This window comes from Anoplophora glabripennis, unplaced genomic scaffold, assembly GCF_000390285.2.
Source record: "Anoplophora glabripennis isolate ALB-LARVAE unplaced genomic scaffold, Agla_2.0 scaffold82, whole genome shotgun sequence".
Classification (NCBI taxonomy): Eukaryota; Metazoa; Arthropoda; class Insecta; order Coleoptera; family Cerambycidae; genus Anoplophora; species Anoplophora glabripennis.
In genome coordinates this window covers 1357861-1419718 of record NW_019416227.1, presented here as the reverse complement: position 1 = coordinate 1419718, position 61858 = coordinate 1357861, and the positions used below count along the sequence as shown (strand labels likewise).

General features: G+C 33.9%; 6 protein-coding genes across 7 annotated transcripts in view; 5 read left to right on the top strand and 1 right to left on the bottom strand.

Annotated features, from left to right (window-relative positions):
• Positions 1–3712: 3712 nt before the first annotated feature.
• LOC108903489 (PAN2-PAN3 deadenylation complex catalytic subunit PAN2) lies at positions 3713–16160 on the bottom strand. The gene is made up of 19 exons (XM_018705699.2): positions 15963–16160; positions 15741–15899; positions 15311–15489; positions 15119–15239; positions 14824–15020; positions 14547–14767; positions 14169–14451; positions 13791–13887; positions 13193–13429; positions 12423–12671; positions 12210–12369; positions 11888–12015; positions 11658–11837; positions 10792–11136; positions 10429–10734; positions 9519–9742; positions 8948–9169; positions 4526–4635; positions 3713–4443 (listed from the first exon to the last, which is right to left on the bottom strand). The coding sequence occupies exons 1-19, from the start codon at positions 15981–15983 to the stop codon at positions 4277–4279; spliced, it is 3606 nt and encodes a 1201-aa protein (XP_018561215.1). The 5' UTR covers positions 15984–16160; the 3' UTR covers positions 3713–4276.
• Positions 16161–16830: 670 nt separating this feature from the next.
• LOC108903420 (GTP-binding protein 128up) lies at positions 16831–20913 on the top strand. Its single transcript, XM_018705590.2, has 7 exons — positions 16831–16996; positions 17053–17349; positions 17403–17642; positions 17698–17866; positions 17932–18061; positions 18673–18795; positions 20696–20913. Exons 1-7 carry the CDS (start codon positions 16955–16957, stop codon positions 20796–20798), a joined length of 1104 nt encoding a protein of 367 aa, XP_018561106.1. The 5' UTR covers positions 16831–16954; the 3' UTR covers positions 20799–20913.
• A 19650-nt stretch (positions 20914–40563) lies between these two features.
• On the top strand, positions 40564–41659 carry LOC108903441. The gene is made up of 3 exons (XM_018705620.1): positions 40564–40631; positions 40970–41092; positions 41294–41659. Exons 2-3 carry the CDS (start codon positions 40973–40975, stop codon positions 41513–41515), a joined length of 342 nt encoding a protein of 113 aa, XP_018561136.1. The 5' UTR covers positions 40564–40631; positions 40970–40972; the 3' UTR covers positions 41516–41659.
• A 5186-nt stretch (positions 41660–46845) lies between these two features.
• On the top strand, positions 46846–47769 carry LOC108903437 (geminin). 2 transcript variants are annotated; one of them, XM_018705613.2, is made up of 4 exons: positions 46846–47024; positions 47079–47188; positions 47247–47505; positions 47560–47769. In XM_018705613.2, the coding sequence occupies exons 1-4, from the start codon at positions 46974–46976 to the stop codon at positions 47611–47613; spliced, it is 474 nt and encodes a 157-aa protein (XP_018561129.1). In that variant the 5' UTR covers positions 46846–46973; the 3' UTR covers positions 47614–47769. The 2 variants fall into 2 exon arrangements, with proteins under 2 accessions (XP_018561129.1, XP_018561127.1); XM_018705611.2 differs by having other exon boundaries at positions 46849–47024; positions 47244–47505.
• Positions 47770–48013: 244 nt separating this feature from the next.
• Positions 48014–51347, top strand: LOC108903413. The gene is made up of 7 exons (XM_018705578.1): positions 48014–48139; positions 48319–48381; positions 48436–48486; positions 48603–48749; positions 49045–49147; positions 50934–51078; positions 51212–51347. The coding sequence occupies exons 1-7, from the start codon at positions 48014–48016 to the stop codon at positions 51345–51347; spliced, it is 771 nt and encodes a 256-aa protein (XP_018561094.1).
• A 4233-nt stretch (positions 51348–55580) lies between these two features.
• Positions 55581–61858, top strand: part of LOC108903412 (glutathione hydrolase 1 proenzyme) — an 11549-nt gene continuing 5271 nt past the window's right edge. Inside the window, exons 1-5 of the mRNA XM_023454768.1 lie at positions 55581–56042; positions 57128–57280; positions 59744–59964; positions 60202–60397; positions 60448–60648. Coding sequence (XP_023310536.1) covers positions 56032–56042; positions 57128–57280; positions 59744–59964; positions 60202–60397; positions 60448–60648 — 782 coding nt within the window. The 5' untranslated portion in view covers positions 55581–56031. The remainder of the gene's footprint in view (positions 56043–57127; positions 57281–59743; positions 59965–60201; positions 60398–60447; positions 60649–61858) is intronic.

Genomic DNA, 61858 nt, shown 5'->3' with positions numbered 1-61858 from the left:
TGCGTCATAATAATTGAAGGCTGGACACGGGTTTTTAATACGCAGTACGGTTGTAATAACTTGTTTATGAAGATACTTTTTAGCTACCTGTTGGTGTGCCCATGGGTGTAGAATAAAAGCTCTGGCAATCAGCGACTTATCGATATAAAATTTTAACACGTTTTGATATTTGATTCTAAAAAAGGTCATGTAGGGCTTTCTGGAGTAGACTGTGCTCACCCCTAGCTACGCCCATGTCAACGACTTTCTCAAATGAGAATTTTTGGACATAATTTGAAATGACACCTTTTAAAGTTAAGTAAAAACCTTTATTTCTCCAAATTTTACTTTTGAGCTGATTTGACTTTGGACATAAAATGTAGTCCTTATAGTCCAAGCATTCTGTTACGGATTAACGTTAAATTTGCAGAAATTATTACCTGGACAAAAAAATATAAATTTTAAATTGATTTTCTTATTCTTTAAACTCGATCCTAATTGGCGAACATGTTTAAAAAAAAATCGCAAAGTTGCAAAAAACGGTTTTTCTAAAATAACTAAAAAATATAGCAGCGATTGAAAAATTATAAATGAGAAAGTTGTAGGCTTTAAAAAGATCTATCGACTGATTTTTTTTAAGTATCGATTGATTTGTTACTTTTCGAGATATATCGAAAAAACCGTTAAAAATCTTCTCTTTTCTCTTCTTCTATAACTCGTTTACATTTACGTTCCCATACTTGCTATTTACGGCAAGCATAGCCCGCGGCAAGCCAAAAAAAATCATTCTTGAAAAATTTAAAAATATTAATTATTTTTCGAGATATATCGATTTTTTGAAAAAAAGGCGCTCTCGAAAATTGGCTAGATCTTCTCAGCGGATAGACCCACAGTAACGATTTTCGGTTTATTTTCTTCGTAAAGAGTTATATTATCATGCTGTTAAAAAATGTTGACGATTTTATTAATTTTAAGGATCAAAAAATGACATTGAAAAAGTTGCACTTTTTTTGGTTATGTTTTTTTCAAATAACTATTTCAATTTTTATTTTATGAAAATAACTTTTAGCTGACGCACCAAGCGCTTGCACGCTTCAGTTTATTGCTCAATTACTAATACTAAAAATCAATTAAACACATCCTATTTTTTGTTTGAAAATATAAGTATTCAAAATTAACCTCCATCAAGCGCATCGCTGTAAAAAGTTAATTGTGTCCTCAATTTTTTTTTTAATAAAAAAATTATCTCGGCTCTTCGGAAGGTCGTAGAAAAACAATTTTTTTTAAATTCGTGAAAAAATGTCATCAGTTTCTTTAAAAGTTATTTTTATAAAATAAAAATTGAAATAGTTATTTGAAAAAAACAACCAAAAAAAATGCAACTTTTTCAGTCATTTTTTGATCCTTAAAGTTAATAAAATCGTCAACATTTTTTAACAGCATGATAATATAACTCTTTACGAAGAAAATAAACCGAAAATCGTTACTGTAGGGCTATCCGCTGAGAAGATCTAGCCAATTTTCGAGAGCGCCTTTTTTTCAAAAAATCGATATATCTCGAAAAATAATTAATATTTTTAAATTTTTCAAAAGTGATTTTTTTTGGCTTGCCGCGGGCTATGCTTGCAGTAAATAGCAAGTATGGGAACGTAAATGTAAACGAGTTATAGAAGAAGAGAAAAGAGAAGATTTTTAACGGTTTTTTCGATATATCTCGAAAAGTAACAAATCAATCGATACTTACAAAAAATCAGTCGATAGATCTTTTTAAAGCCTACAACTTTCTCATTTATAATTTTTCAATCGCTGCTATACTTTTTTAGTTATTTTAGAAAAACCGTTTTTTGCAACTTTGCGATTTTTTTTAACCATGTTCGCCATTTTGGATCGAGTTTAAAGAATAAGAAAATCAATTTAAAATTTAATTTCCTATACGGTCATATTTTTTTTGTCCAGGTAATAATTTCTGTAAGCATTTCTCTATAATGCTTAGACTATTAAAATCTGAAATGAAGATAACACAGACTTTTTAAGATATGTATAATAAGGAACCAATAAATGAATTACATCCCAAAGGCTCTGTTGTCATAACTAAAATATCGTTGGGATATCAGAGTGGTATCTTTTTTAATATTTTTAGAACGTCCGGTCCTTAGTGAAATTTTTTCAGACATTAGCGATATTATCTGAATCCGTAACACTATACTTATACAATGGTGATTCACAACTTATCCAAAAAAAATTGGGAATAGATACTTCATGAAAAATGCAGTCAATATTGTAAAAAAAAATTAGTAAAATCTTTATAGTTTCCGAGAAAAAAATTATTGAAGCTGTAGTATTTAAAACCTTTACATAGCTGAGCTACTGTCTAGCGTCATTTGTGTTGTGCGCTGTACGCAATTCGCTTTCTCTCCACATTGGCCTAGGCAATTCCGAATACTGCAATTCGATGTTAGTATTTACGTTTTTGCGATAGTGTTTACATTAGTTTTTCAAATGTCAAAAATGGCTTACGTGTATAGCAACTCGATCAGAGTTGATGTATATGGTTCTAATTTATGGCGAAGCAAGACAACATTTGTGTCAGTTCGAAGAAACTGGGTACGACGGGCACAAATGTATTTACACGTTGGCGGACAAAATTTTGAACAGTTGTTGTAATATCAGGTATATCAAATTATTTTATTATTTAATTAATAATAAAATAAAATAAAGCAGTTGAATTTGGCGACATATATCTTCCAATTTTTTGTCCGTTAATTTATTATTACACTTTGCCGCCATGCAGACTGCATGCTTTGGCTTGCGCAAGGTCAGGTTTTTGCAATGGAGCAGTTTCGAATGTCGTGCAGAAGTGAATTTTTAAATCATTTTGGAACTGCTCCGATTTTTTTTTTACAAAATTGTGATGTCTCTTTTGGTGAGATGCTGAAGTTATTTTACGTTTAAGAAGCGACAAATGATAATATTTTTTGTTTTACAATCTTTGCTGCCGATATTTATTTTTAATCTGATTGTAACAGAACTATTTGATTTGTGAATATAACTACACCATAACATCAAATATTTTCAGGTTTCAAAGTTTCAAAACACCAAAAATTAGGTTGGTGCGTTAGGGAAAAAAAGGTAAGTAATCTTGACTGACAAACAATACTACAATATTTTTATCAAATTGAACATAAGGTTTATAAAACAATGAAAGCACTTTTGATGTCATTGGAGCGACTTATGGATCTTTTTGTGAGGTTAGAAAAAGACAAAAAGATTTCTCGTTGCATTGTGTCCTTTCCTTTTGCTGGATGATTTTATCTGTAAATGTGAAATAATGCTTTTAATACAATTAGTCTCTTTCAAACTGTTATAAATATAAAAAGCCTATACTCTATCTGTAATTGATGTGTAGTAGTTCAATCGTATCTGTAACTAGGATCGTTACAAGAATAGTTTAAGAATTGCATAATTTAGGATTCTGTACATGTTACTCGTTAATCGTAGCTTATAAAATTTAAATTTACAGAAAAACGCAGAATGGAAACTATTAATTATGACGTTTCGTGTTACCTTGTCCGTCCGTCCTCGTCTTTCTAGGCTATTGACCCCCCTCAAAGCGTCGAATCATACATACCCGTAGAGGCTGATCGAAGAGTTTGCGCCTTCCACTTACGCTACTCCAGAAGATTCAGTTACGAGATGGTGAAACGAGCGTATTAAACTGAATAAAACACACCTATATTTTACATATAAAATTTATTCCTTTATTTTGTTGCATAGAAAAAATAATTTTGTAGATCAGATTCGACGAATGGCAAAAATACAGTGTGGAATGGATAAAATACATAAATGCACGTTTCGGGACAATTACAAAATAAAACCAGTTAAAAAATTGATGCGCTAACGTCTCGCACAGCACGTTTCGGAGCGCCGCTGACACAAGTTTGCCTGTCGCTGTAAACGTATCGAGTTCCAACGTTCTCGCTCCTCCCATTTAAAATGCTATACGAGAATAGCGCCTGCGGTTTGGCAAAGTAGTACCACGAGGAGGCACGCCCCCCCGTGGTTCTAGTAAATTGTATTTTCATTAAACTCGGCAGTCATGTACAGGGTGCTCTATTAACTCTCTTTCTGTGATCAACTCTTATTGGGCGAATACCGGAAGCATCATCCACGAAGAGAGCCGTGGATCGCCCTGTACGCGACACTGGTCGAACTGTAGTCACTTCGTTAAGGCCTTACTATAAGTTTTTTAATTAATATCATCACCGTTTCTATTCGCTAACATTATATCTAAAGGGGGTTAGTCCTCGGGAACCTTCCAGTTCAGCAATTTCCCCGTCTCGTACAGTTCGGCCAGGGCGTCCCCCACCTTGCTCTGGGCCTCGAGTTGTTTGTACTTTTTGTACAGCTGGAGGGCGGCCCTCGCGTCCTCCACGGAGTCGTGCGTTTCCGACTGAATCTTTATTCCTAAAAAAAATTACAAGGGAGAAAGTCATTCGACAACCATCGCAAGTGCGAGTTTTTTCGCTTTCGGCAGAGGACGACTCACCCAAGAAGTGCCAGGCGAGGAAACGCAGGGAAACCATTCTATGATGAGGTAAATGGAACAATTGCACTGTGTCGGCCACTTGCTCTGGAGGAACTACTAAATTAATCACCCTGAAAAGTCAAGATAATCTTAAAATCCCATTTTATAACAAGTTTTATAATTTAATAATAATAAAAATTACATTAATTTTTTGTTTTGACAGTTACGGCGAGAAAACGAAAACAGTAATAGCTAAAACGCCCTTGCAAATGTTTTTCTCTAAATAATGATTTTTATCTTTGAATAATTTCCTACAAAAATTATACTCCATTCGATTTAAAGTTTGAATGTTAAAAAAACTATTATAGACCGATCAAAAAAACTCATTTAGAGGGAAAAAAAAGAAAATTGTTACCTGGACTTTTATAAATGGAAATGGTAAAGGGGCTTATGATAAAAGAAAAAAAAAATAAATGCGTGAACAGGAGCGGCGGAGGGTTGATTTGGGGGGTTGAAAAGTTATGAAAACTTGTATAATTGGGATTTCTGGCGAAAGTTGACGTCAAACAAAAAAGTATCTAATACAAAAGTTGTAGATCATGCAAAAATCTACAACTTTTGTAGAGGTCACATTTTAACATAACCTCAAAATTTCCGAGAAAAATGCGAAAAACAGGTTCTTTTCTGATTTTTCGTTTTTTATTTCTCATTTCCTCAAAAATAATTTAATTTTGGCGAAACTTGGTGAAAGTATACCTTTATCTATCTTAAATAATCTCAAATTTTTTTAGATAAAAAATCAAGAAGTTTCTGAGATATTCATTTTTTTTTGGCCTGAAACACTTTTTTTTTCAAAGAAAAATCATCAAACAGAATTCTGCCGGTAATAATTTTTTCGTTTTGACATACATTTTTTGGTGAAATAAAAAAATTTGTAATCACAGCTCAAAAACATGATCAAAAATGCAAAAAGTAAAAAATGACTTACAACAATGAATTTTTCAGTTATTGTTGATAATTTTTTTAAATTTAAAAAAAAATCAAAAACTGATTATACCATTCAATTCTACGGGAACAAATAAATAAAAAACTGTCTCATTGTTTGACCCAAAACTATTTTTATACAGTATTGCTATAAACGTAAGTTGAATAGTGAATAAATAAAATAAATAATAATTTTTTTTCCGTAGGATCGATTAGTGTACTTATGTACTTATTTTTTTTAAAGTTTGATGAATTCATAGATAAGTATACAGTGTGTCCAAGATAAGGATGGGATAGCATTAGGATCTAGGAAACGGTAAAAGATACGGGGTGGCTCAGATTAGAAAAAAGTTGTGTTTTTTTATACCTAACAATATGCTGTTTAGAAAGTTTTAAAATTCCGGGTAGTTCCAGAGATATCCGGAAAAAACATTTTTTCTGGCTTTATTTGAAAACGAATTTTAAAATAAATTACATATTTACCCACTTTTTTCGCTCTATGCAATAGCGTCAACATTTTTGCAATCAGACGTTTCGTCTTCGAGGGGCCATCATCGGGTTAATTTTTTTAAATACGTTGCTGCTATTTTTATGACAAAACCTAATGTCATTTTTAATTTTGAATTAAAGCTAAAAAGTTTTTAGCTTGTTTTAGCTATAATTTAAAATTTTTCCTGAGTACGGCTCTGAACGCTTTCAAAATATCTATTGGATGAAGTCATAACAGTATAAAAGTCAATATAGCACAAAATATCATATCAACAATTTTTTACTACTGTTAGCAATACCAGTGGCGGCTCGCCGGATGACGCAAGTGACGCACCGCTTCACCTAAAATTTCCGTTTGGTTGTGCAATTTAAAATTATTTTTAATTTTGTATAAATTTTAAAATTTACGTATAATTCTATATATTGAAAATTATAAATTTTTAACACGCAGAAATAAACAGAATAGTTACGCGGTGACCGCCTTTTAAAAAACCATTGCCTTCATTGAGCGCGAACATCAACCTCGTACCATACAACGTATAGCATAAGCAGGTGACGTTGATCGAAATCAGTTTGTATTTCGCTTCACTTCGTAGCGTTGTTTACGGCGGTTGTCATGGCAACGAGGCGGCCAACATGTGGGTAAACTACGGGGCGTGGAGGAACGAGTGACGCGGAAATTGAAGCAGCATCGCCAATCGCCATCGCGCTCGCCTTTACTTTTAACAGTTTATACGATACGTCATAGAAAAAGGATTATATCCTTTTTCTATGCGATACGTCGCCCAGTGCACGATTATAACAGATCCTTGTTAATATTTGTTTTGTATCAATAATTCAATAATTGTAGAAATGTTTTCTATGGATGATCCAGTATGTATTTTATTGGAAACACCATTTTCCAGATGAAAAATTGAGGAAAAAAAGGATTTTTTAAATTACGAGAGACTTGTGCCTTATTCTCTCGATGTTGAAAAAAGGGGGGAAGTCAAAAGATTAAATTCCGAAACTTCCGAACGTACATTAATGGTATTCGGAATATAAGTGGTTGTGTGGAAGTGTTTATTTAAAAAAACTTTTCTGTATGCCGTGTTTAATTGTGTTTCTATTTTTTATAAAATCTAAATGAAACATTCGGTAATATTGCAAATGCAACTAAAAATTTCCAGATACATTTAAAGCCGTTTGACCTTGAAAATTTGAAAATTTTCGCCTGCGGCGCTTTTTTTCTTTTTAGCTAATCAATGAATATGCTTCACCTATTCTCAATGTCACGAGCCGCCACTGAGCAATACTAATTAGAAATAATAAAATATTTCATAAAATCGTCTTATTTTTTTATTAGGTACACCTTTTTTAAATTATGGATTAAAAAAATTGTTGGATATTTTGTGCTGTATTGACTTTTATACTGTTATGACTTCATCCAATAGATATTTTGAAAGCGTTCAGAGCCGTACTCAGGAAAAATTTTTAATGATAGCTAAAAACCTTTTTAAGCGATTACAATAGTAATACCATCTAGTACAGAATTAAAAACGACTAGATTGTGTCATAAAAATAGCAGCGACATATTTAAATAAATTAATATGATGATGGCCCGTCAAAGACGAAATGTGGGATTGCAAAAATGTTGACGCCATTGGATAGAGCGAAAAAAGTGGCAATATAAATATGCAATTTATTTAAAATTCGTTTTCAAATAAAGCCAGAAAAAAAATTAAACGATTTTGCAAAATTTCGGATTTCGCGCCAACAGTAGACTTTGCAGTTAATTCTTTCTATTGCTGAAATCTAGAATCAATCATCCAGAGATAATTTATCATTTGTGCATTCGTAATTCGACTTAGATGTTTATAGCAGTACTGTAAAAAAATAATGTTTTGGGTCAAACAATGAGTTTTTTTTATTTTTTTCCGTAGAATTGAATGGTGTAATCAGTTTTTGAATGTTTTTTAATTTAAACAAATTATCAACGATAACTGAAAAATTCATTGTTGCGTCATTTTTTACTTTTTTGCATATTTGAGCATGTTTTTGAGCTGTGATTACAATTTTTTTTATTTCACCAAAAAGTATATGTCAAAACGAAAAAAATGATTACTGGCAGAACTCTGTACGATGATTTTTTTAAGTAGAATTTTTCTTTGAAAAAAAAGTGTTTCAGGCCGAAAAAATGAATATCTCAGAAACTTCTTGATTTTTTTATCTAAAAAAATTTGAGGTTATTTAAGATAGACAAAGGTATACTTTCACCAAGTTTTGTCAAAATTAAATTATTTTTGCGGAAATGAGAAATAAAAAACGAAAAATCAGAAAAAACCTGTCTCGCAATTTTCTCGGAAATTTTGAAGTTATGTTAAAAAGTGACCTCTAAAAAGTTGTAGATTTTTGCATGATCTACAACTTTTGTATTGGATACTTTTTGTTTTAACGTCAACTTTCGCCAGAAATCCCAATGATACAACTTTTCATAACTTTCCAACCCCCCAAATCAACCCTCCGCCGCCCCTGCTCACGCATTTATTTCTTTTTTCGTTTATCATAAGCCCCTTTAAAAATTTTTTTTTCTCCAAGTGTAATTTGGTTGGACTATTAGTAGACATTTGAACATTTTTAACTGAATTTGAAACAAACGTTCAAGTAAAAAATCTCGAGCGCGACGAGAGCGACGTTCACGCGCATGCGCGGGCCCGGCGCTCTTTCTCTCGCGTGCCGGCCGTTCATTTATGTTAACTTTTACTACTGCTAGCGCATTTATTACATGAACTTTTTGGAAATAAAAGTTTAACCCTTTCTTTAATTGTCTCAAAAATCCCGGTCCGATAGGTCCAACAGTTAATTAACAATAAAAAAAAGCTATCTTGGGAACAAAGAGTGATAGGCGGTAATTTAAAAAAAAAAATTTCATATCAACGTGAAGCTTCCTTTCCGAGACAAGTCATGGCCCTACAGATGACCCATACTCACCTAAAATCGTTCTTAAGTCCGTGTCCCACAAAAATAACGCCGCTGTCCTGTAAAAATCTTAATTTAGTGTAAGTCGACTTAAGAGTAGTTAAATGCTTCGAACTGAAATTGGCGTCTAAGTCCCCTGGTTTAATACCCGAGAATTTGGTTAGATAATCGACGACCTGTTCTTGGGTGGAGATGTAGTCGTCTATGAACGGCGTCCCCTCCATATGCCCGTGCCTATGCAACAGATTGTACAGTAGGTAAGACAAGTGTGTCGTTCGTAAGTCATAGCGGGACAAAATAAACTGTTCAATTCTCGATTCTAGGTTAACTCCGGAAGAAAAAAACACTAATCAAATTTTTTTATAGACGAGAAGATACCCCAATTTTCATATTAAAATATATAAAACACAAACATATAGTCAAGATTTAAAAGCACCTCGTGATCTGCGGTTCCAGGCTATAATAATAAAAAAAAATTGATTTGCTGACATTCTGAAAAAAATTACAATCCGGCAACATTGTACCATTTCGCACAGTCAAAAATAAACTTTACGTGATAATATATGAAATTTTTTTTTTTTACCCTCTTATACAAGTAATCCTTGCCACCGACATCTGCGACGGTTTGATGGTGGACATTTTCCCGTCGCTTCTCAACTCGGCCTCCTCCTGGTTTAAAGTGACAAACTCGGCGTCCATCGCCACCAAATCGCCAGACTTCAAAATCTCATTTTCTGACAGGGGCGTGAAGGTAATGCCCCTCGTACCGCCGCTCCTTGCGATGCAGGCGTCTTCGGTGAACACCTCCTAGTTGCGGCAATGTAAATTATTTTTATTTTCTTGTCGTTGGACGTCCATAAATAAAATTCCTCCACATCATAATTCAGTACGTTTCAAGAATTTTTTTTTCCCATCGAATTTAAAGAGATTCAGGGTCTGTGCTCTCAAAACTTAAAATTTAGTTTAGTTTAGTTTAATTCTAAAAATTTTATTGTGAGTAACTACTTATAGTTTGTTTTTTGGTTCAAAATAACTTGCAAAATCGTAAAAAAAATTTTTGTAAAATCCTTATGGTTTCCAAGAAAAAAATTATTGAAGGTGTAATACTTTCAACCATTACATAGCTGGACAACTGTAGTCTCTAGCTTCATTCGTAATATGCATGAAGAGCCACGTGGCCTTAGCGACTCCAAATACTGAAATCTGATTTTACAATCATCGTTGCCATAGTGTTTACAATAGTTTTTTAGTAGTTAGTGTCAAAAATGGCTTGCGTGTGTAGCAACTCGGAGTTGACAGACTTGAAGTATTTCTGTTATGGTGAAACAAGACAGCATTTGTGTTAGTTCGTACGTCATTTTAATAAATTTTAACGTATACGTGGAAGAATTTTATTTATGACCGCTGTCCCAGGTAATAATAATAATAAAAATAATAGACAGTTTTAGAAAAGATTAGTCGGTTTGTAAGATTTTGTAGAAAAAGTCACTTACCCTCGACATCGGATGGCGGACCGCGCTGTTTGCGTCCAAAATCTCCGGGGATGAATAGTACAGGACGCACGGCACTTTCCAGTCCAAACTGAACCAGACGGCTTCTTGAGCCGGCACCGGACTGATGCTGAAATCGTTAAAAAGGTACCATTTGTGGTCTGCCTTATCTCTACTCTGTAAATATGGATCAGGTACTTTTATTAAAGCCACTAGGTTACGTCTGTCGGGGGAGGATTGGTCGTTTATGTAGCACACGACAGAGGACAGCTCGTACTTCTTCGTCTCCACACTGACGTTCCTTTCTCCCTGGAAAACGTCAAATCTAAAGGAAAAAAAAAACATTGGCCCGAACAATATGCCAACCTGCTTTTCCTTATCTTCCAACTTTCTAACTTTCAACGATTCGTCCCTCAGCGCCATCTCGATCTCGTGGGGCAGCCAATTATTGCTACAATATAGGTTGTTGGTCGGCACCGTTGGTGGGTTGTTATCGAAGCTGTGCCTGAATCGGCAGCCGGGTCTCGAGCAGTTGTCCCCGTATCGACACGGTTTCGACGAGGTTATGGAAGAGGCCATCGACGGTGAGCTGTTTATGTCTAACGCTAGTTTCGTCGCTTTGGCCACCATTTTATCCATCTGGGTCTGCCAGAACTGCTTATGTTGGAAGTTGTGCAGGCCGGTGTTAATTGCTAGGAGTTTCGGCAGGGACTGATGGAAAACGTAAAAAAATAAGGGAATCGAAACTCGATAACGGAGATACACGAAAAGATATAAATGAATATTTGATTATTAGTGGCAATAACATTTATTTTAAGTTTATTTATTATTATTATTATTATTATCATTATAAATCAATTACTTTACTTTTTTTTATCAATTAATTTTTATTAATTTTTCCCTAGATCATCTATAACAATGCACATTTGCACCTTTCACTGTGTATGCACAGTAATGGCCGATACTGTTCTACTCTAAATGCTCCCTCGATTGTTTGTTGTTGCATCTTAAGAGGGCTCTATACCAAACAGGCAACCAGCAATACATTTTTATAGATTTTATTACACGGTTTATCTAAATATGAATCAACGCACAAATTAACAGATTTTCCTCCGTTTTAACGCAGATTTTTTATAAAATGGACTTAGTTTGAAACTCAAATAACTTTTTATTGTAAACAAATTTGTAATTTGTCGCTTTTGCAGAAGCTTTCACCTTCACCGAGAACTGACCTGTAGGATTCGACTCTGGGCGGTGGGGGTAAATCTCGAGCACCTCTCGCACCACGCGGGCGTCGTCTGCTGCGGGCACAGCGACCGTTTTAAGATGTCACAAAAGCTCCATTCCTCCCTCTCCGGCTCGCTCGTGGGATACACCAGGTTGCACGCCAGCAGAAGCGATTCCTTCCTCACCTGCAAAACAACAGTTTGACGTCCCTTCGCGACTACGATTAGAGACGTACCTCGCAGGAACACTTCAAGCAACAGTTCATCTGCAACTGCTTCGTCCCGAACAGCTGGCTGATCTCGGAGTAGTCTTCGCGTTTCTCGTTCTCCAATTTCGTGTCTACGTCTACGACTTCAGGGCGGTCTGTCAAAGCGACGCACGTTAATTTGGCAAGCGATTAATTTATGAGTTTGTGGAACTTATCGATTTATGTCGATTTAAAGCAACTGACTTAATTTTGTTATTTATTTGATTAACGATCTACGAACTCATTTCTCGACGACAAGTGAGTAAAAGTTGAATAAATTTGCCCGATCTGCTGGGAGCAATTACTTTACCTGACGCTACCCTCCTCTCCCTGCTCCTATCACCCGATATGCTGGGAAAATCGATTTCCTTGTAAATGAAAGGCTTCTTGTTGGCCCGCCTCTCGTCGTGCCTCTTCTTCGTCTCCACCAGCTCCACGTGCATCTGGTGCAGCATGAACCTGTTCCAACTCTGGAAATCGACACAGTGTGACAGGCCGTCACCCTTTGACGCCGAGAACGTACCTGGATCAAGGCAGAAAGGTCGATTTTCAGCTTGGCCTCGGGGTGCAGATCGCTCAGGATTAAACCTAAGGCGGACGCCTCGGGCACCGTCCGGAAGGCCCTCAGAAAATTTCCAGGCTGACAGGGCTGGTTCTGATACGGATTGCCCAACATATGGAACAGGAAGCCCAGCTCGCACGACAGGCAGAACTCCTTCGAGCACAAGTGCGACAGCAAGGCGGCCCTGAGGGGTTCGGTGAAATACAACACCTGTAAATGATCTACTTGCAATATTGAGGCAAATCTTAGAGGAATCTCTTAAATGTTAAACCAAACATTTTCTTATTACTTATAGGTCAGGAAATCCATCTGATATCGTCTTCTTGCAACAACATCGTTTTCTCCTGACAAAAAGTAGGTTCTAACCATATCAAAAACAAATTGCCACATGAATTCAATGGAACAGGAATAGAGTACTTCAGTACTACTTTTAGTTTGTTTTTCGTTTTCAGTTTTTTTTCGATATTTTGAAAAAGCAGGTATACGAATCAAGAAAGAGATGGTTAGAGCCTACTTTTCCTCAGGAGAAAACGGGGCATAAAAATAACTAAAAAAAGATCCAAAAAAAATCTGTTTCTTTGACGAAATTTTATTCATTATCGGAAAGGTCGTTTTTCACCAAATCTTGAAAATTTATAAGCAACTAGCAATTTACTCGCTTCATCACTGGAATAAATCGTGACGGTTCCACCAACGTTCAAAAACGAGTGGCCAAAGGAGTTTTCACTTACCTGTATCATGGCGTTACAATAGGAATTGGGTAACGTCGCCTCCAACCCGGAGAAACTGGTTTTGTTGTAGTGATCGAACTGGAATTCATCGCTGCCCAGCTTGCTGTACCTGACGTCTATTTTACGGTATCTCTTCGGTATGGCGATGAAACTGTTGCTCTCCTCTTGACGCTTGGGACTCTTGACGGTGCGGTTTGAATGCACCCTGTGACCGTTCCGTGTAAAATCGTATATGACCTAAAAGGGAAAGCGAATAAAGAAGAGGGAAAAAAGCGTATTTGTCGAGTAAAATGTTCCGATCGGACTGAATGACTTACGTTACTACATTTCCTCACTGAAAGGTATGGCAAATAAAAACCTAAAATTAACGCAAAACATTTATTCTATCGTATAAAAAAACTAGATCACAATTCTTCCCGACAGCCTGAACTTTATCACGTAATCGTTTGGATTCACACAAGTCAATAAATATAAATAAATCAAGACAATAAATACTGGAAAACTTAACAAAACTTATCTCGTAATTGACAGAGAGAGAGCGTAAGGTTGTGTACGGAATCTAACAGAAATAAACGGTTTGTAACTTATCGAGTCTCACTTGATTTCTCCGAGATGTTTTGGGGTTCGGGGCGTACCCAATAGGCCCCTGCATCTTCATGGTGTGTAGGATCTCCGGGTCGATAGCGGGCGGCTTTCTACAACATCAAAATAGTGACGGTTTTTCACTTAACAAAATAAGCGACATGTCGCATTCAAAAATAACCATGAAAATATTTAAGTCCCATCAAATAGTTGATTTCGTGTAACAAAATGTTTATAAAAGTAAAAAAATGTCATCAACAAAGAAACAAAATATCCCGTGTAATTTTTAAGGTACAAAACTCATTTTAGTTTAATAAAATAGCAAAAGGGTAACAAAATCCTAAAAAAATTTTTTGCAACCACATTTAAAAATGGTGATAGTAAAAATACTCACCGATAAACTTTCTCCATGAAGTGCGGCGGCCAATCAGATGCGAGAGGCACCTCAGGCGGCACGACAGGCATCGGGACTACAGACAGCGGATAGTTGGCATCCTCGATACTGAAGCTGGGGTACTGGTGAACACGCGCTACGGATTCCGCAAACTCGATAGACCTGGAGAAGGTGTTGAATGTGGGGTGATCGGAGGTGGCGAAAAAGTGGATGTGGCCGGAACTGTCGCCGAAGGCCATCGCTTGGCTGTTGGAGGATATATCGAAGGTCAGACACAGCGCTCCTAAGAAATATTAAATATTAACGTTGCCATTGGGGTGTAAATTGTTTATTAGCATCTCGAGATATCAAATTGTGATACCTTCGTTAGTTCCATACCTGGATTGTTCATTTGAAGGAGGCACAATCTGGGTTCTGCCAGGGCGATAGTGTCAAGAAGCTGCACCTGACCTATCGCAGACACAACGGCTAGTCTTGACGAAATAGACGGGATGAATTTTAAGAAGAACGGATCGAGAACCGTCTGCATTGGTGACACCGCCCTCATCATTCTCAGGTCGTACACCATCAGGAATCTGTCGACTGTCAACGAGTTGTGCCTATACGAAAAAAAAGGACAAATATCACAATGTCACGCTCTTTCCCCTTCATTTACCTGTTGCTGAAGCCGCACGTCACTAGTAGGTTCCCCTGAACGTCAAAATCGCTTAAACTGCCTGTGTGCGTATCGATGCTATGTTCGGTATTCAAAGTGTTGGGATCCCGAAAATCGATGTGACCCAATGGATTCCCTGCACATATAAATCTGCTGTGGGGTCGCAACATGACACAACCCGCTTCGCCAGCCTCCACCTACAGTTAATTACAAAAGTCAACCAATATGCGTCCCAAATCGATATGTATTCTCATATTAATTGCCTCTCTAGCCAAAAAAAAATTAAAAAACTCACCAGCATGGTTTCCTTACAAAGATCTAAATTGTAATCAATCAACTTGTCTTGTTGGCCTCCAAGCAAAATTCTACTGGATGTTAGTTGTAACATACAATGCATTTCGTTCATGTTCACAGACCTAAAATGAAGATTGATGTCTAATAAACCAACAGAAAGATCTTAATAGTACATAAATTATTAAATACTTACGTGTGTGTATAAATAGGAATACCCCTTCTCATTTGGTATCTTAAAGTGCTACTCGTTAGTGCTAAAATTCCATCGTCGATGCATAAAATCTGTCTCACATCTTCATTTGCATGTATTTGAAATGAGGTGTACCTATCCATGCCACCATTACCAGTTAAATAGTAGGAAGTAATGTGACCCTAAAAAATTGCAATAACCATCTTAATTAAGAATTAAAGCTGTTGAATAAGATTTCGAAAATCCAACTTATTTTTTCTTTTAACTTTGTTAAAACTTACATCTACATCGGACAGATACTTTTACTTTGCTGACAGAATCAAGGATTACAAATATTTGCTTCAAAACAGATCACAAATGTGTAATTTCTAAATTTTAATATTTTCTTATTAATTATTTACATTGAATTGCTATAGGAATAAAATAAACTTACTCCTTGATTGCCCATCCATAGTAACTCTTCAACCTTGTCAAATGTTAAAGCCGATACTCCAAATCTATGGGCCCCATCTGCCAATATATAATTAGTTTGGACGTATTCTGCATCGATTCCCATTAGGCCTGAGTTTTCTGGTGGGGCCACAACGGCCAACTGAAAGTTTCGTTAAGAAAAAAAACAGTCACATTTAACCTAAAATTTAGAAATATATCTTACCCCAGTGTTGTCGAAATACATGACTACGTGGTTGTTACAAAATTTAAACAGAAAAAAACATTCTTTTACTTATATTTCCTATTAAAAAGAAAGATCAGGCATCTTGAGCTATTTAAAAAAAAGGAAAAGTGACAGCTACGTGCTGCTCGCTGTCATTTTTTCTCAATTTCCAATCGAATCTATTACAAAAAATCTAGACTGCGTCATCATATGGTATAGCGGTTTTCGAAACTGTGTTCGATTGTCGTTCGGAATAAAGGAATCAGATTTTAATCATATGTTCTGATTTGATCCTTTCTACCCGACACAATAGTAGGATAAATCAGCTGTTTAAAAGTAACTTTAAAATGTATCCAGTTTATTGGTTCGTTCAGTGTTAAGGGCATGTTTAGTATGGTTAAGGGCAATATACATGCCCGTTTTAATAAAGTTATAAAAATGGATGTTTTGTTCTCTGACATTTATGTTCGTTCCGTTTGGAAATGTTACCCATAATCAGATGTTTCAAACAGCTGCTCATCCGTTTGATGCAGTCTGATGTCAGATTATAAATAGCATTCGCATTCGATTCGGTACTAACCTCTCTAGATGCTTTACAAATGTATCTCTATATCTGTAGTTGGGATATTCTGTAACTGAACTAATAAAAGGTGAAAGATAGGCAACCCATTTTGCACACTAGGTGTAAAACTATTTGCATGTAAGTACTATGCAAAAATTTTATATTTTACTATGATATATGATTAGTACTTATCTTTACAGTTAAAGATAAAAATGCACGAATTAAAATACAGCTTAAAATTTAAGAAAGTTTTAAATAATTTTTAATAGCTGCACAAATTAATTATTTTATATTTAACTTTTAAATTTCCCACAATTTCTGCTGTCAAGGCACCGGCCATAGCGTGGCAGGCAACATATTTTCAATACTTTTTGGTTATAAGACGGTTATTCCGTATTTCTGAATACAACTCCTCTATTTTTTCAGCATCATGAGTACAATATTAGAAAAAATTGCAGCCATCGAGGCCGAGGTAAGAGATAAATAGTCATTTAAGAAATATACATAACCTTAAATTATAATTTCTAGATGGCAAGAACTCAGAAAAACAAAGCCACAGCTGGTCACTTAGGGTTGCTCAAAGCTAGATTGGCCAAACTAAGACGAGAACTTATCACACCTAAAGGAGGTGGCGGTGGCACCGGAGAAGGTTTTGACGTTGCGAAGACAGGAGATGCTCGAGTGGGCTTCGTAGGATTTCCCTCCGTTGGGAAGTCTACGCTGCTGAGTAATTTAGCTGGCGTTTATTCTGAAGTGGCAGCATATGAATTCACAACTCTCACAACTGTGCCTGGTTGTATTAAATACAAAGGTGCCAAAATTCAAGTAAGCGATGTATTTTTTCTCTACTTTTTATTATCTAACAATCACTTTCGTAGTTACTGGATTTGCCTGGAATTATTGAAGGTGCTAAAGATGGGAAAGGTCGAGGTAGACAAGTAATAGCAGTTGCGAGAACTTGTAGTTTGATTTTTTTGTGCTTGGACGTTTTGAAGCCCCTGAATCATAAAAAACTTATCGAACACGAATTGGAAGGTTTCGGATTAAGGTTAAATAAACAACCGCCCAATATTTATTTCAAGAAAAAAGACAAGGGCGGCATTAACTTGAACTGTATGGTGAGTTTACAGATTTTTCTATTTTTTTAAGAGTGATACCTATATTTTTCTACAGGTGCCTCAGTCGGAATTGGATTCAGACATGGTGAAAACCATCCTATCCGAATATAAGATACATAACGCTGACGTTACCTTAAAATATGACGCGACAAGTGATGACCTTATAGATGTTATTGAAGGAAATCGGATTTACGTACCGTGCATATACATCTTAAACAAAATCGGTTAGTTGAAAATGTTTTCATTAAATAGAAGTTTATTGTGAATCAATACTTTTTTTTTATCGTAGATCAAATCAGTATTGAAGAACTGGACGTTATTTATAAAATACCTCATTGTGTACCGATTTCTGCACATCACCGATGGAATTTCGATGATCTGTTGGAAAAAATGTGGGAATATTTGAAATTAGTACGAATGTAAGTTAATTTTCACTATACAGGATGTTCGAAAACTCCTCTGTTGTACTTGAAGGGCAACTTGCTTAGATAAAATTAAAAAGATAAATATATCAAGTTACCTTGGTACAATTTCGTTTCTTTAAAATATTTTTTACGTCTAATTTTGTCCCTTAAAAAAATATGTCAACAGAGTAACTTTATTTCCTAAAAAAGTTATGGACTTCCAAATAATTTAGTTCCAAACTTTTTTTTTTATGTAATTTTCAAAAATAATAAAACAAAACTATTTATTACTTGCCAAAAATATTGACAAAAAAACAAGACTATTTTAAGGTGTTCTCGGCACCACTATATTTTAAGTACAAAATTATCTTATACTCATATTTGAGTACCTGAAAAATCCTATACCAAATTAATTTCATCGATATACTTTAAAAAGTGGTTACATTAAAAAAATTAGACAAAACAAATTATTTGAGGACCTTTAACTTTTTAAAGAAGCAACCTTGCACTGAAGTGACTCAATCTATATGAGATCATTTTGTCCCAAAGTAGCTGACCTTGAAGTATGGCGGGAGAGTTTATGAACACCCCGTACATAGTTAGGCATTTAACATTATTATTTCCAGTTACACGAAACCTAAGGGGCAGTTACCCGACTATAATTCTCCCATAGTTTTACATTCAGAACATACAACGGTTGAGGATTTTTGTAACAAACTACATAGAAGCATCGCCAAGGAATTTAAATAGTAAGCTAATTATTATTTTTATAAAAATTATTGGATTGCGATAACATTTTATAATATGAAAAAAATCTGTTCACAAATTAAAAGTCCAGGACGTGTGTTGTTTATACAGGGTGTAACTTTAAATGGGGGTCATATTTATACAAAGTGTCTCGAAATTAATGGGACACACAGCAAGAGTGGATTCCTAATGACAAATAGTGTTAATGCTTGTAAAAATACAGGTGTCAAAGCTGAAATTTAGAATTCAAAATTGTTAAAATTTTTAGAAATTTCTCGGTGAATTGCTTTGAAAATTTAGATTTGGAGGTTTGGATTCATCGGTTTGACGAAATTCGCTACAGCAAACTAAAAAAAAACTTAATTTCAACGAAGAGGTTCAAAATTAGTTCCTTGAACGTCTAGGCCGCATCCTAATAGTAAATAAAAATGTCTTCTAACTTTTTCTAATAATAAAATTGCCAATGCCGGCTATGAATAAGCTTGGTAAGTTTTTATATCTTCATTTTCAAACCTCCTTAAATATTCAAATTTTTGGCATTAATTAAAAACAAAAACAAATCGATAAATAATTCGAGAATAATTCACAGAATTAGATTTCGCATTGCAAGAAAGTATATCTCAATAATACGAAATTGGCTGCATTTTTTCATAACACCTTATCCTTCTTAACAAGTTTGTTTTTTTGCTTGCCGAGTGCCTTGATGTCATATCACATAAATGGATTGATATTACGTAGTGCGCCTAAACTAGATCGTTGTGAGGTGATTAATACTGAAATTCACAAACTAAACACAGTGCTTTAAGAAAATAGAAACAAAAATACTTTTTTTATTAACTTGAAATGATTCTAAACCATTATAGCTTTATTGGTATTTTTATTTATTTTATTATTTACGTTCTTTAAACCGGCAAAAATTATTATTTTAAACCAAAAATTAGTAGTAGATGGGTAGTAATATACAATGATATTTTTAAAACATTGTAAAAAATTGTACGAGAATCACTAAAATTGGTACACAGGGGTTTTATGACATGTGGAATCTCACAGTGCCACGCTTTTTGGCGAGAAACCCCCTTAAGACAATTTTTCGTGGGCCCCCTTGTCTTTGGAACCAGAAAAATTTGGTCGCGAGTTTGATTCTTTTAAAAATAATTAGTTTGCTAGAAAGCCATTGAATTTAGAAACGTTTTTGTCTCTTGATATTTGTTTTGTAAAACACAACGTTTTTGAGGTAAATGACGAATCACAAATATGCATTCGATTACATTTTGACATTTTTCTCGAAAACATTGCGTTATGAAAAAAGTATCGAGAGACAAAAAAGTTTCTAAATTCAATGGCTTGCTAGTGGACTGATAATAATTTTTAAGAAATTTAAATATGCCACCAAATTTTTTTGGCTCCAAAGACCAGGCGGCCTACGAAAAAGTGTCCCGTGAAAAAACGTAGCACCATCAGATTCCACATGTCATAAGAACCCTGTGTACCAAATTTAGTGATTCTCGTACAACAGGGTTCTATGATATAAAAAAATATATTAATCTTAGGGGTGGATTTCAGGGGGCTGTAACTCCGAAAGAGGGGGCCACTTGGCAAAAATAAAAAATACGGGTCCCCTAAATTTGTCCTAAGGATCTGTGACCAAATTTTTTTGCATGAATTTTGGGACACCCTCTGCAACTGAATTCGAGAACTGCCCAGTGACGGTGTAGACAAGAGTTTAAGTGCAATTTAAAGAAATTAAAAATTAAAACTACTATTTATTTAATTTAAAAAATAATAATTTCAGATTCGTATTCTGGGAAACACTTACCTAAAAAAAACTCCTCATTCAAAGTTACGTTCAACTAGAACAAAAGTAATCGCAACCAATTTTACTGAAATCCTCTTATTTTTCAGCGCCCTCGTGTGGGGCTCCTCAGTGAAACATCAACCCCAGAAAGTCGGTTTGGAGCACGTCCTCTGCGACGAAGACGTGGTTCAGATCGTAAAGAAAGTTTGAGACTTTTTTCAACAACGACTTTATTGCAGAAACAACTTTATATGTCAGGTTTAAACGGAAGATATTTATGATATAGGCATTGTTGCTTATTTCTAAGAATAAAGTGTCAAATTAGGGCCTAATTTTTTTCTTAAACATCGACAATAAATTAAATAAAAAAACTAAAAGTAACGCACAAATTACAAACTCAACAAACTTAATTTACTCCTAATTCAGCGAGTATAGAAACTTGTTCATGACGTACTCCTTGTCGTTAGGGGGAAATATTTCTATTTCTCCAGAACTTGGAGGAAAACCGTACGCCTGTTCCGGATAATGCGCCCGTGCGGGAACCATGAAACTTCGATTGAGATTCGAACTTTGCTGACATGCAAAATCATTACAATATCCAAAATCTTGGCCTTGCAAGTCCCAGTTCTGCGAAAAAGATCTTCTAGGATGAAACGAACGGTTCATGTCGTTTCTTTCAGGGTAAACTGGTTCGGGCAGTCTGCAATTTTGAGTTAAATTCATGTTTCCTCTCATCGGATTAGGTTTTTCTTCAAACGGGAAGGAAATGTTGAAATTTTTAATTTCCTCGAATTTGCTCGGATGAACGACGGGTTTGTTGGGGCCGCAGTTAAACACGAAACTTGTCGGATCCTTTGAACGCTCTCCCTGACAGAATGTAGACGAGCGTCTTTGAAGAAAACGCGCATTCTCTTCCCCGTAATTTTGCATAAAATTCTGATCTTTCCGTTCGTTCCCGAGGTTGTTTTCTTTGTTCATAGCCTCCTCGAAGCTTCTTCGTTGGACTACAGTCGCACTTCGAGTAGCGACAGGTTGCCTCTGCATGCTGCGTCGGCTGAGATCCTGCAACGACATCATTTCCGAATACTTCTGAGGTACGTTTTCAACTTGTGGATTGTTACAAATCCTTTCACTTCCCCCTATAGGAGGCAGTTGGTATCGAAAGCCGTCCATCCTTGCATGATTTTTCTGGAAGTACTGAGAGTTCTGTCTTTGCGGGTAGAAATCTTTGTCAAAAAAATGCGACTGGTTCGGATCGAGTGACAATTTCTGTTCGACGTTTGAGTACGACGGAATATTTTCGGTCGTCTGATACGTCCTGCCGTAAACATTCCCATCAAACTGATTTCTTTGCGGTATTTTTGGGTAATTGCAGTAGTTGTAACGCGCATGACTAGGGGTCGTAGCATAAGTTTCTGCGAAAAATTTCTGATGTGTCGCTTGAGAATTCTGCGCAAAGTTCTGGTACCTCCCTGGGTACGAATAGTTTGGTGCGGGCGTGTTTCTGTAATCTCGTTGCGAGTACATCTGTGGATACATTTCACCGAAATACCGTGTAGGGTTCGTCTCATAACTTCTATTTAAGTCATTCTGGGGGACGTATCCGACGTCGGCATACGAAATTGGGTTATTTTGTGACAAATTAATCCCCTCGTGAAAGTCGTCATCAAAATCCGTGATGTCCTGCAGTGGATTTGAAACGTTCTCTCTATCAGGACAAATTTGTGGTGAACCGAACCCATTTGGAAAGGGATTCGCCTCAAACTCAGTCTTGGGCACCTTACTTGGCACGGGTTCTTTGTTGGTGCTGAAATTTTCCTTATTTTCTTCATCGTTTTTATTGGACTGTTGCGGCGTCCCTTGTATTTTATGTTTTTGCGCTTGAATGGGGTGCGACAGCAGCTGCGAGTAGTAGTTAAGGGCCGGAGAGGGAAACGTTTTCTTAAATTTCGGGGTGGACTTGTGTTGGTTAGTTTGTAACCCCAACGTCTCCAGAAATGAGGTGGAACATATATCGAACGGTTCTTCGATCTCTTGTTTTTTTTTCGACAGCTCGTAGTCTTTGTCTCGAAGAGGAAAATAAGTGCTGCAATTGTTCGCTAGTGCTTGAACCGAACTGCTTTGATTTTGTTTGGGCGTTCTTTGTATGTTCAGTGCTAAATTCGTGTTGGTTCTGGAGGAAGTGGATGTTTCGAAGGTTTCATTGTTGCTGAAAGAAATTTTTAATTTAATATGCTTGTCGCCGATAAAAGTGCACCACACGGTAGATTTTCAGTTATGTTACTCGGATTTTTCTGTATGTTTACACAAAAATCAATTTAGAACGATGGTGTTTGTTTAATTCTTCCTTATCTCAACATTGTACAAAAATAAAGAATAAGTAATATCATATCTGTAATAGGCAACTTGCATGAAAATTTAATTCTTTTCTATAACCGTCAACAATTAGCAGTGGTCAAAGAGAACTAGGTCGAGAACGCACTTTGACGTCATTTAGTGCGACCGAGAAGACAATCTGCTTTAGATCAGTCAAATTGTCAAAAATGCCTCGTTTTTTTGCCAAAATTTGGTTCAGTAAACAAAGATACGTAAAAAACCGCCAAAGTTCGCAAAAAAAAACTTTTTCATTTAAAAAAAACTAAACATTTTAGAAAAAAATGTTTTAGAGAAAAAGTTATATCTTTTTATCGTTGAAATTTAATCAGAATGACATTATTGCCATTCGAAAGCTGACATTTTACAATTTCCATGCAAATGAGACGAAACTGGATGCGAGTTGCCTGGAAATTTCAAAATATGTTTATAAAATATAAAAACGTAATAATTCGTGTTGTATTTTTGTCTATTTCGGTATAATTCCGTCTCATTCATTTATTTTTCCTAATATTACGTTCCAAAATGCATTTCAAATAAAAAAATAATCTCAAACGTAATTTCGCAGTTTGCGATTTTGAAAAACTTGATGGGGACTGTTTAGAAAAAATATATCACTGTTCGTTTGGCATCTTTTTACTTATGTTAGAAAAACCTAATAACATGGATTTAAAAATATTTAAATATCTTGAATGTTGGGGAAAAATTGTTTCTCTAAAGATTTACGTTGATTAAACTCAAAATAATTCAAAGGCAAAATGGAAAAAAATATGCTAAGATTCGGAATAGAACTATGTACATTAGATTAGAACTGAAACATTAGAAGCCAATGAGAAATTTTGAATATATTTTTGAAATTTGAAAAAATTCCATTTTTATAAACGCCATGAAATTTAACATCACTAATTTTTTGTCAATTTTATTACGAAAGTTTTTATAAAGAAAATTGGATTTTTTGAAACGTTAACTGTGTTTTTGGCGCAAGGTGTTATTTAATTTAAATTTTTCCTTTTCAGTGTGACAAAAATATCCAAACATATAAAAAAAGATAAGTATTACGTTACACTTACGTTTCATTAAGAGTATCCGTATCTGTACAATCCTTAGAAACGGGCATATTTTGGAAGCGGATCTTCGGGGAAAACTTCCCACCCGGCGAAAAGACCAAAGGAGACCTCCAGGTGATGCTCTTCTGGATGTTCTCTTTGCCTCTCTCCTTGGAAGGGTTCTCAGTGTCGCACTCATATTCCATATTGAATATATTATCTTCCTTTTTCTCCCTCTGCAAGATTTTCGTAACAGTGCGATACTGATCCTCTGTCGAATCTGGAAGGTCCTCCATCTCAGTGTTGTGGCTGAACTTTTTCTTGTTGGGGAATTTAAATTGCTCCAGGGTTTGCCTGTTCCTTTCATCTTCTTCCTAAAATTGAAAGAAATCAGTACTTACCCTTCAGATTTCGTGTTCACAAAGAGAAAACTTGTTACCTTTTGAAAGTGTCTCAAAATTTCGTAAAAGTTCGGCATTATATATCTATTTTTTAATTGAATTTGATGGGATTATTAAAAAGATACGCTTTTATTGCTCAACAATGCATCTACAAGCCCAGGGCAATTTTGACAATCTGCAGATTGTTATTCTTTTGTTCAAGGTGTCTTGATTTATTTGATTGTTTTTAGAGTTTGCTTGAGAGACAATCGCGGACAATTTTTGAAGTAAGTCTTGGAAGACTCAATGCAGATAAATATTACTTATATACAGGGTGTTTTTTTTATTTGAGGCTACTATGATTTTTTAGGTGTAAACCTCAGAAATAGTGTGTGGGCAATTTTTTTATACAAAATTTAGTTATTCTACACCACTTTGCTTAACCTACTGTGATTTTTTCTTAATTATTAAAGATTAATTATTGTGTGAGAAAAATTGTAAATTTTTTACACAGAAAAAAATGTATGAATACAAAATGAATTACATAATAGGCTTAATTAAAAATAAATTAAAATATCAGTTTTTCAAGCGATATCAGTGGGATCTTGGCTATCTTAAGAGATATAAGATCAGTCAAATTATTACAAAGTTACGGAATTTTGATGACGGATAACTTGGCGAAGGCAAAGAGCAATTTTCTGTTTTTGAAGAAAAACTAAAAATTTTGATTTTCCTTTTTACTATTTTTATAAAAAACAAAGAGGTGAATCACAATATGCATTTGATCACATTTTGACATTTTTCTCGAAAACATTGGGTTTTACGAAAAAGTATAAAGAGACCAAAAGTTTCTAAATTTAATGGCTTCCTAGTGGACAGATAATTTTTAAGAAATTTAAATATACAACCAAATTTTTTTGGCTCCAAAGACAAGGGGGCCCATGAAAAATTGTCTTAAGGGGGTTCCCCACCAAAAAACGTAGCACCATCAGATTCCACATGTCATAAAACCCCTGTGTACCGAATTTAGTGATTCTCGTACAACAGGGTTCTAAGATATAAAAAAAGATTATTTTTAGGGGTAGATTTCAGGGGGCTGTAACTCCGAAAGAGGGGGCCACTTGGCAAAAAGAAAAAATACGGGTCCCCTAAATTTGTCTTAAGAATCTGTGACCAAATTTTGTTGCATGAATTTCGGAACACCTTGTATCATGGTTGTATATTTTGTTTTTAAAAAAAAATGTTTGTGAAAGCAAATAATTTAATATTTCGTCGAGTCGAAAAAGTGAAAATAAGACAAACAAAACAAACAAGATATGTATCAAAAGCTGAAGCAATAATCAATAATGATAAATGAAATACACAAAAATAAATATGTAGTCTGTTGATGGCTGCTAGCGATGAAAAACATTTAAATTCAGAGTTAGATGCACTATCTCCCTTCACATGCATTGTAGGTTGCCTACAATTCATGTATTTGTAATATATTATTACGGTAGCGGTGTACACAAGTATTAAAGTGCATTTTAAAAAACTAATTACAGCACGACTATTAATTTGATTAAAAAAAAAAAATCAGATTCGTATTCAGGGGAACACGTACTATTACCCCTAAAAAACTGACCCCCCAATTAAAATTAATTTTGTAAGCTTTGTTATAAAAAAAAAACAAATTAAATCGCTAAAAAAGACGGATTTTAAGAATTATTTGACTTGATAAAGATCACGAATAGTATTAAAAAAATTAATTAATTTCTGTGACAAATTGCTACGAGTATTCTTAGAAAAGGAAATCAATTTTTGATAAAATCGCTGTTTTAAGAAAAGTAAATCCTTTTCTAAAAAAACTGCTGTCTTATGAAAAGTATTTCTTACGTATAGAGATTCCTCAAATTTCATCGTGCGGTCCGCATCATCCGATTTCCTTTTATTTCTTCCGGTTAACTTTGCGGGCTGATTATTTCCACCATCATTCTGTAAACCTTCCATCTTGTACTTTTCCGACAAAAAACATAAAGATGGCGCCTTGGCCACCCTCTCTTCCATGTTCATCATCCAGTCGGATTTGGTAAAATCATCATCGCTATGTTTCGCTTCCTTAACGTTTTCATCAGCATCGTCCTTAGAAGCGACTTTTTCCCCCTCTCTGCCAGTTTCTTTCGAATTGCAGCCTTTGTCATTGTCTTCCTCCGAAAATAACGACGCTTCGCTCGCATTGAAGTCGTTATCCATCACCAGTTCATCGGTTTCTCTCGCATCGTTGGTCGATTCGTGCGCTTTTACGGTCCCAACATCATTTTCAAAAGTAGAAGCCGCGACTTGTAAATCTTTCTCAACTGTGTCCAATTTGTTTCCCGTTTCAGAGTGATCCACCGATGCAGAACTCCGTTCCTCGACGTCTTTAATTTTTTTTGTTTCGGCAGAGCTCTTCGTCACCTCTTGCTTCGCCTTTGTCTCCTTTTTCGCTGGAACCTATATTTTTGTTTCAAACCCCGTCACACTTACAAAAATCAAACTCACCGCGACCTTTTTCGTACTCTTCATGTACATATCCAGGAACATCTGCATGTAAGTGGTACCCTTGTCCGATGTTTTGGAGTTGTTGGTTTTCTTGTTCGATTTTCTGACGTCACTGTCCTTCATTTCCACTTTCGAGTTGCAATCGATGCCAACTGAAAACGAGAAAAGCTTATTTTTTTGTGCACCTTCTCGAGTCGATCCCTATCTTACCCCAGCTGTCGCTTACGAAATGTGCAAATATTTCCTCAGAATTCGTGTTTACGTCTATGATTTTCTTCATCGTCGTGTGTTCTATCATGTAGGAGTGCCTGAAAGTGTAAGTTTTCTGTAAAAGTGTGGCTAAATTGAAGGAGAGACAAATAGACCGATCAAAATAACTCATTTAGAGGGAAAAAAAAAAGAAAATTGTTACCTGGACTTTTATAAGTGGAAATGGTAAAGGGGCTTATGATAAACGAAAAAACAAATAAATGCGTGAGCAGGGGCGGCGGAGGGTTGATTTGGGGGGTTGAAAAGTTATGAAAAATTGTATCATTGGGATTTCTAGCGAAAGTTGACGTCAAACAAAAAAGTATCCACTACAAAAGATCTTGCAAAAATCTACAACTTTTGTAGAGGTCACTTTTTAACATAACCTCAAAATTTCCGAGTAAAATGCGAAAAACAGGTTTTTTTCTGATTTTTCGTTTTTTATTTTTCATTTCCGCAAAAATAATTTAATTTTGACGAAACTTGGTGAAAGTATACCTTTCTCTGTCTTAAATAACCACAAATTTTTTTAGGTAAAAAAATCAAGAAGTTTCCGAGATATTCATTTTTTTCGACCTGAAACACTTTTTTTCAAAGAAAAATTCTACTTAAAAATTATCGTTCAGAGTTCTGCCGGTAATCATTTTTTTCGTTTTGACATATACTTTTTGGTGAAATAAAAAAATTTGTAATCACAGATCAAAAACATGCTCAAAAATGCAAAAAAAGTAAAAAATGACTTGCAGCAATGAATTCTTCAGTAATTGTTGATAATTTGTTTAAATTTAAAAAAAAATCAAAAACTGACTATACCATTCAATTGTACGGAAAAAAATACAAAAAGACTATCTCATTGTTTGACCCAAAACTATATTTGCACATTATTGCTATAAACATAGTGAAGTCGAATAGTGAATAAATAAAATAAATAATATTTTTGTTTCCGTAGGATCGATTAGTGTACTTATTTTTTTTTTAAGTTTGATGAATTCATAGATATACAGTGTGTCCAAGATAAATATGCTATAGCATTAGGATCTAGGAAACGGTGAGAGATATGGGGTGGCTCAGAATAGAAAAAAGTTGTGTTTTTTTATACCTAACAATATGCCGTTTAGAAAGTTTTAAAATTCCGGGTAGTTCCGGATATATCCGGAAAAAAACGAAATTTTGCAAAATTGTTTAATTTTTTTCTGGCTTTATTTGAAAACGAATTTTAAAATAAATTACATATTTACAGTGCCATTTTTTTCGCTCTATCCAATGGCGGCAACATTTTTGCAATTCGACTTTTCGTCTTCGACGGGCCATCATCGGGTACATTTTTTTAAATACTCTCCTCCAATAGATACAGGTATTTTGAAAGCGTTCAGAGCCGTACTCTGGAAAAATTTTTAATGGTAGTTAAAAACCTTTTTATACCGATTACAATAGTAATATCATCTAATACAGAATTAAAAATGACTAGATTTTGTCATACAAATAGCAGCGATATATTTTAAAAAATTTATCTGATGATGGCCCCTTGAAGACGTAACGTCGGATTGCAAAAATGTTGACGCCATTGGATAGACCGAAAAAAGTGGCAATGTAAATATGCAACTTATTTAAAATTCGTTTTCAAATGAAGCCAGAAAAAAATTAAACGATTTTACAAAATTTCGGATTTCCCGTCAACAGTAGACTTTGCAGTTAATACTTTCTATTGCTGAAATCTAGAATCATTCAGAGATAATTTATCATTTGTGCATTTGTAATTCGACTTAGATGTTTATAGCAATACTGTACAAAATTAAAGTTTTGGATCAAACAATGAGACACAGTTTTTTTTATTTTTTTCCGTAGATTTGAATGGTGCAATCAGCTTTTGAATGTTTTTTAATTTAAACAAATTATCAACAATAATAAAAATTCATTGTTGCAAGTCACTTTTATTTTTTTGCATGTTTGAGCATGTTTTTGAACTGTTATTGCAGATTTTTTTATTTCACCAAAAAGTATATGTCAAAACGAAAAAAATTAGATTACCGGCAGAATTCTTTGAAAAAAAAAAAGTGTTTCAGGCCGAAAAAAATGAATATCTCAGAAACTTCTTGATTTTTTTATATAAAAAAAATTTGAGGTTATTTAAGACAGAGAAGGGTATACTTTCACCAAGTTTCGTCAAAATTAAATTATTTTTGCGGAAATGAGAAATAAAAAAGGAAAAATCAGAAAAAACTGTTTTTCGCATTTTACTCGGAAATTTTGAGGTTATGTTAAAAAGTGACCTCTACAAAAGTTGTAGATATTTGCACGATCTACAACTTTTGTATTGGATACTTTTTTATTTGACGTCAACTTTCGCCAAAAATCCCAATGATACAATTTTTCATAACTTTTCAACCCCCCAAATCAACCCTCCGCCGCCCCTGCTCACGCATTTATTTTTTTTTAGGTTTATTATAAGCCCTTTTACCATTTCCACTTATAAAAGTCCAGGTAACAATTTTTTTTTCCCAAGTGAAATTTGGTTGGACTAAAAATTTTTATGATCACATCTATTCGAATGTTTATCCAGAGTGAGGACAACAAACTCAAACGACTGGGAGTAGATGATGGGAATCAAATATCAAATTGTAATCCCGCTCAGAAAAGTTGGTCGTCGACAGGGATTTTATGGGAGAGTCGCCGTATACTGATTCCGTTCCTAAGCTCGCAAAATATACTTACGCGTACTTCTCGTACACCAATATTTCATTTGAACTGCTCCCCACCAGAAGGACCATGAACGAGTGTACGTTTACCGACGACTTTTCTCTCACGTCATCCACGTTTTCCAGCGACGCGCAAAGCTCCAATCGTTTACCGTCAACCGACTTCTCCAAAGTCATCTCGTAGCGAGGAATACGTTCCACTTCCTCCACCAGCGCGTTGCCCATCGGGGGTTTCCTTTTGATGATCTACAAGAAAAGATCCGTGCCGTTATCGATTTTTTTTTACGGTTGCTCCTTACCAATTCCAGATCTCGAGGATTCGACTCTGCGATTTTCTTAAACGTGGTCTTTCCTGCGTTGACCAGCTGGTTGGACATCACGCTCCCGATCCCCGTGAGCTGTTTGCTGACGTACGGGGAGGTTTCCCAGAGTTTCGCGTGGAAACACTTGGCTAGAATTATGGCGTTCAACAAGGCGTTGTAGCAGTTCGGGCCTCTAGTCTCCAGGTATTCTATCAGGCACTTGGCTATTCTCTGTCCGTTGCGCATAATCGTTAGCGACTCGTTTAAGATCGAATGGTCCAGGATGTCTAGGTTGCCCAGAACGGCCTGTATAATGCTAAAATAATAATCTATTATTTATAGAGAAGACAGGCTAAATAAATTTAAATAAGTCAATTTTACACGTTCGATTTAGACAGGTCATGCTCAATATAATCGTGCTAATATGAAGAAAGTAGTAACTGGTACCGAACATTGATCTTCAGACCATAAGACGCCAGTGGACAATCCCTAATTATCAATTCGGTTTCAGAAGAAATACGTCAACTATTCATCGATTTGCAGTAACTTCAAATATTCACACCTCTGGAAAAGTTGGACCCCACAGCATTTCTAGATAATTATAATAGTCCAATTAAATTAGATTTTTACGTGCCAAAATTTAATTGATTAAAGAAAGACACTTAAAAATTAGGAAAAATTCCGTTGAATTGAATGAACTACTTCACCCTAGTTGAATGTTAGGGCTTCATTTTCAAAATGGCGTCCAAATTTCGCAAAAACAGTTGTTTTCATTTACTTCATTTACTAAATATGTTAGAAAAAAATAATTTATACAAAAGTTGTAGAACTTTTTATAACAAAAATTTTGAGCCCAGTCCAATATCAATTAATAAACAAATGTATTAGTTATTGGAAAAAACGCCTAAAATTCGCTTTTTTAAAACTTTTATACAGGGTGTCCCGAAATTTATGCAACAAAATTTGGGCATAGATCCTTAAGACAAATTTAGGGGACCCGTATTTTTTCTTTTTGCCAACTGGCCCCCTGTTTCGGAGTTACAGCCCCCTGAAATCTGTCCCTAGGAAGTTTTTTTTATATCTCAAAACCATGTTGTACGAGAATCACTAAATTTGGTATACAGGGGTTTTATGACATGTGGAATCTCACACTGCTTCCACTGTCTTTGGAACCAGAAAAATTTGGTTGCAAATTAGATTTTTTTAAAAATTATTAGTTAGCTAGAAAGCCATTGAATTTAGAAACTTTTTTGTCTCGATATTTGTTTCACAAATCGCAATGTTTTTGAGGAAAATTGCGAATCACGATATGCATTCGATCACATTTTGACATTTTTCTCGAAAACATTGCGTTTTACGAAAGTAATGAGACAAAAATTTAATGACTTTCTAGTGGACCGATAATTTTTAAGAAATTTAAATATGCGACCAAATTTTTTTGGCTCCAAAGACAATGGGGCCTACGAAAAATTGTCTTAAGGGGGTTCCCCGCCAAAAAACGTAGCACCATCAGATTTCACATGTCGTAAAACCCCTGTGTACCAAATTTAGTGATTCTCGTACAACAGGATTCTGAGATATAAAAAAAGACTATTCTTAGGGGCGGACTTCAGGGGGCTGTAACACCGAAATAGGGGGCCACTTGTCAAAAATAAAAAATACGAGTCCCCTAAATTTGTCTTAAGAATCTGTTACCAAATTTTGTTGCATGAATTTCGGGGCACCCTGTATATTTAAAACGAAAAAAGATTTTTTTTTTATAAAACTTTCAGAATATGTAGACCTTGGCAAGTAGAACAAGTGTACTTTTGTAAAATTGCAAAATATTTGATAGTTTTTGTAAAAATTAAGTTTTTCGAAAAAAAGACTTTTTTTTCAAGTTTCAATAAACCATACAGTAATCACTTACGTGACTCATCTTGGGCTTAGAAGTTTCTCTAGAATTGTACGTTACTGTGCAAATTGTGCGCGTAATGCAAAATAATTGGAAATATGCGAAAAATCTACCGAAACTTTGATTTATTTTTTCGGGTCGAAAAATATTAATCTTTTTCTTATCGTTGAAATTGAATTGGAATGGCATTAATGCCATTTTGACATTTGAAGGGTGACATTTTTTCACGAATTAAACAAAAGCGTTGTTCTATAACCAACAAGATCCGAGAATTGTTTTTTTCTCAAAAAACGCTACGACTTTATTTAATTATTATATTAGTCTGAAATTTACACATGTTGTAGTTGAATACTTTTACTTCAATATAAAAAGTAATCCACAATAATTGACGCCCTTTTTTTACAGTAAACTTAATTTTGTTGAGCCAATTAGAGGCCAATTATTGCGGACTATTTTTTATATTGAAGTAAAAGTATTCGGTGTTTTGAAAAAAAAAAAGAATTTTCTCCGCTCCTCTTGGTTGGTGATAGGACATTATTTTTTTAAATTCGTGGAAAAATATCAACTTTCAAATGGCAATAATGCCTTTCTGATTAAATTTCAACGATAAGAAAAAGATCTACATTTTTCGACCCAAAAAAAGAAGTAGAAGTTTCGGTAGATTTTTCGCATTATTTCCAATTATTTTGCAATACGCGTACAATTTGCACTCTTAGAGAAAATTTAAGTCCAAGGTGGGTCGCGTAAGTGCTTTACTGTATGATTTAATGAAACTTGAAAAAAATGTATTTTTTTCGAAAAACTCAATTTTTTCAAAAAACTATCACTTATTTTGCAATTTTACAAAAATATTTTTTTCGTTTTAAACAGAAATTTTAAAAGTGCGATTTTTAGTAGTTTTTTTGCAATAACTAATACATTTGTTTATAATTGACATAAGCCTGGTTTCAAAATGTTTGTTATAAAAAATTCTACATGTTTTCTATAAAACATTATTTCCGAAAAATTTTAGTTTAAAAAAAATGATTTTTCGAAACTTTGGACGCCATTTTGAAAATTAAGCCCTAACCTAACATTCACCTGTGGTAAAGTAGTTCATTAAACTTTACGGAATTTTTCCTAATTTTTCCAGTGTATCATAAAGCAACAAAATAGAACCCATTAAGGTAAGATTACAAAAATTTTCCCAATCTACAACCTGTTTGTAAATCAAGAAACATCACTGAACGACCTCACAGAAACTACCTCATATTTACCATCTGGGGAATCATAAGTGACCAACAATTGTGAATAAAATTAACCCTTGTAAATATTGTATACTCATTGAACAGTGCTCTAGTCATAACTGTGTAATACTGGTTCAAGGACTTCGGTTGATGGGCAAAAAAACAATTCACATGAAAGTGTATTAAAAAATAAAACCGGTACTCACCAATTGACCTTCATATCCCATGTCTTGATCTTCCCGTTTAGTGGAAAACGAATGGTGTTCCTATTGGAGTTCTTGTTGAGGAGGTTCAGGGTCTTCTTGTCGTTGACTCGGAGGCGCATGGGAGCGAACTCCTGGCACTTGGAGATGAGAGCCAGAATCTGCATTAAAATTTCCGTCCCAGATATCTAACGATTAGTTTTGAATTAAATTCAAGAGAAGATCGAACACTTCCTCAACTTACTTGCGTGAACAACTTCATGGTTTCGAAGGCGACGTAATACTTCGCCATAATTTTCCCGGTAACGTTCGGAGTGATAACGATATTCTGATCTATAGTTATCATGCCGCTCTTCACCAGCTTGTTCAGATCGATTTGGCACATTTCTGAAACACCGATCGATTAATCAGACCTTTAAACGATTGCGAGATTTGGGTTGGTTACCCAGAAGCTTTTTGTCGATCTGTTCCTGGGTGTAGCCGACATTTATCCCGTAATGATGAGGGTTTTTCCTGGCCCTAACGTAAAGGAAGGTGGATGACAACCACTGCATCGCCACATCCAACTCGGTGATGGTCCTCAAGACTATCTCGGCGTTCAAATGTTCCGTCAAGTGTCGGTGGAGGTTCGATTCTATGGGTTGTCCGCAAGTTACCAATTTTTCGAATTTATGCTATAATTTGAAGGAGAAACTCTTCAGCTGTACACTTATTTATTGCTTTACGAGCCAGAGTTCATTTTTGAATAAAATTACGGTCAATTAAAGCGGATGCAAATAATAAAGAGAACAAATGTGATACAATTTCAAAGTGAGATATAACAGAAAACTATTAAAATAGTTAAATAATACGATTGAAAATTACATATAACTACCGTCTAACAATATTAATTGTAGAAAGTGACAAAAAAATTTAAGATCAAGATTATCTACCGGGGTCTGGGCTATCTTGAAATAAAATTTCATGGACTTGAGGAGGATTTCTGACTTTGATATTAGCTTATTGAAGAAAAAAGGCGGAAAATACATTAAAACCGCTTGAGACATCACCTATACGAGCCCAGGCTCATAATAGTTCGGCCGGTAATAATTTGTAACTATATTTTTGAAGATAATATTAAACTTAAAACAAAGGTGCAAAATTTAATCAAAACTATTACAACTATATTCAAAACTATACTTTTAAGTAGCTGAAACTGAAAATTATAATTAAATTACGTAAAGAAACAAATCAGTATAACAAAAAATGTATTTCACGTGGTAGGTCATAATAGTTCGGCCGCTTATCGTAATTGCCATGAAATCGAGCTGACTAGTTAAAACAAAGCAATTATGAAATATATCAACAAGACAGCTGTCAGTATTAGTTTCAAATCATATTTAAAGCATAATGCCTCGTGGTAAGCCCTTAAGTAAAGATTTTCGTTTGTCCATCATTAATGCCCATAAGAAAGGTATTTCGGCACGTCGAATTTCAGTTTCTCATTCTGTGCCGCGTTCTACCGTTCAAGACATTATCAATTTATATAAAACTACTAATGGAGTTGATCAAAAAATTAAAACCGGCCGACCATCTACAATTACAGAAGCAAATAAAAGAGCTTTACGGAGAATTGTGAAAACAAATCGGAGATCTAACACTAAAGAGATAACTGTTTTATGGAGAGAAAGTATAGCCAAGGATATTTCGTTGTCTACAACTAAAAGGACTATTAGAAAAATAGGATACAAATTTTATAAGGTAAAATTTATTCGTTTTTTTTTTGGTGAAACTGTTGGCATCCAATTTTTTTTTAACAGGCAAAAGAAAAGCCACTACTGACAACTTTACAAAAACGCAACAGACTAAAGTGGGCTCGGGAACATCAGAACTGGACTCAAAGACAGTGGTACAATATAATTTGGAGTGATGAGTCCAAGTTTGATGTTTGTGTGGGCGACTCCCGTAAAAGGGTGTTACGAACATCCAGCGAAGCATTCCATAATGACTGTCTAGTAAAAAAAGTAAAGTTCCCAGCATCAGTCATGATATGGGGTTGTATGTCTGCAAAAGGAGTGGGCAAATTACACTTCATCGATGGAATTGTTAACGCCCAAAAATATAAGGAGATATTGGAAGCAAGTTTTTTACCATCTATCGCGCAATGTGCAGCCGATGACGGTGACTTCATGTTCCAACAGGATGGTGCACCTTGCCATACTGCGAAAACTGTGAAGACGTGGTTTCAAGAACATAACATTCCTGTTCTAAAATGGACGTCTTCTAGTCCAGATTTGTCTCCAATCGAGACACTTTGGCACAACATGAAGAAGCAACTTCGAAAAAATCCAGCGCGGACAGTACCCGAATTAAAAGCTACTTTGCAAAATGTATGGAATAATATTCCACCAGAAGAGTGTGCACGACTTGTGGATACAATGCCCAGTAGAATTAAGGCGGTTATTGCTAATAAAGGCGACGTAACGCAATATTAGGTTTTGGCCGAACTATTATGACCCACCACGTGAAATACATTTTTGGTTATACTGATTTGTTTCTTTACGTAATTTAATTATAATTTTCAGTTTCAGCTACTTAAAAGTATAGTTTAGAATATAGTTGTAATAGTTTTGATTAAATTTTGCACCTTTGTTTTAAGTTTAATATTATCTTCAAAAATATAGTTTCAAATTATTACCGGCCGAACTATTATGAGCCTGGGCTCGTACGTATAAATCTACCGTATATGAAAAATGGTTGTATCGAGAATTAAAAAAAAGCATTTTGAAGCTCTAAGATTTTAGTTTTTAGATCTTTCGGTCGAACATTTTTTAGAAGCTACGGTTATCATGAAATTCAAAGAAATAGCGCGACAAAAAAGTTTTGCAAATTTTTTTATTTTTTTTCCGTGTTCACGGACTTGAAAAAATGTTTTTCAGCTGGACCAGATAGCTTGTTTATTCAGCTTCAATTTCCTCTTTTTAAATTTCGATACGACGATTATTCATCGAAATATTTGACTTTTAATCATCGATATCTCGTCGACGAATGGTCGTACAGAGAATTGAAGAGCAGTTTCGAAAACTGTAATAAATGTCCTATAACATGTTGCCGCAACTTTTCGTCTTTTACACGAATTTTAAAAAACGGGAAAAAAAGGGTAATTTATGTTTTTTTAGAAAATTGACGGCTAAATTAGAAATATTCACGAAATGACTAATGTTAAGCATGACTTTTACAGTTCGATATACCCAGAAGAACCCTGTGAAATTTCATTTTGATCTAACGAACCGTCTCTTTGTTTCAAACTTTTGAAAAAAATTAAAGGGTCGCGATTTTTGAGCTTAAACACTTCATAATCATGATTAAAATGGAAAAAACATTTTTTTTTCGAAAAATTTTCGAAATTTTGTTTCAGAAGAAAAAGGGTAGTTTTGAAGAAAAACTGTTTTTTAAGTGATTACAGACTGCACAAAAATTAATTAGAAATTTGTCTTGGATTTTGTTTTCTTCAATGTCCGGGAGGTTGTCCAAAAAAAAGTTATTTGCGGTAAAAATGTAGGAAAACGTAAAAAAAAATGTTTTTCCATTTTAATCATGATTATGAACTGTTTAAGCTCAAAAAACGTGACCCTTTAATTTTTTTCAAAAGTTTGACTGATTGAAACAAAGAGAGGGTTCGTTAGATCGAGATGAAATTTCACAGGGTTCTTCTGGGTATATCGAACTGTAAAAGTCATGCTTAACATTAGTCATTTCGTGAATATTTCTAATTTAGCCGTCAATTTTCTGAAAAAACATAAATTACCCTTTTTTAAAATTCATGTAAAAGACGATAAAAAAAAATCTGAAAAGTTGTGGCAGCATGTTATAGGAAATTTATTACAGTTTTCAAATCTGCTCTTCAATTCTCTGAACGACCATTTGTCGCCGAGATATCGATGATTGAAGACATTAAAAGTCCGATATTTCGATGAAGAATGGTCGTATCGAAATTAAAAAAAAAAGAATTTAAAGCTGAATAAACAACCTATCTAGTCCATGCAATGGCTTAGCTGAAAAAAATTTTTCCAAGTCCGTGAACTCGGAAAAAAAATTTGCAAAATTTTTTTATCGTGCTATTTCTTAGAATTGCATGATAACCGTATCTCCTAAAAATTTTCGACCGAAAGATCTAAAAACTAGAATCTTAGATCTTCAAAATGTTTTTTTTTTAATTCTCGATACGACCATTTTTCACTTAAATACAGTCTGTCAAAAATCACGGAAAAATTTCGGAAATTCTTTTGACCCTTTAATTGTTTGGTTTAGTGTATAAAAAAATGAAAGTAATGAATTTTTTTATTTCAAAATATTCGAATTGTGAATTGCTTACACCCCTTTAAAAAAATGTTTCATTCAAAATGTCACGCTCTGCCCATTACCTTTACATCATTTGAACTTTGCAGCGTGCATATATGTAAAACGTCCCGCGCGTTGTAATTTTTCCGTCTCGTTTGGAAATTTACGACCGCGCCGTAATGGGCCAGTTCGGACTGTCATGTCAGTAGGTTCGATTCTTCGGTATCTCAAACTGACAATTAACGTTACGTTACCATCCGCGTCTGATATTGATATTAAAAGTCTTCACGTATTATGCATCTGCATGCATTTCGCAACTGCGGGCCATCGAGAACGATAATTTGCATTCATTCATCATACATGCGGGCACGTAGGTTTAAAATCGTCAGTTCGTAATTGGGTGCCTACCACAACAACGCTTTTTTCAGATTTAAATTAATTAAATGCCGTTTTAGATTTAAATTCGCAAATGTACCTTTTTACGTAGGTAATATCCTCCTACGCCTTTTTTTCATATTACTTTGGGAACAGTTCTTGAAATTTTATACGTATTTCCGATACGATGATTATTCACAGTGGATATTTTTATCATAATAATTATTCATAATAATATTCAGATATCAATGTGGGAACAATACAGGGACTTTACGGAGGATGTGCAATGATCTTGAAGTGTGCAATAACCATATTAAATGAGATATTTTCGTATAATTAATATTGCGGAAGGCCTATAATATTTACATATGGTGTTCAGATGCCGTTTTAATTACTCGCGAACTTCATTGTGATACATTCTACCCCTTCGACTAGAGCAAGCAAGGCATATTAGTTATGTTTGTTACAAAGATCATAACAGCGATCATTATACAGGGTGATTCAGGAGCCAAAAAAAAAATTTGAATGTACAGGGCACTGTAACAAAAAATTGAAAGAATTTATTTTCCAAGGAAAGAAACAAATAAAATTTTAAGTATAACACCTATTTTATATCAACAAATTCAGTTGTTTTTGCCGCTATTGTACTATTAATGAATAAAATTAGTTTGTGGTTTTAATTAATAATAAACTAATTTGACATTACCTGACGTTACAACAATTGTTCAAATTTTTGTCCACCGACGTGTAAACCCAGTTTCTATGAACTAATACAAATGTCTTGCTTAACCATAACACAAATGTTATCTTCCTTCATCATAAATTAAAACGATATCCATCAACTTCCGAGTTGCTATACACGTAAACTATTTTTGACACTTGAATAACTAATGTAAACACTATCGCAAAAAAGTAAATAATAACATCGGATTTCAGTATTCAACAGTTTTTTTCTCGGAAACTACAAGGATTTTACAAAAAATAGTTTTACGATATTGACTCCATTTTTTATTACGCTTTCCCAAATTGTTTTGGATAAATTGTCTATCACCCTGTATTGAGTATTTGCAATGCCATGACATTTTTATTTAATTCTATATCATTTGAAAGTAGAAAGCCAATTCATTAGGGGCTTTTAATATTATAAACTGTAATAAATTGCATTAGTTTTTAAACTGCATTTTAATTATTATTATTATTTACACCTACACTGGGCGACGTAAATTGTGGCACCAGGAATTAGCCTGGTAAGTTGTATCAGCGCACTATTAGCATTACCGGTTGTTATATTAAAACAATTGTTAAAGAGCGACAATGGAAAATAATTTAGTAAAACAGATTGCTTTTGTATGACTTAGTAACGTGTTATTTTAAAGTCACCATATTTTATTTTATATCACGGTGGATGAAGCGTCGAATATTAAAAAAACATTAAAAAAATTACATGATACTAATTGTAGATAAAACTAATTTGTTTTAAAATAATAACTTTTTCGTTTTAAAAGTCTTATATAAAACGAAAAATAAATAAAGATACTAATCTTGTATGAAATATTTTTTAAAAATCGCCTCAAGTTTTTATAAACAATATGTTACTACTTTGTACAGCAGTTGATGAAGATATTGATCTAGTTTAGCTTAACTATACTAACTACTGTTACTACATAAAGTAGATAGGGACATACTTAGAAAAGTGTACAGGTAATATTAAAAAGTTATAAAATTCTAAAAAAAATTACGATATGTTTCTACATTTTTTTAATTCAGCTATTTCAGCAGCCAACCGGTGCTAGGCATACTATATTAATCCAAAGTAAATAAAATATATAAGATATAAAACCTTGGATTGTAACAAAAGTACAATTTTTCGCAGGTCAGTAGACCTGGCCAATTCGAGTATAATTATAACCCTTCTAGCACCCTTCTAAATACAGCGTCATAATGAATCTATTGTGATATGGAAGTGCAAGTAGGTAGACAAATCAATTTTTAATACACGAGCAGGAAAATTTTAGATATGAGAAAACTAAACAAATTATTTTACCAATTTAATATGAAGAAACAAAATCTCTTGTGGTACCGTCATGTTTTTTAAATCTTAATAACATTTCATTTTTTCACAATTACTAGGCTGTTTTTTTGTGTGAGATATCGGACGCCCGACAACCTTAAGAATGAAACACCCTGTAGAAAGGACTTGTCAGAACGCGAGATGAGCTTGAACGTTAGCTTTGCATAAAAAAATCGCTTTCGCTGAGTAATCGCGTCTGTTTTGCAAAGCGAAAAGGGTGGGGTAGCGGGGGAGGACGCACGTCCTTGCCTGTTTATGATGGAAGTATAAAGACCGCGGGATGTTTCTAGTCGATTACTCATAAATTCGAACGAATCCGTGAACCTACAGTGACCAGTGGCCAGAATTTTTTAAATTTTCGGAAATAAATATCGTTATACTTAAAAAAAGTAAGTGCATACGTAGAACATATAAAAATAACAGCGTGTGTCATGATTGTGTGCCAAAAAGGAAACATTTTTTTTTAATGTAAATTGGTGAGAAAGTGTCATTCTTTATAAAAATTGTGGTCACATTTAAATCTGCATTGAAAACAAAAAAAGTATTAAAGTTTTATAAAAAATGATATTTTCTTATAAATTCACACATAAAAAAAATTTCCTCTTTTGACGACACAATATTGAGGCACATTGTATAAAAATATAATTTTAGCCACATTGAAAAAAAAAAACAAAATGAAACATATGCATTGTATTTTTCTCATTCAAAAAAACGTTTCGTTTTCAGAAAATGCGTGTTATCTCTTCTATGATGATTCCGTTGTGCATTTCCACAATCTTATTTGCATCGACATTGGCAGCGCCTCAGTTTACAGCGCAAAGGCAATTTATTAACGAAGCACCAACTCCAGTTAAGTCCATTTAAAAGTTATAATTTTCTACAAACTGTCCTTATATCATTTTTAACGTTTTAACCAACCAAGCACGTCTCCAAAACCGAATTATTTGTAATATTCTACTCAAATACGACCATTTTTTATTAACACCTTGTTACGCCATTGCCCAAAATTTCGCACCACTCACTCAACCACCTTTTCTTTTAATTTTTCAGTATGAGTACCAATACAAAGTGGACAACCCCCCGACTAACACATTTTTCGGCAAGAACGAAGCTGGGGATGCCGCTGGAAGGGTCTCGGGGTCCTACTACGTCTATCTCCCGGACGGCAGGCTCATGACCGTCGACTACGTGGTGAACGGAGATTCTGGATTCGTTCCCAAGATAGTTCTATCGAATCAAGCGACCCCTTACCGCGGGGTCTTCCAGGGCTAGTCTCGCGCGGTGTCCTGCCAAGAAATACAACGCTTCGCTTTCCAAAAAGACCGCATTCTAAGTAACGCACATAAAAGTGTAGCCAAAAATTTATTTTTTTTATAATGAAAGTATGAATCGCAATAAACAATTTTCTTGTGTCTACATTTTCTCTATTAGACCGATCAAAATAACTCATTTAGAGGGAAAAAAAAAGAAAATTGTTACCTGGACTTTTATAAGTGGAAATGGTAAAGGGGCTTATAATATACGAGAACGACGGTTGAAAAGTTATGAAAAATTGTATCATTGGGATTTCTGGAGAAAGTTGACGTCAAACAAAAAAGTATCTAATACAAAAGTTGTAGATCACGCAAAAATCTACAACTTTTGTAGAGGTCACTTTCTAACATAACCTCAAAATATAAGAGAAAAATGCGAAAAATAGTTATTTTTCTGATTTTTTGGTTTTTATTTCTCATTTCCGCAAAAATAATTTAATTTTGACGAAACTTGGTGAAAGTATAACTTTCTCTGTCTTAAATAACCATATTTTGTTTAAATAAAAAAATCAAGAAGTTTCTGAGATATTCATTTTTTCCGGCCTGAAACACTTTTTTTTCAAGGAAAAATTCTACTTAAAAAAATCATTCTACAGAGTTCTACCGGTGATCATTTTTTTCGTTTTGACATGTACTTTTTAGTGAAATAAAAAAATTTGTAATGACAGTTCAAAAACATGCTCAAAAATGCAAAGAAAATAAGTGATTTGCAGCAATGAATTTTTCAGTAATTGTTGATAATTTGTTTAAATTAAAAAACGTTCAAAAACTGATTACACCATTCAATTCTACGGAAGAAAAATAAAAAAAAAAACTGTCATTGTTTGACCCAAAACTATTTTTGTACAGTATTGCTATAAAGATAATGAAGTCGAATAGTGAATAAATAAAATAAATAATAATTTTTTTTCCGTAGGATCGATTAGTGTACTTATTTTTTTAAAATTTTGATGAATTTATAGATATTCAGTGTGTCCAAGATGAGGATGGGTTAGCATTAGGATCTAGGAAACGGTAAGAGATACGGGGTGGCTCAGATTAGAAAATAGTTGTGTTTTTTTTATACGTAATACCTATGCTGTTTAGAAAGTTTCAAAATTCCGGGTACTTAGTTCCGGAGATATACGGAAAAAAAACGAAATTTTGCAAGTTTTTAGCTTGTTTTAGCTATAATTTAAAATTTTTCCTGAGTACGGCTCTGAACGCTTTCAAAATATCTATTGAATGAAGTCATAACAATATAAAAGTCAATACCGCACAAAATATCCAACAATTTTGTACTACTGTTAGCAATACTAATTAGAAATAATAAAATATTTCATAAATTCATATTATTTTTTTATTAGGTACAACTTTTTAAATTATGGAATAAAAAAATGTTAGATATTTTGCGCTGTATTGACTTTTATTCTCTCCTCTCTCTCTCTCTCCTCCAATAGATATAGGTATTTTGAAAGCGTTCAGAGCCGTGCTCAGGAAATTTTTTTAATGATAGCTAAAAACCTTTTTAAGCGATTACAATAGTAATATCATCTAATACAGAATTAAAAATGACTAGATTTGGATATAAAAATAGCAGCGATATATTTAAAAAAATTAATCTGATGATGGCCCCTCGAAGACGTAACGTCGAATTGCAAAAATGTTGACATCATTGTATAGAGCGAAAAAAGTGGCAATGTAAATATGCAACTTATTTAAAATTAGTTTTCAAATGAAGCCAGAAAAAAAATTAAACGATTTTGCAAAATTTCGGGTTTTCGGATTTCGCGTCAACAATAGACTTTGCAGTTAATACTTTGTATTGCTGAAATCTCAAATTATCCAGAGGTACTTAATCATTTGTGCATTTGTAATTCGACTTAGATGTTTATAGCAATACTGTACAAAAATAAAGTTTTGGGTCAAACAATGAGACACAGTTTTTTTTAATTTTTTCCGTAGAATTGAATGGTGTAATCAGATTTTGAACGTTTTTTAATTTAAACAAATTATCAACAATAACTGAATAATTCATTGTTACAAGTCACTTTTTTTTTGCATTTTTGATCATGTTTTTGAACTATTATTGCAGATTTTTTTATTTCAGTAAAAAGTACATGTCAAAACGAAAAAAAATTATCACCGGTAAGAACTCTGTAGGATGATTTTTTTAAGTAAAATTTTTCTTTGAAAAAAAGTGTTTCAGGCCGGAAAAAATGAGTATCTCAGAAACTTCTTGATTTTTTTATCTAAAAAAATTTGAGGTTATTTAAGACAGAGAAAGGTATATTTTCACTAGGTTTTGTCTAATTTAAATTATTTTTGCGGAAATGAGAAATAAAAAACGAAAAAACCTGTTTTTCGCATTTTTCTCGGAAATTTTGAGGTTATGTTAAAAAGTGACCTCTACAAAAGTTGTAGATTTTTTCATGATCTACAACTTTTGTATTAGATACTTTTTTGTTTGACGTCAACTTTCGCCAGAAATCCCAATGATACAATTTTTCATAACTTTTCAACCCCCCAAATCAACCCTCCGCCGCTCCTGCACACGCATTTTTTTTTAGGTTTATTATAAGCCCTTTTACCATTTCCACTTATAAAAGTCCAGGTAACAATTTTTTTTCTCCAAGTGTAATTTGGTTGGACTATATTTAAGGTATTAGAAGATAGTTGTAATATATAGGGTGGCTCGTTAATAGATACCTATCTAAGTGTAGAAAATGAATAGTGGTTTGTTATGTACAAATAAAAGTACATAGATGGCGCGACGAACTAAACAATAATAATAATCTCAAAATAAATTTTGATTTTCCTTTTCTAAGTTAATTTGTGCTGGTTAAAAGCGTAATAAAACTTATTTTGTCATGTGGCTGATGTGCCTGTTGCCACATTTTTTTATATAAATGAACCAAGCCAAATGAAATAATAAAAAAACAAGTTAATTAAAATGGAATCTCTATCACTCTTTGAAGTTGAACAAAATTATTTAACTTAATAATAAAAATTGACCTATAACTCGAAATTAATTTCGAAGAAGTTAAAAATGTGCATTTAAATAAAAAAAATACCACAAATATTTCGAACCCAGCAGTTTTTTCAAAACTGTACGTAACACGAAAGCTGCAGAAAGAGATAAAAGAAGCGTACGTCACTCTCACAAGCTTAAAAAAAAGTCACTCTCACAAAACTTAAAAAACTCACCTTATCCTCGTTGGTGGTGAGGATCAGCGCCGTGGCGGAGGTGTCGAACTGCGGCCTCCCCGCTCTCCCGATCATCTGGTGGATGGCGGTCTCGGTGTAGTCCCGGAAGCCGCCCGCGTCGTAGCACTTGGTGGACTTGACGACGACGAGATGTGCCGGCAGATTGACCCCCATCGCCAGCGTGCTGGTGGTCACCAGCACCGGCAGTTCGCCGTTGCGGAAGAGGTTCTCGATGGCGTGCCTGGTCTCCGGGATCATTCCTGAAAAAAAAGCCGAATAAACCATTCGAACTGGATAGCTTCTTCGCGGGACAACCTGGACACAAAAATAAAAATAAGGATAAGGATTTCCTTTCCTTACCTGCGTGATGATACCCGACGCCGTGCTTGATGGTGGCCTTCGCTTTGGTGTCGGAGATGAGGTTGGCGACGTTCGTTAGCTTCCGCGTCTGATCCTCGTCGAGGTGGATCTTCAGCGAGTGAAGCAGATGATTGGCCGCCATCTCCACGCTTTTTCTCGTGCTGCAAAATATCTGCGAGGAACATAAAAATGTACAAGGTGTATCAGAAGAGGAACCCAGAAATCTCAAAGATATCGAAATACGAGAAATTTTTTTTAAATCGAAAAAATACCCATTTAACTCACTAGAGTTGGTTTTCCCTCCGAATACTGCATTATGAGCGACGGCAACTTGTAATTCAAAGATATGTCGAACTTAAAAGGCGACGTCGTCTTGGAGTTGAAGCTGTAGCCGTAAACTACCTTCTTTAATTTCACAGGTCGCATCTCCTCAGAAAACCTACACAATAAACAACTACATGAACCGAAAATATAATAATAATACACCGTCTCCTCTGCCACATCAGTCTTTAACTCCTAGTACAAATTTGCGATTAAAAAGAAGCTTAATTCACAATTAAAAATTATTTTCGGCATTGATTTAAAAACAAAGTATTAATATTGACTTACTTGTAGTACTTTGTGTGCGAAGGTTTGCCTATCCACTGGGCGATATCCTCCACGTTAGGAACAGTGGCTGACAGCGCGATAAAACGCACTTTTTGGTTGAAAATGCCGTTCTCGTCCTCCGAATAAGCGATGGAATCCTCAACTGTCTTCATCCTACAAACCTACCAAACCAAACTTTTTTAATCTTTTAATCCAACCTAAAAACGACATTGAAAACAACACATACGATTACTTCTAAGGTTGACCCCCTGTTTTCTTCGTTCAGTAAATGAACCTCGTCGATCATGAACAATTTTACAACCTTTACGAGTTTCTCGTGATCTTTCCACTTTCTCGTTAACGAATCCCATTTTTCCGGCGTGGAGATGATTAAGTTGTGATTTGTGAGCTGCTGGAAGTCCAGGTTGTCGGAATCTCCTGTGGCTGCCACGCAATTCAAGCCGAACGGGGAAAATTTCTTGTGCCAGTCTGAGAGCCTCTCGTGGCACAACGCTTTTATAGGGCAAACTAAAAAAACGTATTAGATGTATATACAGAAATAACTTCGACAAGAAGGGTATTTACTGTAAACGATTTTTATTTTCTGGGACACGTCGATGTTCTCATACTGGATTAACAATCTGATCACGGCCAGTTCGAAAATTGCCGTTTTTCCCGAACCTGTCGGCCCAGACACGACCACAGAATTATCTGTAGTATAAAATGTTATTTTTAAGTGCATATAAACATAATTGTATCGTACCTGTATACAAAATATCGTCCAAAACTTGTGATTGTACCGCATTAAAACAGGGATATTCCATGAATACGTTGCGATAGGGTAGTGGAATTTCATCGATGTTACGTAAATTTTCCATTTTTTAAATCTTAAATTAGATACAATTTTCTAATCGTTTGAAGATCACACTTAGAAAATCACTGCTTTATAGCTTAGTGTTGGATCTGTCAACTTTTCACTTGTTTTCCACTACCTACTGTTAAACCAATAAAATAAATATTTTTTAATTGAATTTCATGTATTTTCAAATGTGTACATAAACTTGAGTTGAGAATTTCTTCTCTTAGAATAAAAGTTAATTTATTGTAAGTTTCCTACCCTACAGTAGATGTCGCACGTAGATTGAATAATGAATAAATATAAACTGATTTCCTTAGCAAAATAAAGAAAAGCCGCGAAATATTTTTGTATTACAGAAATTTGGTGCATTATCTCTTGATTAATAACACAATAGTGCTTGTAAAGCCTTGGAAACGAAGCAGCTATGATGAAAACAGAGAAAAAGGTTATCATCAGAGTAGAATCTGAGGAGCAGGTAAGTTTGTAAATAAGTGGGGTTATAACACCACTAAACAAACAAATTTTGCAGGATAATGCCAAAAATAGTAGAAGAACTATGAAAGTTATACAGCATGCCGCTACAGATAAGGAAAATTTGGTAGGAAGGCCACAAATTCTTAAAGATGCTAAAGCTTCTGTGTAAGTTGTGAAGTAAACGACATTTCTAAATAATCTAACTTCCTTTTAATTTTAGCAGATTGGAGAAACGCAGAAAGTTATTAATGCAGAGTAAAAGCACTCAGACAGGAGAATGTGTTATCACTGCCGAAGATCTCACGTCTGATGAACCTAGTACCGATTATTGGCGTAAACTTGCTGAAACGAGAGGCGAATCATTGAATAGAAGCATGCAGGAAAATGAGAAGCTGAAAGAAGACATCGAAGCTCTCCAAGAGGAGAACAAGATTTGCAAGGAGATGCTAGAAGAGTCTAAGAATCTAGTAGATGTGCTTCAGGTATGATAAAATTCAATATCGGGTCGTTTATGATAAACATATATGTGTTTCCAGGAATTGCTGGATGAAAAGGACGAAGATGACGATATTGGCGAAAAGGCCACATAAAACATACCATATTTATTTATAATTTAAGTAGTTAGCATCACGAATCTTTTTTACAAAAATGAAACTTTCAAATAGTTACGACGGAGTAGTGTTTAAAGCGTTTTTGAAATGATTCCATAAATTTTGACTGTACCTATTTTTATAAGAAGCAATAAAATTTGTTTAACAAGTATTTATATAATTATATTTTTTACACAGTTTCCATAACTTATAGCTAGAATGCCTTGAGATATCAAGATTTTCATTTGTTTAAAAGAAACATAACCTTTAATCTACCCTGTTTTTCTTGAAAAACTAAATGTAAAAGCTTCAACATATTTAAGTGATTTGAGAGAAATTACTTTATATTTATCATTTCAAATAATTGCTGTAAGGTTTCAACTAAATTATTTAAGTCAATATGAATTTCCAAACAGATGACCGTCAATCAAATATCCAAAAACGACTCAGGGGAGTTCAGTGCATTATGCCAGAAAATTATCCTGATGTAAGAAGGAATGTGTCGCTTATGCCACCGTTAATGCAGGTAAAATGTACATAATTAAAATTTACAAAATTTGAAAACATATGACTACTTAGACTCGTCCAGTAATCGGAGCAACACACTCAAACCATTTTGCGCCCCAGCCACAAGTTGCACCAAAACCTGTAAGTCACAATTTCAGATATTTGCCTTAGATTAATTGTTTTTTTTTTTTTAATTAGAAACAAAGTGCTGTGAATCAAATCGATAGGAATAGAGCTGTTTCGGAGGTTTCGAATTTCAAAGTAAGTTCAATATTTATAAGGAACTTTTCGGACATTATTTGTTCATAATTCCAGCCTAGAATGAGATCCTCAACTTCCACCACAGAGGCCGAAATGCCTCTACAGGTAGTGTTTTGACTTTATTGTGATATTAGTGGATAAATTTCTTATTCTCAATTTACCTCAAAGAAAAAATCGGGCATTAACTAAATCCAGCTTTTGATACTATATTAACGGTTTAGGACAACATGGGTGTCATACCGAGATCTACAGCGTCATCGGTGGCAGGTAGTGTCGTGGAATTTAACGATGGCAGTAGACATAATGCTGTTCCAAGGCAGAATCCTGAAAATGCCAGTAGCAGCAACTTTAATTTTAAGATTTTTGGTGTAAGTACACGTGGAAGTAAATTTTCATAAAACGACCGGAAAATTTCAAGAATCAGATATATTTGGGAACTAATTATTTTTTTATAAAATATAATCTTCTCTAACCAGCCTCTGTTGTCCACGAGCTAGGTTCCATGGGGGCAAAAAACTACTAAAAATCACTATACTACTAATAAATTCTATATATTTTTTAACTTTATAAGTAAAATTTTAATCTGAATACTGTATTCTGTTTAAAAAAGGTGATAGGCAACTATTTATTATGGTTTAATTCATCCTAGATATAATTTTTCAGAGCACTGAAAGTGAAAAAATGTTCATATTTACCGGTACAGTGGAAAGAGTCATCAAGTGGAACAAGATCTTTCGGAATCACTTTTGTTACTACGAGGTCATAGGTAAGATATTAAACTGGTGCTATACAGGGTGTTTTGAGAATTTCTAATCTCTTGGGTCATCTAAGGGAGATTGAAATAACAAGATGTATGTTTTGGGTTCTAACTTTACAGATGAGGTTCCATGATCAGTCTTTTACTATTACAATCTATCCAGAAATGGACAGTCCCCAGCACATATTTTTCAAAATTTTTACAGGTGCATGCTGTCAAACTAAAAATAGCTTTAGATTTCAGGATTTTTTCTGGATTTTAGGTCATGAAAATAAAATAGTTGACGTTTCATTGTTTCATTGTTTTAAGTAACAAAAAGAGAGTTAAAAAAGAAAAAACTTACTTATAGCCGGTCAAATTGTCGAAATTGATTCGTTTTTTTTTGCCAAAATTTAGTTCAGTAAACAAAACGTAAAAATTAGGAAAAATTCCGTAGAATTAAATGAACTACTTTACCCCAGCTGCATGTTAGGGCTTAATTTTCAAAATTGCGTTCAAAGTTCGCAAAAAACAGTTTTTTTTTCATTAAAAACATGTTTTAGAAAATAATGTCTTAGACAAGATTGTACAACTTTTTATAACAAAAATTTTGAGTCCAGCCCGATGTCAATTGATAAACAAATGTACTAATTAGTTATTGCAAAAAAAATCGCATTTTCTTAAAACTTCTATATCTTATAAAACGAAAAAGATTTTTTTAGGAAACTTTCAAAATATGTAGTATAAGTGCATTTTTGTAAAATTGCAAAATATTTGATAGTTTTTTCAAAAATTGATTTTATCTCTTGTACTTTCCTGTGCAAATTGTGCGCGTATTACAAAATAATTGGAACTATGCGAAAAATCTACCGAAACTGATTTCTTTTTCCGGGTTTAAAAATGTAGATCTTTTTCTTATCATTGAAATTTAATCAGAATGGCATTATTACGATTTGAAAGCTGACATTTTTTTACGAAAAAATGATGATGTCCTACTGTCGTAGGAAAATTTTATGTTAAAGCAACGAAACGTTAATGTTTGCATAAGTTGTTTTTTTTTTTCATAAAACTGATTTAAAATTCAGAGAAACTAATTCCAAAAAAGGCACTTCATTTATTTCGATAAAATAAACGGTTTCCGAGATAAATTGATTTTTGAGTTTTTTTTTGTAAATTGCTTCATGATTTTAATTTTTTTAACTTTGCCATTACCAAAAACCCTAGAAACCTATCATTTCTGTAGCCTAAAAAACATTTCAATCATCAAAATTACATGCTCAAATTTCAAAAACATCATCAACATAGTATCTACCAAATTATGTTTTTGTTTAAATTATTTAATATTGTAGATTTCAAAGTATTCTATAAATATATTACATGATATTGGAGACGGAGATGACTCCACAGCCATTCCAAAATTTTGTCGATAGAAATCCTTTTTTAATGGGACATACGTATTATTAAAATTTACTATTTAATAAACTTTCCTTTAAATTTAAATTATAAGATTTGACAACAATGCATACCGCAGTTCACAAGTGTGCATGTGTTTCGATTAACGCCCTCTGTTGTTTGAGGTCACACTACTTGTCTAGGGGTACGAAAATTACTAAAAAAAAATCAGGTTCACGACGAAATTTGATAGAACAATGTCAATGTTTTGTTTATCTATCCAACCATTGATTGAAACTGAATTTATAAAAAGAGTAATGTAGTAATTTAAATAGATTTCCTAGTCTTTGTTCGTAGAAGATTCTGGTCGATTCAAGACACGCTGTATGCTACTATTCCGCATCATGCATTAATTTTTTAACAGCTTCTGTGATCTCCATCCAAGAGGGATCGGTGAACACCCAGAAAATCATGCTGCTGCGGGACAGGAAAGGCCCCATCCTGCAAGTGGTTTATTACAGCACCACTCACATCGACATACAAGATTTTCATGTTGAACAGGTTTTAAGGTAAATTGTACAAAATGTCTATGTAATTGTAACTATTTGGCGCTTCCCGGATTTTATTTTCTAGTTTTGTGCACTAATCAAAATATTTCTTTGCTGAATTTGGCGCGATTTATTTCCGATTTATGCATTTTAGATGTGTGGGGAGAATGAGCGCTCCCAACATTTTGAACGCTGTCAGTATCCGAAGTGCTGAGCCAGAAGAGGTCGAAACCCTTCAAAGACATTGTTTAGCTTGCGATCAAGCTATTTCTCATTTCCTTAGCGTTTAAGTAATATTTAAAAAAAAATGTTTATTACTACATTCAAAGCTTTGTTAATAGTTTCATTGTTCATCGAAAATAAATTTTCCTGGGAATTTAAATAATTTTATTTAATTTACATCGGAAGCATTTCGAGTTATATATATTTTATGTTACGTAAATAATTTTTTTTAAACATTCGTTAACCTTGACACCGGCAATTGCGCGTTAACTGGAAATTTGCGGCTCGGAATTAGATAAACTTTTGATTCGGTCTAAGAACATGTAAACAGTACTAATTACAGACTAAAACATTGATGATAATTAATTTTTTATTATCTCGTAATATCAATACAAAAAAATGGGTAACCTATATCTAATCACATTTCAATTTTCCATGTCTAAATACAGTGATTTTAGCTTCAAAACTTTCCCTGTGAATATTAAATGTATTGCACTTTTTTACTTTTAACAGAATTTGTCTAATAATGGCATAAATCGAAATAATTGATTTAATAACAAAAAAAGCGCAATTTTAATGGGAGTACAAAATACCGAAGGAAAATGTGAGTTGGGCAAAAGTAGCAATAGATGCGTTATTAAAATTTAGGCGCTTATTTCTGGGACACCCTGTATAACAATGAACATTTTGCATAAAAACCAGGGCCGTAGCCAGGGAGGCTACCTGTCTACAGGTATTTCCTAAACTGTCCAGATGGTTTTTTCCTGTAATGTCGAATTTCGACAATTAGTCCAATCAAATTAGATTTTTACGTGCCAAAATTTGGTTCAGTAAACAGAAAAAACGTACAAATTAGGAAAAATTCCGTAGAATTGACTGAACTACTTTACCTCAGCCGAAAATGTAGTCCTTGGCAAGTAGAGAATAAGTGCATTTTTGTAAAATTGCAAAATATTTGAGTTTTTCGAAAAAAAGACATTTTCTCTAATTGTAAGAGATGTACTTTCCTGTGCAAGTCTTTCTCCCCCTCACCACGTGCATCAACGTGTTGAGCGGAGCAAACATTTTACGGGGCCCAGCAAAGTTAAGTTTACTGTAAAAAAAAGGTCAATCATTACGGACTATTTTTTATATTGAAGTAAATGTATTCAACTACGACATGTGTAAATTTCAGACCTTCATATTAATAAATGAGGTCATAGCGATTTTTTGAAAAAAAAAAAAAAATCTCGGCTCCAGTTATTCGTAGGACGTTTTTTTTCTAAATTCGTGAAAAAATGCCAGCTTTTAAATGGCAATAATGTCATTCCGATTAAATTCCAACGACAAGAAAAGATTTAAATTTTTCGATCCGAAAAAGGAAGTCAAAGTTTGGCAGATTTTTCCTATACATATTTCCAATTATTATTTTGCTACAAGCGCACAATTTGCACTGGAAAGTTCAACTCTTATAGAAAATTTTAAGCCCAAGATGTATCACGTAAGTGCACTACTTTATGATTTATTGAAACTTGAAAAAATTTATTATTTCGGAAATCTCAATTTTTGCAAAAATCATCAAATATTTTCCAGTTTTACAAAAACGCATTTATTCTCTTGTCCAAAGATTACATATTCTGAAAATTTAGTAACAAAAATATTTTTTCGATTTAAAGATGTAGAAGTTTAAAAAAAAATGCGATTTTTAGCCGTTTTTTTTTTAATAACTAATACATTTGTTTATCAATTGACATCTGGCTGGGCTCAAAATTTTTATTATAAAAAGTTCTATAAATTTTGTCTAAAACGTTTAATTTTTTTTAATGAAAAAAAAAAGTTTTTCGCGAACGTTGGACGCCATTTTGAAAATGAAGATCTAACATTGACCTGGGGTAAAGTAGTTCGTGTCTCTGTTTACTGAATGAAATTTTGGCAAGAAAACGAGGTATTTTTGACAATTTGACTGGCCTAAATACAGTAACTATTGGGAAATGAATGCAAACAATTTAGAGAGTGATCGAACATAAAAAAATATGAGACATAAATCATATTACTTCTACCCCTGTACAGGGTGATCGATTTAACTGGAGAAATGAGTTTTTCTGGGAAACGGCTGAGAAAAATAAATTATTTTAGAAACTATTGCATTTCTGACTATTTTTACTTGAAGGTAGAGTCAAAATAAAGGAATTATCATTATGACGCTAGGCGTCGCGGCGCTTCAAAAAATTTTTTTCCGGCAACGTACATTTTTTAATATGTCACGATAAAGATTCCTAAATTTTGAATATTTTTCCTATATAACTTTTTTTATGTTCCCGTTTTAAGAAGTTACGGGCAATTCTCTAATGAATTTCTCTATCTCACAATTATTATTATTGCAACGACGTAGTCAGCGATATATATCTTTTTCAATGCTCTTACTGATTCAATATATCAATAACTATGGCTCTATTTACAATAAAAAACGTGTTCACTGTAAAAAACTTTTTGAATTGCATTATATGCCACATTTAACTCTCTCGAAGCCTCGAAATAGTTTATTATAATTGCCACATTTTCAACAGTTACTGTTTTTTGTCTCACCCTGTTAACTAAAAATGATTTTTTATTCTGACGGAGAACATTTTTTAATTTGCTAAATATTTGATGATTTGGAAGATTTCTTTCGGAAATCTCAGTGGGTATAATCTTCCTGTTCGTAATGCATTTTTCTGGGCTTCTCCGAAAATTAACAGCATATCCACTTTTTCATCATGGGAAAATATTTTATTACTGCCACCTTTCAGTAATTACTACTAATGAACGATCACAACACTTTAAAAATTAATTCTATAAACTCTATAAGGATTATTAAAACCTTCAAAATTTTGACACTTCTTATTGAGAATATGTCATATGAAAACAAATATTGTTTTTTGCCTAGCTTGCTTGCATTTATTCAAAAAATAATAAAGTTTATACAGTTTTATGATGGTGTCTTATTAACAAAGTACGATTTGGGAATCGACAACAACTTTTTAAATAATGGGAACATAAAAAAATGTTATATAGGAAAAATATTCAAAATTAAGGGATATTTATCGTGACATATTAAAAAATGTATGTTGCTGGAAAAAAAAATTTTTGAAGCGCCGCGATGCCTAGCGTCGTAAAGATAATTTCTGTATTTCTGCCCTAACATCTTCATCTACTAAAAGTAAGCAAAAATGAAATAATTTCTAAAATAATTTATTTTTCTCGGCCGTTTCCCAGAAAAACTCATTTCTCCAGTTAAATCGATCACCATGTAAAGTGAAAACTCACTTTTTTATAACCGAAATACCCAAGAAATATTTTTTATTAATATTTATATCTAACCTCGTCAAAAAAGATAATATGTTTTGTTTGAGCTAAGAGAGTATTTTCTTGGTCATAAGTCGTGATGAAAAGTACTACTATCCCTAAAACTGATAACATTCAATTTTGATTAAGTTAAGACATTTATCACCATTTATCTATTACGAATACGACATTATGTTACCTACGATAATGCGATAATAATGTAGGAAAATAGGTTCTTCATAATAAACGTACATTATTCTCTGTCTGAAAATTTGAACTTTTGTGGTATAAAAAAGATTGTATCTATAAAAAAGGCACAAATTTATAACGCGCAATTCATTTTTATCAATTTTAAATTTTTACAAAACGCAGTTATAACAGATCAATTGATGATAATGACATGTTTAATTGTCTTATAATAATTTTATAACCAAACATGCTCTTTGTTTTTTAATGAAATCAAGATTACATCTTCAGACAAGATTTAGAAATGTGCCGATTCATTCGAACGCCAGAGTCGTACTGGCCAAATAGGTACATACATACAATTAAAAAATCAACTGTTCGCTATGACTTTTAGGGACGACTTTGTCAAAAACGGGATTTCTACAAAAAAAAAATGTGATCCTAATTCTGAACAGTATTTATTCAATTTAGACAGACAAATTTTGCTCGCGCGAAAATACAGATAATAACAAAATAAAACTATAAATGACATAAATAACAAAAAAAGAGAGAGAAATTTATGTGAACATTTGTTAAATCCTATTTCATGCTGTGTCTTATGTCTATTTTCTTCTACAAATTCCGGAATTCCAGTATTACTTTGCAATAAAAGTTGCGCAACATCAATTGGTTTCCATTCGCGAAGCGCGATAACCTTTTCTTTTTATACTCGGTCATGTCATAATATCAACAACTACCAGTAGTTCATGCGCACTACTACAGATGCTTACCATATCACACCTACTTTCATATCCATACCACCACATCGTCGACCTACCCATTACTTACCGCGACAGGTGTATTTGACGATCGTGCCACGAAAACTAATCGAAAGTTTATTAATTTATTTCTCTTAATTACTACTCTGCAAAACTCTTACGGTTCTCTTCTGATTATCTATGTCGATTACAACATTGTAATTGTAGATAAATATTACTAATACTCTAGAGATAGCGATTTTTCTTCAATTCGCGCTTTGCCTTGGGAAGGTCGCGATGAAAATGCCGCTGAGGAATTTAAAAAATTAAATCAGTCGCGGTTCGCAGCAGATTGCAAAAAAAAATTAACTGACCTCTAGTAGTAAATTTAAATAACAGTAGCTACACTTTATGGTTAAATAGGCATACAATAAGCGCAAATTGTCCCTGGTCAGACCGCGATAACGCGCTGGGAGAGTAGTTGTGATTTTTTTTCCTTCGTGTGGTGCTGTTAAGGATCGACAAAATGAAATTTCGGTAAGTACATATATAGTTTGTTTTCTATTTCTGCTTTTAATCTTTCCATAAATAAACAATATCTACCTAACCGACTTGAGCTTGAGCCAGCATTATTTATACATAATCACAGCCTTACAAACATGATGTAATTATTTCTTGTATAACAAATTGCAAATTGAAATTTAATAAAAATAAATACGCAACTTTGTAAAAAATCGTAAAAGGTTTATATTTTCGCGTTATTGGCAATTTCATTGAAAAAAAAAATAGAATGGATCACCCTGTACGGTAGTAAAATAGTTAAGGACTTGTCTAAAATATTTTCAAGATCTACATGCCAAATATTCGTTCAAAATGCAAAGATATGTGAAAAATTAGCAACCTTAGGTGACGAATATTTAATTTACTGGTTTCAAAACGACGACTTTACACATATATTTGTTTTTAATGCGAATGCAGACATCCGTAAAATTTGATTACAAATATTTATTACAGTTTTAAAGTCAAAAGTAGTTTAAGGCAACTGAAATTGTATTAGGTATCTAATAAAAATTATAGTGTTCATTGGAATACCTTAAATTAGTTTCACAGCCAGGATAAATGGCTATTACTATTTATTACTGATTGGAAATGGTTGTTGTTAATAGGAAACATCATAAAATATGCAGATATTGTAACAAGGAAATTGTCGAAGAAGATCTTCAGTAAGTAGTTTTCTAAAACAAAAGTTCTTAGCCGTGGGACTTTGGTTTGGTCGCTAATTTTCAAGACATTAATTAAGAAACTTATTCTATATCAGCAACAATTTGAGTCTCGTGTTCGAAAAATTACTTTAAATGCTACTAATATGTCACATCTGACAAGATAATGTCAACACAGCATTACACAGCAGTAAGAATTTTTCTATTTAGCCGCTTGCACAGGCCGCTTGCTAATGCGTTGTCATAGTAACGATTTTATTTTTTTCAATATCATTTATTTAAAGAATGGGTAAGTAAGCTACAATTTAGAAATTAGTACATTATAAAATGAAGTTTGAAAAAATATAACTATACAGTTTATTTTTAATCATTTCAAAATTAAAATTCGTTCATTATTTTCAGGTCAAACAAAGTACTTCGCAAGTTAGGAGCTGCCGTATTGATTTTAGCCATAATCCTATTGATTATTGGTCTGGTGATATATTTTACTCAAACTCAACCAACTATAAAAGGGTCAGTTGTGACGAATGGCTATGGTTGTTCCGATATCGGAATGTGAGTAATACTTAGAATGAAATTGTGAAGTATTTGTTTTTTACTTAAACGTGTTATACAGGGTGTTACAAATTAGTAGGTCAAGCAGTTAACCACAAATTCTATACCCAGTACGGCTTATTGTTGGTAAGATGATTCACGAATTAATTTCGATTCTAATTTTACTTTACAGAAATATCCCTATAAACAGAATAATGGAAAAACTTACAAATGATTTGAGAAAAATGCATAAAAAATTAATTCAGGGTTTCCAATTAATAATAACATTGACAGAACGAACGTAGATATTCAAATTAGGTTATTACGGACTCATTAACCTTAAAATGATAACATACAGGGTAATAGTTTCACATAAGTACTTCCGTAAATAAATCAAAATGATCTGTATTGAGTAAGACTACGAAAAATATACACAAGCGTATTATTAAAAGTGACAGCAAATTTATTTAATGATTGATCCAGTATTTGAAAGTCACAGGGAGGGAAGGTCCAAAATTTCCAGTTAAGTTGGGAAAAAACTGTTTTTCCCCTGAAAAATTGAAATAATACAAACGGAAAAATTTGACGTTAAAATCTAAAATATAAAGAGTTCCAGCTTTGCCATATAAATAATATATTATTATACAGTACCTAGGGTGGGTCAAAAAAATCGACTAATTTTTTTTACTTTATACTCTGAAAATAGATTGCCAAACACCTCTAGAAAATTCTCTCCAAATATGAGATCTTAATTTTAATAGGATGGTCCCCCGCTTTACAGTTTTCCATTTTTTCCTCAGTATTGGAAAAAAAAAATCATATCTCTATATCAACTGTTTTTTAAAAATATCTCTCCTCAGATACTTGTAGAAAATTGAACGCTCTACAAAAAAGGTCTCTTACAATATTTTCGTAAACCTCACCGTTTAAAAGATATTAAAGGTTGAAGTTTGATTATTCCAAGACAAATTTCTGTTTTACTTATGAATTTTATAACTCGTTAACAAAAAAACATTATGAAATGCGCAATCCATAGTTTTTTACAAAAATGGTCTCTTACGATTAGTCGATTAAATAAAGCGTTTAAAAGATATTCATCGTCAAACTTCAATGCACGCTAATTTTAACAGTTTTTGATTAGTAATTCGGAAAATTTCAATTTTGTTTATGAGTTTCAGGGAAATTTATACAAATTTGAGTTTCTATGAACAGAGAAATGTTTTAAACTATTTTTCTAGTTTTTTTTTGTAGTCATTAGCATGTTTGGTTACAACGAAAAAAAATTAGTGCATTATTTCTGACTGAATCAATGATTCATTAAATTTTGAAAAAATAACGTTTTTATTAGACATTTATTATGAAAAGTATTAATCTTAAAGAAAAAAAAATGTTCAATTTGTTATTAAAAAGTTTTTTTATTTAATTATCAAGCGAGTTATAAAATTTCAAACATTTTGGTTTTGTGCTGATTTTTTTTTAACTTTTTTGTAATTTTAACCATTGAGTTTGATAGCGAAGAATTTTTTTGACTGCATTAGGAGCTCCACTAGAAACTCAAATTTGTATAAATTTCCCTGAAACTTAAACTAAATTGAAATTTTCCGAATTATTAATCAAAAACTGTTAAAATTGGCGTGCATTGAAGTTTGACGATGAATATCTTTTAAACGCTTTATTTAATCGACTAATCATAAGAGACCATTTTTGTAGAGCAGTTAATTTCCTACAACACTATGAATTGCGCATTTCATAATGATTTTTTGTTAACGAGTTATAAAATTCATAAGTAAAACAGAAATTTGTCTTAGAATAATCAAACTTCAACCTTTAATATCTTTTAAACGGTGAAAATTGTAAGAGACCTTTTTTGTAGAGCGTTCAATTTCCTACAAGTATATGAGGAGAGATATTTTTAACGAATAGTTGATAGAGAGATATGAAATTTTTTTTCTAATACTGAGGAAAAAATGGAAAACTGTAAAGCGGAGAACCTTCCTATTAAAATTATAAGCTCATATTTGGAGAAAACGTTCTAGAGGTGTCTAGCAACCTATTTTTCAGAGTATAAAGTAAATAAAAAAATAGTCGATTTTTTTGACCCGCCCTATTATACAGGGTGCTATAACATGTACCTACCCCCCTAAGATAACTTTTTGGTAATGGGTTCTATCAAAAACGTTTCGGATAATAGTTGTAGGCAAGAAACCAAATATGTGGTGACCTTGGATTTTGCCCTGACATAAAGTTTCAAGGCCAAACCAAGGTCAACTCGATTACATTGAAAGAAATACCCTATTCTTTATGTTAGCAATCGATAGAGGGCTAAATTTCACGTCAGAATTTTTTTTCTGTATGTACTTGCAGATCTTTTAGGTCAAAATCATCTTGCTACAAAAATACTTCGCTTTGACGCTACCTGGAACAAACATATTTCTTGAAAATGTTCGTCCTTTATTGCAATTTAAATAAAGCGTACTATTTCAGGTCGATTTTCGCTAAAGGGGGTAACGCGGCGGAAGCCGCCATCGCAACCCTCTTCTGCGAGGGCGTGTCTATGCCCCAAAGCATGGGGTTGGGGGGTGGATTCCTGCTGACGATCTATACGAAGAGGACGGGCGAGGTGTGGTCGTTGGACGCCAGGGAGGTGGCACCCGGCGCCGCCACCGAAGATATGTTCAAAGGGAACTCTTCGCTTTCACAGAGAGGTGACTGAAAGTTTTGTTAATTCATAATTTTAATGACTACCCGTTCTCGAAATACCTATTTAAGAAAGTGGGACTTCCCTTACAATTTCTATGTACGCAACAACTGTGTAGGAGTATAATTATTTTTTCCAGATAGTGCGATTACAAATAAACCGCATCATGTTGCATCAACGTTGGTTTTTCAAGAGGCGGACAAGAACCGAATAGCATTGATTACGTAAATTAAATTTTTTTTAGGAGGGACGTCTGTTGGCGTGCCGGGAGAACTTCTGGGGTACTGGTACTTGTACGAAAAGTTTGGCGGTAACGTACCTTGGAAGGATCTGGTTCAACCCACGATAGATCTATGCAAGAACGGGGTGTACGTCACGAAGTTCTTGGCAGGTATCTACAAGAGCAGGAAAACCCTGCTATACGCCGATCCCGTTTTAAGGTAAATAGGAAGAGTTTCATTGCAGATATTTCTTTATTTAGGGTTTGTAGGGATATTTATATCGATCCAGAGACTAACGACACCTATGTCGAGGGACAATACGTAAAAAGACTGAGACTAGCGAAGACTTTGGAAACCATTGCTTCAGAAGGAGGATACGCGTTACACAACGGCACTATGACGGAAGGTTTTGTTAAAGACATCCAGGACCACGATGGTATCATCACCGTTGAGGACATGAACAGTTACAGGTTGGTATAAATATAACGAGCGTTCAAATAAATACGTGGTCGAAGTTGGCTCTGACACTTTGGACGTAGGGAGTAGCTTATAGCGACCAACTTAACCTCATTGTTTCTCAACGAGCTGTATAGCAGCTGTCAGTTTCAATAACGTTAATGACTATATAACTTTATTTTAAAGAATAATCGTGATAACAATAACAAACAATTAAAGGAGCTGCGGAAAGTGTCCCCCTCCTTGTTATAACAATAAATTAAAGCAGCTGCTGAAAGTGTCCCCCTCCTTGTTCCAAGCACTTTTCACACCTGTTCCTCAAAGAATTAAAGACATTTTCTAAGATGCTCGGGGTATTGTTAATTTCACGAATCTTGTCTATAAGTCGAGCCTGCAGATGGTTTAAATCAGGAATAGGCAGTTCAAAAATAGTGTTTTTAAGGTAAGGCCACAAAAAGAAATCACACGGCGTAATATCACATGACCTCGGTGGAAATTCATGTTCAGCATTGAGACTTATTAGTCGATTTTGGAAAACTTCCCTCAACATATTCATCGTCTCGCCTGCCGTATGTGCCCTTGCGCCATCTTGTTGAAAGTAAAAGTTTGTAATTTCGTTTTCTTCCAGCTGGTTAACAAAAGGAGCGATAATTTCTTCTCTATACCTTTGCGCAGTAAGAGTACCATTAAAAAAAATAGGTCCATAAATCCTCCTTCGATTGAGAGCACACCAAACTCCAATTTTTTGAGCGTGTAGAGGGCCCTCGACAAAAAAGTTATCTGGTTTTTCAGAAGACCACATTCTCATATTCTGTGAGTTTACGTAACCACTTAAATGAAACCAGGCTTCATCAGAAAAAAAGGTGATATTATGAAGTTCACCGTAGTTGTTTAAAAACCATTCACAAAATACAGCCCGTCGCGGAAAATCAACTTCATGAAGTTCTTGCTGACAAGTTAAACGATAGGAGAACAAACGCAAATCTTTTTTTAACACTGTGTGGCAGGTACCGACTGATACTCCCACCATTTGTGATAAAACACGTACAGAAGTTCTTGGCGCATTTTCCATTATTTGTTGGACATTTTCTTTTAATTCTTCAGTCCGCTTTTTAGGTCGGCCGCTTCCTTCTTTTCTTGTTACACTGCCCGTTTCACGAAAAACATTAACACAACGCTGAACTGCACTTTGAAAAATTTTGTACTCAACAACGCCGGGAAATT

Coding starts and splice junctions, on each gene's coding strand:
- LOC108903489 (XM_018705699.2), bottom strand. CDS start 15,983: ATGTATTTCGACAACACTGGG. Junction 13,430..13,790: donor AAACATCTCGGAGAAATCAA/GTGAGACTCGAT, acceptor TTTCCCTTTTAG/GTCATATACGATTTTACACG. Junction 12,016..12,209: donor GGAGAGGAGGGTAGCGTCAG/GTAAAGTAATTG, acceptor TCGCTTTGACAG/ACCGCCCTGAAGTCGTAGAC.
- LOC108903420 (XM_018705590.2), top strand. CDS start 16,955: ATGAGTACAATATTAGAAAAAATTGCAGCCATCGAGGCCGAG. Junction 16,997..17,052: donor TTGCAGCCATCGAGGCCGAG/GTAAGAGATAAA, acceptor TATAATTTCTAG/ATGGCAAGAACTCAGAAAAA. Junction 17,643..17,697: donor GCATTAACTTGAACTGTATG/GTGAGTTTACAG, acceptor ATTTTTCTACAG/GTGCCTCAGTCGGAATTGGA.
- LOC108903441 (XM_018705620.1), top strand. CDS start 40,973: ATGCGTGTTATCTCTTCTATGATGATTCCGTTGTGCATTTCCACAATC. Junction 41,093..41,293: donor TTAACGAAGCACCAACTCCA/GTTAAGTCCATT, acceptor TTAATTTTTCAG/TATGAGTACCAATACAAAGT.
- LOC108903437 (XM_018705611.2), top strand. CDS start 46,974: ATGATGAAAACAGAGAAAAAGGTTATCATCAGAGTAGAATCTGAGGAG. Junction 47,025..47,078: donor GAGTAGAATCTGAGGAGCAG/GTAAGTTTGTAA, acceptor CAAATTTTGCAG/GATAATGCCAAAAATAGTAG. Junction 47,506..47,559: donor ATCTAGTAGATGTGCTTCAG/GTATGATAAAAT, acceptor ATGTGTTTCCAG/GAATTGCTGGATGAAAAGGA.
- LOC108903413 (XM_018705578.1), top strand. CDS start 48,014: ATGAATTTCCAAACAGATGACCGTCAATCAAATATCCAAAAACGACTC. Junction 48,382..48,435: donor CGGAGGTTTCGAATTTCAAA/GTAAGTTCAATA, acceptor TCATAATTCCAG/CCTAGAATGAGATCCTCAAC. Junction 48,487..48,602: donor AGGCCGAAATGCCTCTACAG/GTAGTGTTTTGA, acceptor TTAACGGTTTAG/GACAACATGGGTGTCATACC.